At 39.9% G+C, this 72089-nt stretch overlaps 1 long non-coding RNA gene across 1 annotated transcript; it reads right to left on the bottom strand.

The window, feature by feature from the left end:
• Positions 1-39525: 39525 nt before the first annotated feature.
• On the bottom strand, positions 39526-71026 carry LOC310912032. Its single transcript, XR_014590612.1, has 5 exons — positions 70688-71026; positions 69240-69345; positions 50199-50373; positions 42756-42823; positions 39526-39625 (listed from the first exon to the last, which is right to left on the bottom strand). It is a non-coding gene; the product is annotated as an uncharacterized lncRNA (long non-coding RNA).
• Between the last annotated feature and the right edge of the window lie 1063 nt (positions 71027-72089).

The following is a 72089-nucleotide window of genomic DNA, read 5'->3' as shown; positions in this document are numbered from 1 at the left end:
AGCATTGCAAAAAATAATAAGCCTGTCTTTCTTCTTTTGCATGTCTTGGAGAGTAAGGTCTCCTGCTGGTCTCTGAATCAGTGAATATCTGGGCTCTCCAGAGAGCTCTATACATGAAGTTCAGCAACATCAACTTGCAAACCAGCAAGCCTTTTCACTACACTGTATCTACTGGTATATTTCCCTCATGGTTTTTGGGGGGATTTTTTCTATCAAACCTTTGATCACACTATATAAGGGTATTTTATTCTACATCTTATATTGTTATTTATGTTAATTTAAAATCAAATCTAAAATGCTGTCACACTTGATTGATTTGATTGCTTTTTGGCAAAGAAATTGATGCAGCCTTTAACATTACTGGAAATGTTTGTTCTGGGTTTCCAATTGGAAATTCTTATGTCATTCAGAATGAGATATTTCCTCGTAATATTGATCTGTCAAAACTATCAAAGAGCTTTCAAGTTGTAAACAGACCTGACCTTGAGTGTCTGTAAAAGTCCATATATGCAACTCCAGCAAAGTCTCTTGAGAGACTGTGAAATCTTTATCCTTAAAAATTTTCAGAATTCAACCTTAAAAACCCTGAACCACCTGGTCTAACTTTGAAGTTAGCTCTGCTTTGAGCAGGAGGTTGGACTAGTGATCTTCCAAGGTTTCTCCAACCTCTGTTTTTCCCTGTCACTTTATAATACCTACTCTTCTTCAGCCTCTCAGATCAGTCCATCTTTGCTTCTATCCCCTTTGAACAGGGAGTGTTCTTTAGCAACCTAAGTCATAACTCTTCCCATACTCTTTCTAGTTACCCCATATAGCTCTTTTCATATCCAACTTTTATCAGTGTATTTCCTCCTGGTTTGTCATCCAGTTTTGTGGCAATAAGAATCTCAGATTGGTTTATCTTAACTCACTCTATTTCTCTATCAACTGAGTCTTTCTTTTGACTTTAGTGTTCTCCAGAACTCTTTTCCTCCATGTTAGCATCTGTTTCCTTAATATCTGGTTTTCTGTATGCTGATATTCTTCTAACTGTGGTTACATTCTTCACTTTTTTCTCTAAGTTTTGAAGAAAATCCTGAAAGTTTTTTCCTCCAGAGGAAGGGAGCAGGAGCAATCTGTCAGCCTCTCCTGGACTCCAGTGGAGTCCACCTACCAGCAGTCCCTTCCCTGTGAATGTCTGCTCTGATCAGAAGTCTTAAAACTTCAGAACACAAAATATAGAACTACATGGTAATTTTCATGACCTTTCCATGCCTTTTCTAGGGACCAGGAAAACATCCAGGACCATCCTCTTAGGACTACAGATTTGTGGTGAATCAGTATTCCTTTCTATTTGCAGGCTATACTTTCTTTTCTATCATGACTGTTCAATATACTCCCCTGCCTTTTATTAGTCAGCTGACTCAGCATTATTGTTCATCTCTCACATTCTGTTGTTTGGGGCATGTTTTGTCCTGGTCTCTCTGTTTCTCGATACTATTTTCTTGCTCTCCTCTGTTGTCTCTTTTCACTAACTGAAAATTCTGTTCATGGCAGCAGCATTTGCTTAAATGCAGAAATTATATTACCAGAAGAAAGAGTGGAAAAAACCACCATAACCTGAGCCCACAATTTTAATTATTTCTGTTTCTTTAATGAAAACATACACAGCAGTGATGTAGTACACCACATACAACACAAAACTTAAACCAATTTGAAAATATCGATCTGTACTCTCGACAGAACTGGAGCAGAGTCTCCTAAGGGCTAACTGTTTATATTGATGCTTTTGCTGACTGTGCCCTGCAAAACTCTGGGTACTTTTAGTATTAGTAGTTTTCATGGTATGCCCTGGCTCCTTCTGTTAGTAAATAAATCAAACTTCACTTACATCCTGTCAAAGCTGTGTTGCAAGAAGTACTGAACACAAACTGAACCACAAACTGAACTACAATTCCAGATTTTGGGGTAGTTACAATTTTGGATTGGACTTCACATTGAAAATTGTACTCTAATTCTAGAGAGGTTGCTCTTTCCTAAACAGTTACAGGATTTATTCTCAGCAGTGAAGCCAAAGCAATGCTTTGCCAGGAAATAGAGTTGTTTATAAGCAGCCAGGCAGCACCACACAAACTAGGATGGCCACAGAAGGCAGTCTGGTGTGATTTCCTGAGAAGGTAAGTGGCATCACAATTTTAATTTTGATACCATGGGAAAGTTCCAGATAGGGTGATTAGTGCTGTGTCTATCTAATCCCATAACACAATCAAAAGCTTGTACCCATCTTCCTCCCCAGTGCTGATCTCATAGTACATCCATCAGCAGCTGAGTGGTCTCCGTCTCCCTCCTGCACCAGAGAATCCAGCTGTACTTTGATCTTCAATAAAGTAACTCCAGAGTTTTTTAATACCTAGGTTTAACATACTTAGCATCTATAACCATACATTGTGGATATACACATTATATATAGCAGCCTTCCAGTACCTAAAGGGGCTGGCTCCAAGAGAGCTGGAGAGGGACTTTTCAGGGCCTGTAGCAGTAGGAAGAGAGGCAATGCCTTTAAGCTGATACGGGGTAAAGTGGGATTAGATATTAGGAGCAAATTCTCTGCTATGAGGGTGGTGGGGCACTGGAACATATTTTCCAGAGAAGCTGTGGATAGCCCAGCTCTGGAATTGTACAAGAACAGTTTGGAAGAGGCTTTGAGCAACCTGGGCTAGTGGAAAGCAACCCTGCCCATTGAAAATGGTTGGAACTAGATATTCTTTCATTCCTTTCCAAACCCCAAAAATCTAGTATTATGGGTCATTGACAGGACACACTCAGCAGATGCTTTTGGTGGTTATAGGCAGCCTGTTGATTTCTTGAATTCTGTAGAAAAATTCTTTAAAAAAAACAACCTTCACCCTTTAGGAACATTCTCAAACATCTTGCTGAATAACGTGTTTGTTCAAAAGATTATAGTTTGTGTTGATAGATGTACCAGCACTGCAAGAAATTCACAGGAAATCATGAGAGTTATATTTTTGATCATACTGGAATTTCCCTCAGGAAATACAATGAAAATCCCCTGGCTGCTGCTTAGGGAAACTAGGACAAATGTGAGAGAGGTGGCCAAGCTGTGGTTATCAAGCCAAATGCAAAAGCTAAATGACTGAATTGCATGGGTCTTAAACTAGATATGGGGCTGTGCTGCCATAGGAATTGCTGGCTAGTTGAAGGAACTGTTGTGAGGGTGAAATAAAGCAGCAGGTAGTGCTGAAGCTGACATTGCTGTGCTGCCCTGAGCCAAGCTGCCCATCCAGTCTCTGCAGATCTTGGAACAGTGGGGCAGCAGTGGAGCTGCTACTCTCCAGCTGTCTGATTCTTGGATCTCAGTGTTTAGTTCTTCTTAGCTCCAAGCAGTCTGCTTGCTTTTGCCTTTATTAGGTGGTCAAGGAGCCGTGTCTCCCAATACACACAGTCCAATGTATCCTGTGCTGTGACCCCTCTGAGGCATTTCTCCCTTTTCTGAGCTGTGTGAGGCACATAGTGAGTGCTGGCAGTTCAGACTAAACAAGCACTTGCAGGCCATCCATCCTCATTTAGGGCTTGACTCTTCTTGTGCAGCTCATCAGAGCAGGCTATCAAACAAAGTTGTGTTTGAGAGAGGCTGAAAGCCCATATGTGCCTGCCCACCACCTTCCAGCTGGCAAGAGACCTGAGCAATTCCACAGATGAAATGAGATGAGTTTAGAATATATTTCCTGCTGCTGTGCCTTTGAAAGGGGAAGTAGCTGTTCTATTATTCCAGGGCTATGTGTCATTCCAGGTGTGAAGGCTGGCAAGAATGTCCAGCTGGAATTGTGTGGGGCACTGCAAAGGCTTTTACCTGCTTGTGTATCTATGTGCCCTCGCTCAGGCCACCCAGATGCAGCAAATTAAAGCCAGATAAACAAACTGTATCCTCACAGTAACTTACGGTCATAGCTGATCTCTCAGGCTTTTTACCAACATATGCTGTCGATTTCTAAAGTCCCAAAAGTACAAGATCTATGAGATCTGGGCTAATGGGCTCGTTCACATTCCTTTCCTTCCCTCAGATTCATGCCACCCAAAGACAAAGCCAAGCACTGCTAGGCCAGGAGCTGAATTCCAGTGGAGCCTAGAAACTTGGTGTAAATGCCTCCATCAGCATCTGCAATCTCTTTGTACATCTCAGCTTCCCATCATGCTTCCAAAAGCAGCTTAATGAAATGCAGAAGCTTTTCTTCCTGTGTTTGAAATGCTCTATATTTTGAACTGTCAAAGAATTAGAATGCTGTCCCAACACCTTCAATCAGAGGCAAGAACTAGAACATTGTCAAGTTAACAGCTGTGACAAGCACACCACTGGAGCAGGATGAAGGTCAATTTATCTGCCCTAGGTTTTGTTTTTTTTCTTTTGCCTCAAGAAAATCACGTTTTGGCCAAGCAGGAAAGGCCCTCTCATATCCCAAATTTCCTTCCACTCTCTTAGAAAATTCATTAGATTTTTTTCTCATGTTTTGGATGTGTTCACAGTAATTAGAAAAAATGTGCTAAGTCTCATTACCACAAATTTCTTTCTTTTCTCTTCCCTGCTCTCTAAAGATCTCAGCACTCAGAATAAAAAGGATTTAATGCAATAAGCCTCAGAAAATAGCTTATTCTGCATAAACTCCACTTTTGGGACACTTGCAAATAAAAATGCAGGTTTCTCGAGTTTCAGGTCACCAGCAAAGTGAAATTAAGAATGATTCACCTCTTTAATTCCTTAAATATAGAATATCTTTTTGGAAAACTCTTTAAACACAAGTTACAGAAGACCTTGGATATTGTTCTGTCAAAAACAAGTGAGGTGATGGAAGGTTTCCTTCTGGCCTTTAAAATCTACTTATCTGCAAGAATCATTGAACATCTTTATAGCTCACTGTCTGAATGGACCTCTCCTCTGAATGGACCTTTCTCCCATAGTTTTTGTGAATTTTCCACATGCTCTAGTCTTATAATGTAGGATTAAGAAATAATCTGTTTTCTTAGATATATCAGTACTTTGAGAGTATCTTCCTAACTTCCCTAACAGATGGTTTTCTGGATGCTGTTTTTACCCCTTCACCCCAGCTGCAGTCTGTATACAACATTTTGTTGGAATGTTTTTTCCTTTACTGAATATAAAAAATAACCTTCTCTATAAACATAATGGGATTCCTGTGATAATATAAGCAAAAAACAATAGGCACCATTGTTGTTTTCAATTGCATGAAATCCAACCCACTCAGTTTGGAATGGTGTGACAATATAAGTGGACTTTGTTTTTCAATAGAATGCATTGTGCATGAGAGCTGCCATAAATTAGGAAGAATATGTACTTAAACTTCAATAAACATCACAAAGTTCACACTACAGAAGTTTCCTCATAGGAGCTGCTTTGTAATACTAGGGCATCCATCCTACCATGAAGTTCAAACTCTGCTCCTGTAATTGTGTGAGTCTATCTTCATTTCTGAAAACATCTTCACTTATGAAAACTGCTGCTGCAGAAAGCCCTGAAATGCTGTTGTAAAATTCACATGCTCAGCTGAAACTACAGAACATTTTTTCTTCTGTTTTGTGGGAAGCCATGCTTTACAATGGTTTTTCATACTGTCATACAGGCAGAATCCTTTCCATTTCAATCCTTAGAGCACTTTTTTTTCATTTGAGTGCAACACTGAGTGTTTAAGGAAGTATCAGCCATACCCACAGCTTGCAGAAAGAAACAACAAAGATGGGTTTATTATTTCTGTCACAATAGGGCACAATTGTGATGCTGGCACTCCAACATTGTAGATGCTGGACAAGTACTGACAAAGCTTGAAAAAAGAGAATTGTTAATGACCGATACCAGCAGTGTGGGAGGTGATGACAAAAACAGGGAAATGGATAAAGAGAAGCTAAAGAAAAGCTTTAAAAATTGTGTAAGACATACAAAATACAATCAGGACCTCATAATGATGTGGAGTGCTAAGATCTCCCTGAAACCTGCATGTTTTTTATACAGGTACACTGTAATAATGTCATAGGAAGGTCTGTGGTGGGTCAAATGTTTACTAGGCACATGACAGAAATATTAAGTCAGAAAATATAGCCTCAGTGAAGAATGAACTTCGATAAAGTACACATTTCAGGAAATTGTTTTACTTTATAATATTGCTTAAGCGGAAAACCAAGTTAAATTTATTGCATTCTGTGGGTAATGACTCATCCTCTTCTGAAAGAATGCAAGCGGACTTGTAATGAACTCAAACATGACACTAAAAATATCTCATTACCATCCATAGTTTGTCATACTGAAGTATTTTTTGAGAGGTTTTCAAAACCAGGACTTACATATTCCAGTTCAGTTCATCAAGTAAGTAGGCCCTGACTACTTTCCAAATAGCTGCATTGAGGTCTTTAAAATTAATTCTTAAAAACTGAAGCAACTAAAATTCTTGCTAATTGGATTTTAATTGTTTTCTGTGCAACATATTTAACCTGATGCGTTCGCTAGTTTATAGGAAAACAACATGGGGATGGAGCGCATTAATTTCGATGTACAGTTGTAGAAGCAAAACATCAGTGCTTCCTGTAGTGGCAAATGCCTGTATTGTAGGATTTGCACCCAAAACCGTTTTGATGTAGTGATGTGCTTTATGTGTTTCTCTACCCTATTCTGACTGTCTTTTCCCAGTAACTCTGCAATGATGTAGTTGTCTATGGGGTTTGAAGGAATAATTTTCTCAAAGTTACAGAATTCCTACTGGATTTGTGGAAAGAACAGAAGGAGAGAAAAGAAAAATTTCAACCACATACTCACCCCTTACTAAAAATTAAGTCCCCCAAGGTGGTCATTTGGGACACAAATCAATAAAAAGCCAGACACTCTTAATTCTACTGCTCATGTAGGTGCTCTTTTAAACTGTGATGGACACAGGTTTCTTAAGGCCTTGTCCTACAAAAACCTTTTCTATTCTGGTTTTTGTCAAATAAATGCCTAGCTAATGAAAACTAAAACATTTTAGCCTTATGAAGGCTAAAGCCTTCATAGCCCATCTCTCTAAATGTTAGATGACCCATGGTATTTTCTCTTATCCAGGTCGGTACACTTCTGCTGAGAAAGCCTGGATAGGTAAAATCCAGGTCTGTTCTGTTGTATGGATTGATTTGTGTCTGAGCAGTCCAGGTCCTCTGACATCTCCCCTGTCTGAGCCAGGATCACTGAAGGAGAAGAAGCCTAAAAGCCTGAACCAAAAAGAAATCAGATGGCCTGGACATTTTGGGCCTGGGTTTAAAAAATAATTCTGATCTGGATGTTGGAAAACAAGATGTTTGGATTACCTAAAGCAAATACAAACCCAAAATTTTTTGGTTTATATTACAGCATTATTTTTCCCTTCAAAATATTCACTGTCATTGCTCCACAGGGGTTATAATAAACCAGACCTATCAGGGAAGTATAAATTATTATTGTTTGATCACTGCTGGGAAAAGTCTAAATGTGTCCTTAACCCAGATTCTATTTGCACAAAAACATTAATTTCTGCTCATGGTATTTTGCAAACAGGAAATGCAGGGCCTGTTTATGGTTTTGTTGTGTATTTTAAAGTCATTGTTTTCATTATAGAAGAAGCCAAAGACCTGATAAGGACTCCTTTATGCTACCATGTTTGGTCAAATGATGGTTCTATGTATACTACATGTGAACATTACAAACTTATTTTTAGATGACCAGTGAGACTTGTGTAGTTTAAAATTAGCCAGGCATCAGAATTATACTGTATTTTTAAAGGACAAAGCACAGCTGCTGCATGAGCAAACACAAACCAGAAAAACCCAATTTTATAAATATGTCATCAAGGTCATAAAAACAAATGTACTGGATAAGAAATATTATTCTGATTTAGGTATGGGTGTCAACAAGTTCACTGCCTGCTCAGTAGTCAGATTGGTACTGATAGGAAAAGAAAGGCACTTGGCAGCAATGTTAGCTGGTTACAGTTTTGTTTGGCAGAGAGCGGGAAAGCAGAAATAAAAAAAGAAACAGTGGCAAGGACAGGTCCAGAACAGAGCCAGACACTTGTAGGAGAGTTGTGCAGTGCTGGAAGGTCCAGCAGAGGAGACTGGTCTGGTTCTGCATCTCTGATGAATGCACAGCTGGTCACACATCACAGAACCACAGAATCAATTAGGGTGGAAAAACCTTAAGACAGAGTCTAACCTATGACCAAACAGCAATCAGACCATGGCTCTGAGTGCCATATCCAGTCTTTCCCTAAATACTTCCAAGGATGATGGCTCCACTGCCTCCTTGGGAAGCCCATTCTTATGTCTAATTATTCTTTCTGAAGAATTCCTTCCTAATGTCCAACCTAAACATTCCCTGGCACAACTTAACACTGCGTCCTTTCCTCCTGTCACTGGCTGTCCAGGAGAAGAGCCTGACCCCACCTTGCTACAACCTTCTTCTAGAGAGTTGCAGAGAGCAGTAACATCACCCCTGAGCCTCCGTTTTTCAAAGGCTGAACAACCCCAGATACCTCAGTTACTCCTCACAGGATTTGTGCTCCAGACTTTTCACCAGCTTCTTTGCCATGTCTGGATTTGCTCCAGCACCTTGATGTCCTTCCTAAACTGGGGGCCCCAGAGCTGGACCCAGGATTTGAGATATGGCACCTGAGTCACAGAATCATGAACTAGTGAACAAGAAATTACATGAGTTTTAATTATCTCTTCTGGGGTATGGAAAGGGCAAAAAGGAAAAGGCTTTTTAAAGACATTCCACAAGAGGTCATCTTCATTCTTTTTCTTTCTGAAATGTAAGGCTTGTTAGTTGTGAGTAAAAGAATTTGTTTCTTGTTGGAAATTACTTCTTGAATTTCAGCCCTGAGATTAGTGAAGTAATTGGAAGGGAAAGGGGGACAAATACAGAGGCACAACTCTACAGTAATTCAGTTTGGGACCTTTTAGAGGAACAAATGAGATCTTACTGAAACATTCATCAGAAATTTAGCCAAGCTACTAAAAGGAATAAAACAGGTGATAATCTGAAAAGCAGTATAGGAAAGATGTCAAAAGTAATAGGATACTGAATAGAATAGAGAAAAGCAGGACTATTTTTCTGATATAAAGTTATCACTCTCAAAGGTATTTTCCACAATAAACCTACATCTAACCAAAAGGAATCCATCCCAAAGCAGACCATAAACTGCCACAAGACTGTTGAAGCCCAAAAAAAGGAGTTATTTTCTCAGAACCTTTGAATGCTGAGGTATTTCTATCCACATTTTTTCTTGTATTAAAACTATGAGTTCTGTTTTTCAGGTTGTGAGGAGGAAGGAAGTGCTCTTAAAGAAAAATAAGTAAACTTTTTCACTTCCAAACTGCAGATTCTTCTGTAATCCGTGAAACTGGCATTGAACAAGTGTCTTCTGACTGTTGACCACTCATAGCCAAGTTCATTGTGCTTCTTGACTACAGAAATTACTTGTGAGATCTACAGACAGATTTAGGGAGTAAATCTAAGCCAAACGAAATTGGAGGAAGGAAACCACAGGCAGGCTTGACTTCTTTGGAAATGGCTTAGACAGAGGAGAAAAGCTCATTTTTACAGCATAAGAAAGAGTATGTTGCTCTTCAGGTCTAATAGGGTGGTATTTTTCATAGTCTCTAATTTTTCATGGCTATGAAAGAGTTTTTGATACTAAGTGATTCTTCTGGTGTTGCCTGAGTGGCTTAGTGACTTTCATCTGCCTCTTGGGAATAATATATTTTTAATAAACAGACTTTCCTGAAAGCAACATCAGTAGTTGCACTTGTAATGCAAAGCAAATACCAATTTTAATTAAGACCCCAATTCCTCTACGCCTTTATTTGACAGTCCACAGTAGTGGTTGCAATTGCAGTTGTCATGTTCATTACTAATCTGCAAAATGAGCACTCACAAGATAAATGAGAGTAAAATACTCATAGGGTACATGTAATTAGCACATGACTTATTATAAATTGTGATGATCTCCTTGATAATTAATCTGGCTTCCATTTGATGTTTGGAGGCAGTCTGGATAGAAGATACTTCAGTAAGTAAGAATAAATTCCTCTGGGGCATGGGAAAACACAGTGAAAAGTAGGGAGGAAAAAAACATGCATCTAAAAGAAATGTTATTTCATAGTTGCAAACTAAGGTCCTAGATAAGACTAGAATTTTTTTTCTGAGGGCTGGAAATTTTTTATCTCAGGTTTACACAGAAAAGACAGTAATGAGCATCTTGGCTCATTAAGGTTCCAAAAGATGTGCAAAAGAGCAGTTCTGGTGGATTGATTTGCCTTCAGAAGAAAATGGTTGCACAGGGACAGGGGGCACTTGGTATGAGTAGGAATGAAAGTGCCAAGTAAGGGTCTTGTTTCCAAGGCCCACAGTAGGAACAGGACCTAGACCCAGGTGTGTATGGATTTAGTCATGCTTTAGAAAGGAGTCTCAGAGATCCAGAGCAGTGGGAGGCCTGGTATCACCTGTCTGTAAACAGGCAAAAGAAAGCATTGAGAGTAAAGCTCATTATTATCATACTTCCATGGCCCTAAGCCTGGACTTTTATGATAGCCCTGAGTTTTTCCCAAGAAAAGAGAAATCCTCCTTTTTGTTTATTTCCAAATGCCTACCACGTGTCACTAGCAAATATCCAAACCTCATCCAATACTGCAGTAAAGCTCTCAGCATCTCTGTTTGTGATATTCATCAGTTATTCCTATTCCATTTATTCCGTACAATATATTTTTAACGTGTAGTTTGCAGCGCAAAGCTGAGACAGGAGAAGCCAGCCTACACTTTTCTTTTCCCTCAGGGAATAGATTAACATTTCTCTCTGTTATGGCTTATTTACTGTAATTGTTGTGTAAACGTGTGGCCAACAATGAAGGGCTTATCTCAGGCTCCCTTGTAGAAAAGTAGACTTCTGACAACCTATTTCTCCCCTTTCATAGTCATAGAAAGAAAATGTCATCTTCTTCAGTATTTCACTAGTAAATTTGCAGTCTGCCTCAGTTTGTTATTTATCAGTGTGCTAACAACACACCATAATTTCCACTGAAGCTGCACAGAAAAATGAATGTAAGAGGTTGCACATTGTTGCACTAATGAAGTTTTTATACCTGGGGAGAGAAAAACACTCAAATTTGATTAAAATTCTATTACCTGCTCTTGCCACATCAAACTGTTGAGCACTTCAGACATATCCACAGCACATTAATTTGCCAAAGCTTGGCACAGCCACACTGCTGAAAAAAATATTAATGCTTTGCACCATGTGTGGTGTAACTCAGGGTGACAGGACACCTCTGCTTACTTGAAATTTTGTTTTACCTTTTTTTAAAGAAGCAGAGAGGACCTTTTGGCTTGATGTCAGCCTTGGGGTCATGTCTGCATCTGAGTGTTGCACCTGATGGATCTGTTGGTCAGTCAATAGATTAATTCAATAAAGCATAAATGAGCTCACCCAACAAAATATTACTCTGCCTCTTGTCAGAGTCGTTCATGTGTTTAAAGTACTCATATTGGAGTGATTTCTCTTCAGTACCGCTAGGGAAAAACAACTTTTCAGGGCAGCAGAGGCTTGGCAGCAAGTCCGGTATTTAAATTATTATGCTCTAGCCCTGAGAGGACGATGGCTTTATTCACAAAGCAGCCAAGGAGAGCCAGGAGAATCCATTTCCCTGCTCTCCCACACAATGCCTCTTGTTCCTTCCTTAGGAAAGTCATGCAGCTCTCCACATGTTGAGTCATTACACAACTGGAGCACAGCAACTCAGGGAGACTTGAGCAAGTATCAAATAGGGACCCCATGAACAAGAACTAGTGTTAAAAGGAATTCCTGAAATGAGCCATGAGACAGGTTTGGGGTTTCTTCTCCTGGGCTTCTACCATCAGGCTGGTAACCTGACACTTAATGGTAAAAGTCTAGATTTATTTTTCTTAATACCAACTGTTTCATTCCACAAGAAAAAATCCATTAGAACTGTTAGTGTTAGTGAAGATCACAGAAAGATTAGAGGTAGATTTGGCTTTTTACTAATTAGTTAACAATTCTTTTCTTTAAAAAATATTATTTATACTCCACCTTTTGTTGCAACTGGACATTTCAGTATTTTGCCTTATCGCTTTTCTTGTTACTTTCCCCAAACTGTAAAAAAGAGCTGAATGCATGGTTGAGAGAGAATTGCTGCTCCTTGGAACCATTTTTAATTTCAAAAATTTAAGCTAACTTTGAAAATTGAGGCTTATGGTGCAAGTTAGTAGTTCTGATGTTTGAAAAAGTATGAAGGCTTTGCAAATGGACAGAGCAACAGAAGGGTTAGAAAACATGAAAGGGGAGAAGAAGAGCAACAGAAAAATCACAGGAAAAGTAATTTATTCAATTTCATAATCTAAAATAATTTTCTTTTTAATATTTTAATCAAAGTGAGTATTTCTTCCATCTCTTTCAGGCTGACCCATTTTGTAATTTAGAGCAGAGAAAAGTAAAAAAACCCACATGGTTGTTACAAAAAGTCTGACTGCCCCCCATGCCATGTTACCAGCTCCCACAAATTGGTCCTTTTATATGGTTCTGGGTTACACTTTTTCACACCAGTGGAATAATTGACACAGTAATCACTTGTATTCTCTCTTCTGCTGAATCCACTTTCGTTTTTTAAAGTTGGTTATAGATGAAGGATTGAGCTCAACATTACTTCTCAGTATCAATAACTTCCTTTTCTACAAGTTGATAATCCAGAAAAATTCCACTGCCAGCATCAAGTATTGTGTTGAATTGTCCTTCTGCTCCTCTGAGGAGAACCGATGGGGCTGTGTTCTCATTCATTTCTCCTTACAGCTATGAGGGACATGAAAAGCCAGGTTTGATAAAGAGCTTTATTGTAAACTCTATAGCAGTTCATCTTGGTAGCTGAAAATGCCAGGACACTGTATAAATCATTTTATGGTACCTGTTGTTTTATATTTCAAAGGGTACTCACGTCAAATTCTGTCTTGGCTTGTGTCTAGCACTGCAGAAAACACTCCTCCCCAGGTGATATGAGAACAGATCAAGTCAATGGCAACGCAGCAAAATAACATTAATTCATTATAACACACGCAGGACATGAGCCTGAGCAGTGAGAGGCGCTGCCTCAGGGAAAGCTTTATAAGAACAGAAGGCTTATGGCTCAGCAGTCAAAGTAGGACAGGAGTGGAAGTTTGGGTTAGACAGCTTGTGGTTGTTATTTCTCCATATGCTCCTCTCCTGCATCTGATCTGCTCTGGACACTGCCACCCTGCACTCTGTCACAAGGGACACGAGACTTCCTAGGAGCTCAAGTCCTCATACAGCAAACTAGAAACCATCTGCTACAAACTTGTTGTAATTACTACCAGTTATCATTACCAGTTAACATAAGATTAAGGCAATAATATATTAATGATAAGGTAACAAAATAGGGAAAACATTTTGGAGTCCTTCCTCTAGCCTTCAACGTGCACTCATTTGCAGTTGCCTCTGTGTAATTGCTCTAAAATCTTTTGTGAAACTTATTATCTGAATTTTGTTACATTAAGCAGATTCCCTCTCTCCTCAAGTGTCCCTTTGTTAGTGATCTTTCAGGAGAAGATTTAAATCCTGAGTCAGAAACTGAATCAGAGAAAAATATTTTTCTCATTCTCTGCATGTGATCATCACGTTCATCAGCTTCATATTGTCACATAGAAAGTCATCATGTCTCATCTGTCTTTATTTACTCATTTTCACTAGGCTTATAAATATGACATTTTTAATCCATCATTTCAGGTGCCTACACTCTCTGGCAAAAGTACCTCAAATTCTCATGATTCCCAGATCATGTTTGGATATCTCAATACAGCAGATAACTGCAAAATGAAACACCATTGTGCCCTGTGCAAGAATATGTAAAATTCTTTGCCTTCCCTACACTTCAATTGTTAGCATGGAAATCAGCACCAGGAAATCCCTTTTCTTTCCAGTGGTAGAGAAGCTAGCTCACTTCAAAAAACCTTCTGTAGTATATTCTATGACCTGTCAGATTCTTTCCATTACAACACTTTTCACTTAAGAAAAGAATTTTGTTTGTTCATTTCAAGTGGCAAAGCAGATCATGTCTAGTGGCTGTGGAAAACAGCCATGATGGACTAGGACAGTGTGTGAGGACTGTGTTCTGTCTCTCAGAACTAATGTTCTCTCTCCATTCCTGTCCTGCTCCTCAGCCAGCCCATTCACCACTCTGCTATCAATGGTTGCTCAAGCCAGAGACTCTCATTTAGTGTAGCAAATGAGCCAATAAATCTAACATGCCATAATCCCAAAGCCAAGCAAAAACCATGCAGCTGAATTTTCCACCAGAGTACATCTACATAGCAAGGGTAAACCCTCTATTCAGTTTTAATTAGGATCAACTGAGGACATGACCAGCTTATTCTAGCTTGTAACACCAAACTTGTGTTGTAGAATTTCCATGGATTTAATTCATGCATGTTGATAGTTTAGAAGAGTTGGTCATAAAGCATGTTGAAATGGGATCTCTTTACAATGACACCCTCTTTTTTTCTATCTATGAATATCAAATGGGAGCCTGTATGTCTCCTGCTATGACATACCCTACTCTTGGAGACATACCTAAAGATCATTTCCAGGCCTGGGACAATCCACTCCTCAGCCTGGACCAGATTTAAATCAGCTGAGGGGGAGAGGGGAAAGAGGAGAGTATTTGTTTTGATAATTAACTTTCTTGCTTTGGGTAAGCAAGGAAATATATATTTTGTTTAGATAAGGGCATATCTAACCACCATACACTTGGCCAATATATTGTCCCAGTAATTTGGAAATACTGTCCCAAGACTTTCATCACCCTTTGCTTGCATCTCTGCCTGAGGGCAAGAGAAGCACAGCACCAGACATCACAGCTGGACAGAGGACTCCACAGACTCTGCCTATTTATAATCAACTCTAATTGACTGGAGAGATTATTGGACTGAATATGATAAAGATTGTAATACTCAGGGCAGGGAGGTATAATTTCCTTCAAGGACTTCCTCCTCTGTTTAAGGTTGCAAAATCATGATCCTGTCCTTTTTCCTATGATTCAAATACTGAAATTTTTTTCCATCTTGCAGCTACATTGTCAGCATATCCAAATATGCTGGCATTTTCTTCCCAAGACTTTTCTATAGCTGTTTCTTGCCTTCATGACAGCTACTGTATGCAATCAAGCTGCATTGAGAATGAAAGGTATTTTTAAAGATGGAAAACCTAAAAATCTATTGAAAGTCTCTACTAATCTCCTCCACACTTGTGCTACAGCTGTGCAATAATTTTCTGGACTCATGCTTGGGGAAGCATTTTGTGTAATAATTTCCTGGACAATGCTTGGGGAAGCATTTTGTGGCTATATTACGCAGTCCAGTAGTTACAAGTCTTGAGTTGTCATTTATTTGTAAATCATAGATCATCTCCATTTTTTCAGGCCTAAGTGATTTTATTAATACCATTACACTTCTGATGTTGCTGAAGTAAGGCTGCCTGTCACAACACCTGCACATCCACGAAAAGAAAAAAAAAAACCACGGTATGCTTTCCCCTCTTTTTTCCCTGGTGTAATTGTTTAACGCCTTTGATTTTTTTCTAATTCTCTGATGGGAGAATTGTGTAGAGGAGGAATGAGAAGATGAGAATTGTAGAAGGTACAGCACCTCACCAGAGTCACTGTCACTCTAGTCAACATCCTGCAGATGAGTTTGTAGCAGAAACCTAGGGCAGGAGCAGAAAGGATATCCACAGGGATACCTTTCCTCTCTTAAATTGTTTCACTTTCTGATGGAGACTTTGAGGTGTTTTGGAAGATGCATTTGTCTGGTTGGGTATGATAGCTGTAGTTAGACTGTTCTTTTTCTGAGACTGTTCAATTCCCTTTTGAGCCAGTCTCTCCATCATGGTACTGATGGCTTGCTTTTCCCTTAAACTCTCACTCATTAGCGTTGAATTCAGCTTCTTTTTCAGACCTTTTAGAAATACGTTGACAAGCACAGATGCAGCACGACTCCCCTGATGGCCTCTCCATGAAAAAGCAGTCCATTTATTCCTTCATTTGGTTTCTTATCTTTTGACAGTTAATTCAAAAGAGGACATCTACATTCATTCCGTGACAGCTTAGTTACTGTAGAACTCCTTAGAGATGTCTCATCAAAAAGTTTGTTAACTGAACTACACTATTTCACCCGGGTCACAGTTACAGCTGTATTCATTGACTCCTCTGTGAGAGTTGATTTCCCTCAGAGAGAGCTGTTTTAATCCTTTCTCATGTATCTAATTTACCCATATCTATAATTCTATTACTTTTGTAAAACTTCATACAATTTTCCTGCTACAAAGTGTGAATATCAATTTATAACTTTCCCAGGACAGAAATACTGTTCTGGATTTTTTTTTTAGTGACTTAAAAAAATTACTTTTTACTTTATCTTATTTTTTTAACAAATTTTCTGAGAAAAAAACAAATGTAGAAATTATAAGCTTGAATTTTTTTTAAATAAAAATATCTAATTTGGTAATGGGAAAGCAGTGGCACACTTGCCACACTTGGACAATGGATATAGAGTAGGATTTTGAAAATTAAGTGTATTGATATCTTTAAGTATGACTAACAGGGAGAACCCCACCTCTCCAGCATTCAGTTTCATCAATATTTACTGAGGGGAAAGTCAAATAGCTAAGAGAAGGGAAATAAGGAAGAGAAGGAAACATCAGCTTTTTGGTTTTTCTCCTTAAGAGCTAACATATCTTCTGTCCCTATATAGAAAATTCCCACAGCTTTAGAGAATGGGAATGGCTGCTAGAAACAGGAAAAACATATATGGTTGTAGAAAGTGAAGCAGGATGTTGTGATGTCCTTGAAATGTCAAATATTCCAGACTTTGGAAACTGTTCAGAAACCATCTCGAATGAGAAACAAACAGAAACTTGAATCCTTTTTCTTAATTCTGTGCCCTGAGAGAGCAGACAAGGAGAGCAAGGGGAATCCCAGCCCACACCAACACCGAGGCACTGCACGGTGCTGTGAGAGATCCTCCCACGCTGAGCACCCGCAGTCCTGAGCCTTGCACACACTGAGGGTCTGCAGGGTCACTGCCCTCTGGGCACGGGCTGGGTCTGAGGCAAACAGTCCATTTTCATGATTTGTCTTGCAAATCATAAAAGAGAAAACAGGTTTAGGTGATTTGAACTTTAATATTTCTTTGCTTCAGAACTGTTTTTTATTCTTTTTTGTCCCTCTCATTCTGCTCTCTCTAACTGCTGCTGTTTTTTCCCTCAGTCACAGCCTGAGTGTCTCATTTTGACTAGTCCCTGAAGCTAAAATTCAAGCTCTGCTCTCTTGTCCCTGTTCAACTCCCAACCTTACTGGGTTTTTGGGGATTTTTTCTCCAACCTGTACAAATAATTGATACTCCATCCATGTACTCCTTCGAGTCAATCTCAGTGCCCTTCAATCTCTCCACTCATGAATGCCACAAATGGCTTCTCTTCATTTACTGTCTTTTTTTGCTGCTTTTAACCCTCAAGGACTCTCTGGCCTCTTCTTTCCTCTTACTCACTGTTGTAATTATATTTTTCTGGTCTATCAATTATGCCACTTTCAATGAATTGTTAGTTTGCTATATCAACAAACACCAACTGCTTCTTCCCTGTGTCCTTTATTAAACCTATAAAAGCCACTCAGAACAGACACAGAGTAATCACTGGAAACCCCATAAATCATAAAGTAGGAAGCTTGGAATAGTCAATAATAGTTGGAGTTTAAAAATACTCATTGAATTATTCATTATAATGATAGAGTCAGGGAGAATGTGGGTGTCAAAAGACAAACAGTTGAGAATAAAGACAGAGACCGATTTAACAGGCTGTGAATGAGGTAATGAATGTCAGATTTGACCTCCTTTTCCTACCAGTCATGCTGTCAGATAAGAGCTCTCTGTAATCTACCAAACTCTGGTCTGTGCTCCATTCATTCCTGTCTCCATATTCCCTGCAGTTCACGCAGGATGCAGACTCTGTGATGCACACAAAACCAGGGTTGGAGCTATCAGGAAAGCTTTTCTTGTGGTTGGAAGCTGTAGTTTGAAAATTCTTTGTGCAAACTTGTGTTGTTCAGGTTGTGTCAAAAAATCCCCTAAACTCTATTCTGTAAGCTTAATTTTTGATCAACAGAAAGTACTGTAGAGAAGAGAAACACACAGACTTGCAAGAGATTTTCATCTACAATTAAAACCATGAGAAAGCAAATCTGGATCGAGACTGGTCCAAGAGTCATTATGTCTAATGGGCTCCGGGGCAAGCCTTCAGATATTCACTGTGGTTACAATGGTTCCTTTTCTTGGAGCTTAAATTGTTAAGATAATGAATCACAATGATCATCATCTGGGACTCCATTCAGTCTTGAGGGACCTGGACTTTCAGGGACCTTAAATATCTGCAGCACAACTCCCAAAAGATTGCCACACAGAAAGAACATTCTCTTAAATCTGCAAGGACTTTTTTCCTTAGAGGAGGCAACAGTGATAAAATCAATATTAATTTTGCATTGCTCAACTCCATTCTCAGGAGAAATATCCCAGTGCATTCCAGCATGAAGCCATTTTCATTTTATCATGTTTTAATATCTGTCAGAAAGTTGTAAAAAAACCCCTACATTTCTTTTCTAGTTAGGAAAAGATAGTTAATAACTCACAGGAACTTAACAGAGACTATTCCACCTAGCATAATAAATGAAATAGGGTGAGGCATTCTAACCATCTCAATATTATCCTGGCTTTACTGCTCTCTGAGTGAAGATGCCTAAACAATTTCTAAAAATAGTGCCACAGAAACACTTCTGAATCTGTGCATAGAGATTTCAAACACTTGCACCCTGATCCCACAATAAGACAAGATCTGCCCTGCCCCTCTTCTCCCTCTGAGCTCTGCAAAAAGTCACTTGGCTACATGGGCCAGACAGCAGCGCTGCTCTCCAGCCATTTAACCAGTGCAGAGCAGCTCTGGTTTGAGAGTCTTCCTCTCCTGCCCAGCACTGCTCAGGGCAGAGAAGAGCATCTGCCCTGATTCTCTCTGCTGGCCCCTGACAAACACACCCTGGAGCAGTGCAGCATCTGCTCTACACTTCTTCACTGACTGTCTCACTGGGACACAGGCCTGACTCAGCAGCAAACTTCATTATTAGGATTATTATGGCTGGGAGTTACCAAGTCTGGCAAAGCCCTAGTAAAATAACACACAGCTGTGCTGCTTCTGTGTATCTGGTATTAAATTAAAATGAGTTGGTTTACCCCTTTTAATTGAATGCCAACTTTCTACAGTAGATGCTGCAAACATCTCTATTAACTATTTTCTCTCCTCTAAACTGCCAACAGAACTTTGAGGGATGCTGGATAGGCCAGAGATGAATACGGTGCAGCCTGGAAATAAAATGGGTTTTTCAAGATGATTTTTCAAAGATCATTGGTTCCATTTCACTCCCACACCCTGCCATACCACAACGAAGTTACTGAAGACACTCAGGGCCAAGAAAGAGATATTATTTTATTTAAAGAAAAAAGTATCTATACTTCCCCTCCTGCGACATTCTCTCCGGTCTCAGGCATGCCTGCTAACAATAAGCTCTTCAAAGCAAGGGTTTGAAAGAGAAATGACAAGAAAGGGAATGAAAGGAATGGAGCTTTCAATGGTTACCTGCTCCCCAAGTGATTTGCATTTGTTTTCAGGGCAGAGAACAGTCGGTAAAATCCAGTAAAGTCACCAAATACATTGTAACCCCTGTGTCTAGTTTCCATGGAGAATATTAAGGTTTAGCTTTGGGGCTTTTTCAGCTTCCTAGTACTAGATGTTTTCATCACTGTCTTCTCTTTCTGAGGCTGATTTTTTGTTGTTGTTGCTGTTTTTCTAGATGACCTTTAATTTCTAAGCAATTCCCTGAATAACAGTCATAATTATTGCAAAATCCTGGTTCCTCATTTGACAGGTAGTACAAAACAAAGCTAGACACGTGCAGATCAGCACATTGACCAGCACACAGAACACTGTTGAAACTTTAATCTCAGCAACTCTCAAAAGCTTTAGTTAATATACAGTTGCTATGTGACTGCAGTTTTCAGACTCCCTGCAGCACATCCACAGCCTATAGACAAGGAAACACACATCTGTTAAGCAAAATGCAGCCACCTACTTCCACACCTAAAACATGCCTGCAAACACCCAATTTCTTTTAAAGGGAATTTAGAAGAAATGAAAACATGTATTTTAGGATAAAAATCTAGTTTGGCTGAAAATGAATAAAGAACAAAATTTCCCTTGGGCAAGGTACCCTGTGATGTGTCAGCATCTTGCAGTTTGCATGGTTATGGTCCAGTTCTGGATGCTTCGGGGACAAAGATTGATGCTGCTACTCTAGCTGCTCTAACCTCAGGGTAGGGAGGAAGGGAAGGAATTACTGACAGCTATGAGGGGAGAACAAAAACCCTCCAGCTTTTGCTGCTGGGCACCTTGAAAAGAGTGGGATGAGTAGGATTCTCTGTCCCTTGTGTTCTCCAGGAACAGCCTCCTGACATTCTGCAGATCACTGCAGCCTTTTCACATGTGAAAATGGGGCAGCCTTTTTTACCTCCCTATCTGTCAAAGTCTGTTGTGGAAGCTGAAGCAGAAAGCTTTTCCCTTTCAGCTCCACGGAGGAATCCCCAGGGAGTCTGCCACATCCTCCCTGTCTCAGCCCTGGGCTCTGTCGTGGCACTCAAAAGGTGCTTTCACAGTCCAAGGTCACTGCTGCAATGTCTCCTCCCTTACAGCTACCACTTACTTAAAGTGATAATATTCTTGTTTCTAATCCCCGAGGCTCCTGGCATCCAGAGGAATACTCTCCGTGGGAAGGGCTCTGACCTCAGTGGGGTCCAACCCTACAGATCCCACCCCAGCTGTGCCTGTCTGTGCTGGGTGCCAGGGAACACCACAGCAAAGAGCACCTACACTTCAGAGGTGTTTCATCCAGGCAGGCAAAACACACTGAACAGGAGAGAGAGAGGGGAAACCAGAATGTAAATACTGTCATTCTGTTTCCTCTCACTCTTACTCTTTTCTAGCCTGATCATCTTTCAGGATGTTACATTATAAAAGCAAAATACCTGGAAGCTCAGCGTGAAACACATCTCCTTTATGGTGTACGTGATCTCTAGCAGAGCCCAGAGCTTGCTGCTGAAATAGAATTTTTTCTCATAGACCTCCTGGTCTGTTTTACACACTTTCCTAAAGAACCATATCCTCATGTTTTTGGTTTTAATTGTCCCCCACAAGAACGCCACTGTTTTCTGCTCCAAACTTGGTCTTTCTGCACTCAGCTTTTTACCACTCTTAAATTTCAAATATGTTCCACTGAGTACTGTGAAGAGAAGCATAATGGACTTCATCTAGAGAAAAACAAACAAACGAACAAACAAAGCCAACAAAAAAGGAATGCACTAAAGAGAACAACCTTGAATTGTCTGAATTCACCACAATACCAAAATGTCATTTTTAGGAAAGTCTGTCATTCAAGGTCCAGCTGAGTTCACACACTGCAATTCACAGAACTACAGTCATTATGGGAAAGAATTCCTGTTCTGCTCCTGCTCTAGTGTGAGGTAGCACACTGCTTTCCCTATGAGCTCCTAAAGGACACATTGCAGGCAATTACTCTGGGTGGTTTATTAGACTTCTGATCTGGAACAGAATGACAGTGATAAATAATTTACAGCTATTTGGTGTTGGAATTTTTTTGTCATTGGAACAATTTCTCTGCTTGTAGCTTACACAGGACAAGATGCTGTTGCTGATTCCTGTTGTAATTCTTATCAAGTGCTGACATCAAATATGAACTATTTAAAATGCAAACTCCATTATGTGACCGCCCCCCCCCAAAATACTACATTAAGATTTTTCTTCTAACTTTTACAGTTTATATTTGACTTAAATTTCAGTGTGATCATTTGTAATGCATAATTCTCTCTACGTGATTAGTTTAGCTCCAAGAAAAATTGCAATTTAAGAGGACAAACAAATACAGAGAAGGAATTCTAAACATCTTTTTTCTCTATCAAAATACATACTTCTAAGATGTTGGGTGGTTTTGCTTTGTGTCTTTCTTTTTTAGTATGGGATTCAGTCATGATTTTTTAGAACTCCAAATTCAAGAGGAAATTCAGGTTAGCTCTTCAGAAACGCGTGACAAGATTGAAAACAACTGCTCACTGAAGCTCACTTTGCTGCCAAAACGCTGTCTTATGATAAATGTATCGTCTTCTAAAACCATTAATCTGGCTTATATAAAAATACTCTGCAACACTTCTTTACAGGCTCAAAAACTAACTTCACTGTTTTTTGCAGGAAGAGCATTTAGGAACCTACAAGGAAGCCATAAAATAAGGCAATCAAGCCCAAATTTCTTGAAGTTAGAAAAATGACTAAATTGTTTTCAAGAGTTGAAAGCTTCTGAGGTAATTGAGGGAATGCAGTAAAAAATGCTCACAGGGCAAAAAGGCAAAGGACTGGAGAATAAAGGCTTCTTTGACAGCCCCTACTTATCTTCCCAGTCTCCTTGAGGGCTGTCATGTGTGTGAAGCCAAGAGGCAGATTTGTATCTGTTCTTGACAGAGCTGAGCAGAGGTGTGTTGTCCCAGAAAACCCAATTCACAAGTTGCTGGGCTTGAGAGAGGTGGCCATAGCTGTGTCCCCACACATCCAAAAACCACCTCAGCCAAAATGGAAACATCCTGTGTGAAGAGGGTACACTGAACAGCTTGTCACTCCCCCTAAGATCTCCCAGACTTTGTCAGCATGGGAATGCACACACTCCAGCACTTCTATTTGGCTTCCCCCATCCAAGCAGAAAGACATGCTGCAACTTCCCTCCCTCGCTTTTTCACTCCATGTGAAGTCAGCAGTGAGTTCCTGACACACATTCCCCTTCCCAAACTAGACAGCAGCTTCCCACAGTGATGTGAGCACGCTGCTCCCATGTGCACTGTTACAATGCAAGATGGTCTTATCCACCCTCCATCTTTTTCCTAAAAAATCTCTTAGCAAAATTTGAGCAAAGTTCCCATTTCCCTTCCATATCTTCTGGAGTGGCATGTCCTTCTTTTCCCTGAGGTTATTTATCGTCAAAGCAAAGACTCCTGCTTTCCTCTGAGTTCCCTCAAAAAGCTCTTTCCCTTGGGACCCTGGAAGAAATTTTGCAGCCATTATGATTCCCTGGGGTACAGTAGGATCGTAGAAAACTCTTGCAGGTGCCTCTGTGGGATCCAGCATTGAGATTTCTCAGTTTAATAAATTATTGCCTAACATTTGAGACAAAATAACCATTCTACCTTTCCAAGGACTTGACAAGTAAGGAGTAAATCACAGTATTGAGGAAAGAGGGCTAAACTAAAATATTTTACTTCATATTTGCTGTGGAAATTTCCTACCTCAGAACTGCTAAAGACAGTAACTCACCAACCACAGGCTCAGTCACGCATTTAAGTCTGAAGTGTGGTGGGATTTGATCTTCTCAATCCATATGAGGACACTAAACAACACCCACTGAAAAACCAATCATCAACACCCTGGAATAGGTCCTGCACAGCATATTGCCTCTCATGTGTGGAGCAATCCCTCCCATCTAGTACATGCTTTGAAGCACATCTGAGGTAGAACTTACATTTTCATAGAATCATAGAACTATTAAGGTTGGAAAAGTCCTCTGAGATCAAGTCTAAGAGAGCACCACCATGTTACCATTAAGCCACATCTTCAAGGGCCACATCCACACATTTTCTGAACACTTCCAGGAAAAGTGATTCATTCCACCACTGCCTGTTCCTATGTCCAACAACTCTTTCACTGAAGAAATTTTTCTTAATATCCAGTCTCAGTCTCCCCTGTTGAAACTTGAGATCATTTTCTCTCGTTCTGTTACTTGTTACCTGAAAGACAAGACCAAACACTCACTCATGCTGCACCTCTGGGCATGTGACCGTGTACTGCACCTGCCATGGAAAACATTGGTGTCTGCTCTGAATCAGACACTCTCCTGTACATCAATGCCAACAAGGCATTGTACATGCCATCCTCTGATTCCACCATCCCTGATAGCAGCAGATCTTAGAAAATTATGTGTGATTTAGATATCCAGTCCTGGAAACTGTACCTGTTCAACCCTTTCAGTCACTGAGCCTTCTGGAATAGCTCGAGCTGTAATTAAGTGTTCAATGCTATTGCATTTTTTATGATATGTTGATGCTGGATTTTCATGTCCTCATTAGTTTGCCAATGAAACATGGCACATAGAATTCATGTGTTTTGCTGGGGACAAACTGGTTAGGAGATACATCAGGAAACTACAGATCAAAATGTTTCAAACTCAAAAAGCCAAAGAATTTAATGTAAAGAAACTCTATAATCTGTTGTTCTCCGAGATACTGCTGATAAAACTGGATTGACTTTATTTGTGCTGAAGCTAGTTGAAGGAAAAAAGCTTGATGTTGTAGAATCTTGTGATTAAGAGAAATTTGCATCTTTGGAAAGGAAACTTTACTCCTGTAAGTTCAAGTTGTTGGAGTAGGCCTTCAACAACAGAATAGCAAATTGGTCATTTCTTCAGGTACATAACCATCTGTCAGTACACTGCTTTGGGTTTTTTTAAGTTTTTTTTTCTTTTTTTTTAATTATTTTTTTATTATTATTATTATTTTTATTTCAGCGTCCATCTGCTTTTCTTTAGAATGGCACACCTTCAATCTAAGGGCTTCAAGGCACTGAATGAAAACTGCCTTATTTGCAAAGTCCATGGAGGGGTATTACAAGCATGGCAATAGCAGTAAAATCCACCTAGGTCTGCCCTGCCTGATGTTCCTACTAGTTCATTGTTGTTAGTCTTATCTAAAGGCTAATCTTTTTTATCAAATTAAAACATGTAATTCTTGCTTCAAAAACAATTGGTCAATGAAAACTTTTCTTCTTTTCCCAACATAGTGATGCTTTTGGTGAAGAAATCTTACTTTGTGGGGATTTCTCCCAACAGAGTATTTATAATGAAACCCTGCATTCAATCAGCTGCCATTGATTCTCCTTAGATATTTCCCAGCAGCCCCATGTCAGACCCAAAAATGGCTCAGGGCTGGAGTTAATATTCTCCCACTTGTTTGACAAAGAGCAGAGGCAAATCATTGAATGAATATTCCAAAACAGTTGGCCTAACTGAGGAAAATAAACAACCCATTCCTCATACCCAGAGTCAAGTGTTTTTCCCAGGAGGGTTTTAATTCTGGCTTTAAAAATACAACAAGAGATTTTTGCTTTTAGTTTTTTCAGGACAAGGATATTCACTCCAACAAAAATAGATAAGGAATTAGAATGCTGTCTACCTCCTTAAGAAGTCAACATCTCCATGAAAATGTATGGCTTACTCAGCTCTTGGTTAATGCCAAGTGAAGCTCGTAGCTCCATAACTAAGAGCTCTGGGTGAATGTAAGAACCATCTTGTCAGGAGCGTTGTAAATGTTAGGAAAAATGCCATTTCCCCAGAGGAGGCTGCTGCACGTTTTCTGGTCATGGCAGTGCTTACAGTTCAGATCTGTCTATTTATGCTTCCCTGTAACTAATTGCATTATACACACCTCGTGGGGAACAGCCAGAAGCCCCACAGCCTGTCATCTCTCTAGTAAATCATACTAATCAAAACTGAAATGTCCTTTCCTTTCTGTTTCTTTTCTTAAATGTTCTTTTTTGATGTAAGAACAAAATACCAAGAGAACTGTAGTAAAGAAGAAATGGTCTTGAGTCACACACCCAGCCAGTTTATAGCAGCACAGGGCTGCTGGTTTGCAGAACTTAGTTCTCCAAGGTCACACAATTAGGGTGATGTTCCAGTACTTGCAAAAAGCTAATGGCTTTTGGATCAAAGTTCACTTTTAAAGATGAGGTTTGGGATAGCCATTCTGGGACTTTCCCCATGGCAATTGATTGACTCATTGAGGTTTTAGTCTCTCTACCTTTACAAAATAGTCCAGTTTTGAAAAAGGTTCAGAAAGACAATGAGCAAAAATGCAAAACAGAACAAAAAGGTAGCTTCTCTTTTTTTTTTTTTTTTTTTTTTTTTTTTTTTTTTTTTTCTGTCTATTATTTACTCAGCCATTTTCAGCACTGTCAGAGGGCTATGGGAATAAACAGGGTTCTATGTATTGATGACTTTTTTGGGCTTTGTCCTAGAAGCCTCTTCTTTCCTGAAGACAAGCCAGTGGACCTTTTTCTCTTCAGCACTGCTTAGTAAGGATAATCCTCAATTCCATCCCTCTGCCCTTGGTGCCATGTTCTTTCACCCGTGGCAGGTAAAGTCTGGGCTGTCCTTTGCCCAGGTGTGATAGGAAGGCAGTGAACAAAGAGGGAAACACAAAGGACGTATAAACTCCAAGTTCACTATTTCACTCAAGAACTAGAGCAGGACACCTCCCAGAGCCACCAGCAGTAGAAGTGTCCAATTATTTCCACTGATTCAGAGTTTGATGCCTCTGATCCTTTCTTCCAGACAGCATGAATGTTCCACATAAGACATGAAAAAATATCTGAGTTTTGGGAGAGGCTTCTGTGTTATTTCTCAGACCGAAAACCAGCAGCCAGCTTTGGTGTAAAGAAAAATTGGCTACCTTCTGCTTGTGAGCTGTCTCCCAGGTGTCCTCACGCTTTTTTTCCATGTCTATGGTTTTTTTACCCCATGGGTAAAAAGGGCATTATTTCTTTTCACTAAACATTAATGATTCATATCTGTAAGGGCTGAACAGGAAATTTTCCTAGATTATACACCTGCCTCCTCTAGAAGGACTAAATGTACCAGCAGTGGGTGGACTTACTCAGGCTCCTATTAAGCAACATCTGTGGGTGGTTTTTCAGTCCAGCTGTTAACATGTGACTTATTTTGCACTTAGATCAACTATGTCAATGGAAAGAGCAGGCTTCAAGCCTGCTACTGAATGGAAGGATTATAATAATTACTGTCACTATTAAATATCTTGGAAATGCCAGTGGATAGGCCTAGAGCCCCACATGTCAGCTGAATAAATAGGAGCTTACTACTCACAGGATGACAGGTCAAATGCTGCAAAGTGTTTTAGGGCAGTCATTCATGGACAGGAAATGCCTGCTGAGATATCAGCCACAATCACCTCCTGGGTCTTTTGTGGATTTCCACCTCTAAATGAGACCCGGAACTTTTCACACGAGGAACTAAGAAAGTCATGTGATAGAGCTGGCAGGTGGACTTTCCCCCATAACAGGGTACAAAACATCTTCACATTATTTCATACTAATAGAGTGCACAAATTTGGAGTCCAGGGTTAGTTTGTCCCCAAAAGAAATAGGTTAAGGGGATATAAGGCAGTACTCAATGCCCTGACAAAAGATAACAGGTTGGCAGCCCAGCCTTCTCAGTGTTGAGCTGCTGATTTCACTCTGGCTGCTGATTCAAGCACCCTGGGAGAGAAGGAACAGGCAAATGTTAACCTCTTACACCTTTGCCCTTGGGGTGCACGAGGTACAGCTGACATTGCCATTGTATCCACTCAAAACACACATTCCTCTCTAAAGGGAGATGAGAACTAACTGCATAAATGTGGCCAGTAACTACTTTAAGCTAAAATTTTTGCAGCTATTAGGCAAAAAAAAAAAAAAATAGTGACAACAAATTCACTAGAGACTTAAAATTTTACTACATTTTAATAAATAGATGTAATAACATCAATTAATTTATCTAATTTATCAATGAATCTAATTATAGGAGTATAGGTTATGTACATGTAACTGATTATCAATCAGTTAATCTTCCATTAACTTGGTTTTAGTTACTTCCCTTTTAATTAATAGATTTTTACTTTCTTTGCCTATGTCAGTAGTGTACACCATGACCCAGGAGATCACTCCTTATCTCCATCCTCCAATCTTGTTTTTTCTGCTCTGCTTTTCATAGACTTGACATTAAACTTGACTTCTTTTCTTCCTGTTCACCAACTCCTCTTCTACTGTACCCAGCAGCCAAAGGTTTCATACCACAAGCAGTGGAGAGTCCTCCTTCAACGACAGGAATGTGATAAGTGGGACAACAGCAGGGAGGAAATGCACTGGCTCAATCAGAAGGGTGAGAGGCTTTCCATGTTACCCAGGAAAAGAAAACATGGGCTGACATGGCTGGGATTGTTTGCAGGGTTGGGATCTCTGTCCTCTCGTCTCTCACCCCTCCCAACTGCAGCTGCACAGGAGGATGATCACCTTCCTTGCTGGAGCATCAAAGAGCTCCCTTAGAGAGGCCCAGAAGAGGACCACAGCCAAAGGGCTCACACCAAATACCACCAAGGAGCAGCACTGGGCCCTTTTGTGGGGTGTGATGGACAAGGAGGGGAGGGAAACAGGGAGGCAGTGATGTAAGAATCTCATTTTCCCTGCAAGCTGGGGAGATGCTGGGTGGTGATTACACACAGTCTGGATTAGTGTGCAGGTAGTCAGGGTCAGACTCAGAGCAGAAGCAGAAATGCTCTTCAGAAGTGTACTCAGGAATGCTAATTCTCCCTCTCATATCTCCTACACATGGAATATTTGAAGCCCAGAGTCAAACAATCCACATAAAGCTCTTCTTACCTCTTTGCTCTCTTTTATGTCCTCTAGTGAAGGTCCTGTGATTCCCATCTTGCTCAGGGTTGATGCCATGTTAATGATTTCCTTCTGCTCTGCTCACCAGCCAAAGTGCTTAACTGCTGCTTAGGAGGCAGATTCAGGCTTGGAGATGTTTCTTTGTTATGCTCACTTATTTTCTACTTTTTCAAAACAAAGTACTGCATTTGTCCATTAAATCTTTGCTCTGACCAGATATTTCCTTCACTTCCCAGAGCTCTGTGGGATGACAGAGTGCAACAGACACCAGAAATTTGGTAGCAGGCTGCTCACAGTTTCTGCATTTCTGATGCTGTGTTGTCATCTCAGCAGACACAATGATACCAACACCGTGCCCTCTCAAGAGCCTTGTATTAATCATTGCTGCTGTCAGGAAAACCATTTTAATCCTTTCTACCCCTACAGAGATTCCAGACTAGCAAGTCCCCTAAAAAAAGAGATAATATCACAGTTTAAACATCTTATTAAAGTTAAATGAAGGGTGATGTGTATAAACAACTCATTTAGTGAAAAGACCAGCATAAAAAGTTGACAAGCTGAAAAAGGAACGGAAAAGATTAATTTGTCAGGATGCAAGCCTGGTGATAAGTCCTTGAGATGCAGCATCTTGTATTCAAGGATGTCTCAAAAAGTGGTTTGGCTCTAGGAATATTAAATGTTACTCAAATTGTACAGGAAAGACCTACACTGTCTAAATTAACACCATAACACTCCAAGAATCTCTACCCACCTGTTTTCTCTTCTATCAATGCTCATACTTCTGCATTCAATAGAGGACACTGGAGTGTAGGGACAACCAGGAGAATCAATTTAAATAAATATTTTAAGTAATGCTATTGAATTGTGATAAAATCCTGAATGGATACTCTTGAAAGCATAATGTTAAATTTCACTTTAGCTTATTTTTTCATAAAAAGTTAGGTTGTTTTGTGGGGGGGCGGTTTTTGAGGGTTTTGGATATTTGGTTGAGGGTTAATCAGAAAATGTTCAAAGGAAACTTTCTAGAGAGAAATCCGTATTTCCCATTGCTATTTTATTTTTTTTTTTTAACAAACTTTATTATTTGGTCTCAGGGTATCTGTCAAAGTTCTGGGGTTTGTTTAGAACAAGTTCACAGAGTTCGTTATTAGTAATATACTTTTGCATAATTCATGTCTTTTGAAATTCACCAGTTTCCAGATGGATGGTCAGCACCACCCTGCTCTGAACAAACTGTGCTATTCCATTGCAAGCACTCCTCTGCTGCATTGATTCCAGTTTGATTTGGATTGAGAATTTCCTGATGGAAACTAAATGTGTAATAACACAGTCTTGCTATAGCCATTTTTCTGATAAAAATCACTCCTTCTAGAAGCAGCAAAGAAAACTAAGTACTGCAGCAAATGAACCATGCAAAATTATTTCTCCTCCACAGTGATGGCAGGAAGCATTTAAAACTACCTTAAATTGTTTATTGTATGGCCACAATGGCACATGGGGCAATTACTCCAGGCTGAGATCTCCATTGAGGCTGTATTATTTATTATTATTTAAAGATTTGCAAAGCATCTCTTTCCATAGTGGTTAGGTGCTTATTTGCTCATTAAAGTTAATAAATTACATTCACTTGAAAAACTGCCTGGAATGCTTTTGCAATTAGACACAGACATTTCATCAGATTGAACAGAAAAACACACCAAGCCAATAATCAGGCTAAACCTTAATCTCAGCATCCTATTAACAGCCTGAAGTCTATCAAGACTCAAATGTTGTCAGAGAACTTGAGAACACAGAACTGCAGTTCACTGGCTGCTACACTCAGTATTTCATGCTAGCTGGGATAGCAATCTTAGAGCTGAACTAGCAGTGAGTCTTAAGTAACAAGCCTAGGCCCAGTCTAAAAGGCTTTTTTCTTACATTATGACTTGGCAGGGACCCCCACTGGGTCTAATGTGGTTTTGCACAGGAAAGCAGATATCCTTCGATCTTTGCAGGTTACAGACTTTGCTTTACATAAATGAATCAAACCATAGAACACCCTTAACTTCTGCTGTCTACAACCTTAAAGGCCTTTGCAGGGATGTTGAAGTCCTCCTGAGAATCTGAACCAATGTTATCATCCACCAAAAATGTGTATTTAACAGAAATGGGATGCCAGATCAAGCATGGAAGCCCTGAGGCACTTCTGTGAGGCAGGTAAAGAGTCCTTTGAGAACACTGTAAAGTATAAGCTAAAATCAAAGTCTTCCTCCTTGGAAATCCAACTGAGCAGTCCCAGAACCAACTCAGAAGGCCATGCAGCAGACAAGTGATGGATTTGGCCTCAGGCCACACAACCACTCTTGCATGACTGGCTGTGCTGAGATGTTATCTCCTCCTCTCATTTTGAGAAGGAAAGCTCTTAAAAATTCATTAAGCTATAAAGTGAGCAGAAGAGACAAGCTAGTGATCAGAAAACTCACCTGGGTGAGTGAAAAATCCTGGGTAGCACACAGTACTTTAAGGTCTTTGGAAGGAAAAGTGTTTAAGAAAAATCCTTAGACAAGTACATCTAAGGATATCCAGGGTCTGCAGGTCTATGAAAGATTTATTAATGCAAAAGCTGTCAAAACATCACGATGAAAATGAACACTAACTAAATAATTCAACACATATATTTTCCTGCTAATTAAAGATTATAATCAAAAGTGGTAATGGTTTTTGCAATCATGAGTTAAGTGTGGAAGGAAAAAGAACTCTCAAAGGGTTTTTATTAGAATCAGTTCTAGGGTGTTGAAATACGGTTGAAAGAAACAGAATATAAACAAGTGCTAATTAATCAGGCATGCTGATAGCTCAGTATCTGCATTTTCATAAAATTCCAGGCAGCTCTGTCATTCCCTGTGCAAAAGCTTCTTCATACACCATATGACCCCAGTAAATTTTGTCTTGCTCTATGAGTTTCCAAAGCTGGGAAAGGATTTGATCATAAATCAAGATATTCAAGGCTAGTAATTCTTTTTAACAGCAATCCAGTTTAAAATGAAATAAATAAAAGATTTCTTTGGTTGTCTGAAATGCTATCTAGCTACCAAAGAAAATATTTCCTCTTTTGATTTAATTAGACATACCATCACTCTACAAAATAGCCTTGTAAGAGAAGGGAAAGGTCAGAGGATGCCTGAAAAGAAAAGGTATGTCTCTCCTTATCTTTGGCAGAGTTTATATGGAGTAATTGTGTCCAGTGGCCATGAAGAAAACAGTAAGGCTGATAATAATTTCAGTGATTCAGCCTTGAATTCCTCCTAAGATATAACCTGGCAATAGCACAAAGACGTATCTATAGGTGTAATCTGTGATGAAATCCTGCCTGTTCCACAGGAGGTGGCAGAACATTCTCTCTCCTTTGAATCTATAAGGAAGGCTACTGTGAAAGGCAACACTGCAATTAAGCTCACTTAAGAATGTGTCAAAGATCCTGATGCACTTTATGTGCTATGATACTTAAAGATTTTAGACTTTAAAAAATGAGTGAAATGTATTTTATCTCTCTATAGGCTTCATGTAAGGTAAAGTTTTCTATGCAGGAGATAGAGACATCAGCTTACATTTAAAAGGGCAAATCAGAAGTCCCCTGAGGGATCTAAACTCATATCCCCTTGTGGTTCCTTAGTCCACCCACATCCCCATTTGTCCTGGGTCCTGCCTGGCAATGCACACAACTCCTTGTATGTGGAGATCCTGATGGACAACCACAGTTTGCACATGACAGAGTTTTCCAAAACTCTTGTACCTACAGCTGAGAGGGAATTGTGTGTGTCCAGAGCAGTTACCCAAGTTGTCCTTGGAATATAAACCCAAACACTGGTTTCACCCACCTATGCTTGCAAACATCTTCCGACATCTCCAAACCCAAGGGTCTAAGTCCCTATACAGAAAGGAAATGTCACAGAGAAAATCAAAAAATAAGCTAGATAATTTGCTTTTTGTACTGTTTTCTATACTATTTTTTTTCCTACTGTTTACAAATAGAGACATTTAGAAGAGTACTTAAGGTAAGTTTGTATGTGATTAGAAGACTACTAAGAACTTGTATACAACAAGATATTTTTCTTTTCTGTTTATGTGAAGTCCTAATGAAAGTAAATTCAAAAATTCATCTTGTCAGAAAGAGTATGGGACAAAAATAACAGATATCTTCTCTGGCTTTTTGCTTGGTTTGTGTTTGATTAAGAAAAGAAAAAATGTTTTTCTTTTTCATTAAGGAAATGAGAATTTACTCTTCTGCAAAAGTATTTCCTTCTAAATCAATCAAGATGAACTGCAATTGAAATGCTAAATAAACTGGAAGATAAAAGAATTAAAATGGGTAAAATGAAAAAAAATGTTGAGCTACAGGAAGAATATTTTACTGTGTATTTTAAGCTTACTTATAAATTAGTACTCTAGAACCAGAATGTATCAAATAGAAAGTTTTTCTCATTAAAATTTGACAAAGTAGCATGCATTATGTCATTCAGGTGTTTGAACATCTCAATGCTGAAAAGTTCAAAGTTGACTTGATCTGAATGTGTTAGAGATTGACGTCCCTCTTTCAAGAAGCTGGTGTACTCACCTCTACCCATGTGAAATGAATACAAATCACTGCTGACAAAACATTTATGAAAATGCTTTAGGAGAAAAACTGGTCTGGAAGGGATCTCAAGATGTCACTTGGTCATTAAGGCAAGATCAACTCGACTTGAATTATGCCTTACTGATGTTTGTCCTACTTAAAAATGTTCTCAGTAAAGTTTCAGTGATGGAATTAATCAATAATAATGGCAGAAGGATGGGGAAAGTTTACTAATTTTCATTATGGCTTAATTGTTTTGAAACATTAATAATTTTATTGCCTATAATCTTGATGGAAAGATGCACCCAGGGAATTTCTGGAAGATATCAATTGTGTTTTCATTGCACCGTTGCACTGATTTGCAGAGGTGAAACAGTCTCTCAGTTACAATGATGAAAACCTGATTTATTTCCTGATTCGTCCTGATTCCTCTCACCGTGATATTAAACACACAGTGTGGTGGTTGGCAGGCCAGTCCTTCCCAAGGCACAATCTCTCCTTCATCAGCCTTGAGTTAAAGGAGCAGGAAAGGACCCTGCCAACCCAAGGTCTGAGTCATAGAACCTGCAACAGGAACATCTCAAATGCTAGAAAAGAGAGTAATAGCAATTCCTGCCTGCAAAGCCTGTGTTGTCTCTGTATCCCTTGTACACACACTGGCGGTCCCATTCACACTGACTGGGGTGCAGAATCAATGCCACAGAAAAAAAAATCTTTTTGAGTCATTTTGAGAGCAAGAAAGTAATGCCTAACCCTTCATTCATTCCACAGGAAAAGGCAGCAAATATTCTCCTTCTTGTGATTCATTTGGGGTGTTCAAAGTGTGACATTTGAGGGTCAGATTATTTTATCTTAACTAAGGATCAGTACTTACAGGTTAAAAGAGATTTACTGTCACCTAGTAAAAATAGAAGTTGAAGGAAAAAATCTCAGCATGGAGGCTGATTGCACTGATACAGCTGGTAATTAGGGTAAGCTCAAACCCACTACAGAGATGTAGTTACACACAATTCCATCTAATAGTCTTTAAAAATACTACCTATTTGGTAGTATTGGTGGTGTGTGTGTGTGTGTGTGGGAGCACTGATGCCTGCACAGATGTTGTTCCGCTGCTATTCACCTTCACGTGGGTACATTTATTTAAAGGGGTTTTTTTGTATGCTTAATGATTGGGTGGGGATTTTTTTCCCTGGGAAATAGCTTTTAGGAAGTTGCAAATTGCCCAGTTCCTTGACTGAATACTAAATGTTTTCCCACTTCAATTCAGAGAACAATTTTCTGCCTGCTCTGCTGCTGCCATTGGAGCACTGTCCTAGACATGGCTGGGATTTACTCTCTTCCTGACACCAGCAGTATTTTTTACTTTCTCAAAAGGAAGGTGCTGATCAAATTTCATTGTCAAAGACCTTTCCCAGATTACCCCTTTTCACCCTCAGTGCTTCCTCCCAGCATCCCACAGATCTTTAACTCAAAGGAATCCATCTCCTTCAGGAAAGAGAGATTCTTTTTTTCCACTGTTTTACCAGATGAAAGTTGAGGGCAGGTCTTTGAGGATGACATAGGAGGTTAGGTGGGAGAGGCTGGGAAGCCTGCAGTTTGCAATCAGGGACTAAGGTTGTTGGAAAGGAGTGAGTTAAGGAACATCCTAATACTCCCTGGATTTTTCTACACGTTCTAATATGTCTCTCTCCTCCTTCTCAAACAGAAGCAGGCTGTGGTTGGACCTTCAGAAAGGAGGTCTCATTCCCCCATCTGGAACTGGGTTACTGTAGTGATGCACAGAAAGACACAGAGCTGACTTTCATTACTTGGAAACAGTTTATCTGAAATGCTTTTACTCTAATGAATAATGTTTTACTTAAAGCAGTTGTCCAGTCTTTTAATTACCTCTTTCATTACTTCCTAGGGAACTAACTGCAAGCCAAATCACATTCATTGAATTTAAATTGCTTGGATCTGAGAGGCTTTTTCTTCTGGGCTTTTCAGAGGTCTGGTACTGGCTGTGGAAGTTACCTGGTAAGAACAAAATGGGTGTGTTTCCCAGGAACCATACCTTCAGATTACTGTGGCTCTTTTACACTTGATCATTAGATGAAGGCAGAAGAATCAAATGTAGAATTCAGCTTGACACTTGTGCATAAGCAAGGTCTTCAATACTGAGTCTGTCCATTGTAAATGGACAATTTATTTTGTTTTTATGAAGTCTTCTGTACCTTCATTCTCTCCTCAACCACAGTCTCCTCTCCAAACTGCTGTTGATCTCAAATCTCATCAGTTGTTGCTGAAGTGATGGAGTCTGGATAAATAAAACAAAATTTTAAAAAGGCAAAGAGACTTCACTATTTACCTGCACAAATAGTGAAAAAGGTGTCTGAAGGAAAGGACTTGTAATCGTGTGATGTGACTGCAGAGGAGGAGCAGGAGGGTCAGGAGGCAGCAGGAGGTATCAGCTCCTCCTTCTCATAAAAGAAGACAAAGCTTAAGTTCTCAGGAACAGTGAAAAAAGTCTTGATGATCCTATAAGAAAAGTGCAAGAATAAATAAGTAAAAGTGCTGGTGTCTTGAAAGGTTCTCAGGCAGCAGCTCCTGCTGCTTAGCCTCATGCTATGCCATTAATATGGAAAGCTTGCAACACAACCTGTGGCACTCCACTGGCAGAAGACAACCTCCCAGCAGCCGGCCTCGTTCAGCCAAGGATCAGCTCTGTGATTCTGGTGAGCTGACAAACATCCCCAGCCCAGCAGGAGTCCCTTTCTGAAGGAAGGGAGAGCAGCAGGGAGTCCAGGCTGCAGAAAGGCTGCACATGCCATCAGCTGCTGGCATGTGGTGTCTGTAACTGAGCTGGGACGCTGGCAATGGGTGTTTCTGTATCTCATGGCCAGCAAAAGAAGTGGGGTTTGGAGTAGATCTGAATCTCCTTGCATGAGGTGCACAGTGATGTAGGCCTTTTTATTAAATTTTTTGAGGTATCCCACTCACAAGCAAAACTCATGCCTTAAATCCAGTTTGTCTCTCAGCCACATACAGCTCTTGCAGATTTCAGGACTGCATTTCTGAGTGCTGGTGAAAAAAATCTTGGCTTACAGAACAATAACACCATCACCATTCAGCGGTGAATCATTACAAGAGGCTGACATGACCCTTCACTGGGTCATGGATCTGAAATAGGGTATTACACACTTCTCACTGATCACTTGGATTAACAAAAGAAAGGGAGAATGTAGAGGTTGAAGTTAACAATAGCTGAAATCATTCTTAGTTATATAGACCCAGATCCACAACTGTGTAGGCACTTGGTTCTGATGAAATCTCTGTGATATAAGTGTGATGGACCAATCTGTAGAGTTATGCTATCATGTCTGATCTGAATTCTTACTCCTCTCCATGTGCAAACTGAAAGCCATGCTAGGGAAATAAAAAGTTCCCCTGTGGACTATAATGATAACAAAGAAAAGAGATTGGCCCTGAGGCGCTTGCCCCTCCAAATGATTGCTCATTTGAGGTATTGCATTTACAGAGTGCCCTCATTCCCATGTAGAAACCTCAGGTCAGACCTTATTTTAGAAGGTGAATTGGAGGTTGTTTTAAAAGGTGAGCTCTGACACGATTTTATTGTCTGAAACCTGAGAAAACACAGGTTTGCAAGCACTTGCCATAGCACTTTCTTAAGCAGAGACAGTTCTTCTTTCCCAAAGCATGATGTGGTTGGTCTCCCTGAATGCAAGTTGAAACAGGAATCTAAACCACCTCTGAGAGAAGAAATTGCATTAGCATAATTAGAATTGTTCAGAGATCCTTTTCTGGTTCTTTAGGTACATGAGAGTACAGAGTAGAAAATAGAAAGCAGAAAAATTCCTGTGTACATGACACCACAGACAGGAGGGTGTTCAGCTTCTGGGTAACGTGCTACATTCTTCCCTGAATAAGAAAAAAGTGGAAGATGCTGTTCCTTTGCAAGGCAGCACAGGAAAGCAGTGGCATGAATTTCCCTTCCCCAGATATTTAACTGCCCACCAGAAAGAACCCATTCAGTTGGTTCACAGTTTTCAAAACTGTGCAACTCCAAAGACTTATCTCCAGAAGTTGTCTATCCTTAATATCACACCCTTGGAGATGGAAATGCTTTGATTCTTTTTTCATTTAAATTCTTTTCAAGGGGAAAGTTGCCAACTCCCATAGACCTATGGGAGAAATTGAAGTTGTCATTTTTAGTCTCTCAAATGTCAGTGAGAGTTATGGAAAAGGCTGGTTTGTTTACAGACATTTTTAGCTTGATGGTGGAGAATAGCCAGCATAAAAACTGGCATACTCATTCTCACATCCCATGATGAAAATTGAAATAAAATAGATTTCTCTCCAGGAAGATATGTAAAATTGAGTCAAATGAGCACAATATCTAGATCATTAAGATGTCCTCAATGACTGCTGGTGACAGCAAAAGTTCATGAAGAATGCACATGTTTTGAGCATATCCAGAGAGGGATGAGTCCATCAGTTTAGAAATTGTGCTTTACAGCCTGCTGGAGCATGAGCTGCCCTTTGCAGTGTCACAGTGACAAATCCACTGCATAACCTCCACTGGGTTATGCCAAGACATCTGAACATTGGAAATCCCAGCACAGATCATCAGCTCTCAATAACTGGCATAAGGGAAGACCTGTCTGAGCCTCAGAGGCTGGCTAAATGCAGCCCTGCAACTCAAAGAAGCACCTGCCCATCCTTTTTGCAATCTCTGTCATCTGCATGCTGAGCTCCAGCTTAGATAATTTAACTGAATAAATATTTCATCAGCCATTTTTCTTAGAGGAGGGATGAGCTGTCCCAGCTCACAGGGAGGGCAGTGAAAGATGACACTAATCTAAGCAATGCAATTCTCTAGAAGTTGGGGTGGGAGAGGGCACTAGCAGATGGATTAAGAACCTCATTAAGTCCTTATTCAGAGTTTTACTCCCCTTTAAAAAAATACCCTCAGAAGCTGCTTTTTAAGTCACTTAAAGGAAGAAACTGCAAGAAAACAGCAAGACTGAAAGTGTTGTATTATTCTGAAGGACTATCAGTTAATTTTGGCTCATTAATGTCCTTTATTTTGAAGAACTGCTATGTCTTTGAGGGTTGAGATACAGCCAAGAACCTGCCAACCTAGTGCAACAGTTTGACTGCATTCAACCACTACAGATGAGGCTTTAGGCTTAAAAGTAAGGAGAATTATTAGTCATGATGGAAACTCCAAACAGGAGTCCATGGACACAATCCCCTGCATTGATGGCTCTTATAGCAATCCAAAGACACCCAGGTGTGAGACATTACTGTTCTATGTCCAGAAATTATTAAGAAACTATAGAATCCACCAGAAAAAAAGAGATGTTGCTTGCTGAACTGTAACAGTTCAAGCTCTTTAAATTTCGTCCTGAATCCTTCTTGGAGACCTGCCAGAATCTCTCGATATCACAGTTACTCAAATGTTTGTGTAGAGGAAAAGATACTGGAGTATGATACACATAGTTCTTGCTTACAATACAAACAATATATGTTTTGTAAGCAAAGTTTCCTCATGATGATTGAATGATTAAGAGAAAAAGCAGATGCAATAGATATAAACATTATATATTTTAGAGGCTGAGACATCCTGCTTTCACCCTGCCTTGTGCACTGAAGTCACTGTGATAGATTGAAGATTCTTTTGCAAAGAAAAGATCCTGATTCAAGGAATGAGGAAGCTGAAGGCTGAAGCAGCAATTATCTTCAGGGATAGTAGGTTTTTAGTTGCCTGGCAGATTGCAGCATCCTTCCTTCAAAGTGCATCCACAGGGAGAGATTTGCATGCAGTGCTTTCACATTCTAACTGCATTGTCCCTCTCAGGCTTTACCAGTAACTCCTGAATTAGCTATTTTTAAGGAACTCAGAGCAATTCCACTTAAAGTGGAACTCTGATGTTGTCTTTGCTCCACCCTCCTGCTGTGCTTCTTGATTCTGGGGTGATTTGGTTGTCTTGATACCAATAAAGAGTTTTAGATGCAACACATTTCTCACTTTCTTAAATAAGGATTTCCACAGATCTGAAAAGAGTTAGCTAATCAAAATCCTTAACAGGCATATTTTTTGCTCGCTTGAACAAGTACTTGTTGGGTACTTACTTATATACCTTGCACATATATACATACATATATATATATATATATATATATATATATATATACACACACATCTTTGCAGTCTTGGTCCCATGATGATCTTCCCCAGTTCTACTGGTTGAGCCCATTGTGAAATAGAGAAAAAACGTGGCAGAAGGAGCTTTCTCTTCTGGAGGAAGAGAACAGTACAGAAAAATAGAGAAGGTTACATCTCTGTCATCAAAACTGGCTGCCAAATTTCCAAAACTTTTTCACTGTGGCCATTTACACAGGACTGACTCCTGAGGGTTCTTGCAAACAACATGAAGCTATCTTTGCAACAGACTTTTGTCATAACACGGATATAGACAAAAACAAGCTTATCTCCTTGATCACTAGCAGAGTTTAGTTTCAGTACAAAGACTGAAAGAATGCGGATCTCTTCGCTGGGAACAAGGGAGTTTTTTTGATCAGTGGGTTGGTTTTTATTAACGATAAAAGTTTAAAAAATATATTTTGTTATAAGCAATATATATTATTATATAGTATATAGTACATAGTACATAGTATATATAATAATATATAGAATATAAAAATAATATTTAATAATATGTATTATTAATGTATTGTACTATATATTGCTATTGGTATGTTATGTAATTTATATTATATTTATTATATGCAACCTATTTGTTGTTGTTGTTACTGTTATTAGTGATGGTGTTGGTTGTTTGGTTTCTTTTCTCCTTTTTAAATGAAGATGCGTCAGGAAAAAGCAAAGGTATGGAAAGACACAAAATAAGGGTTTGATGGATGTTCTGTTTTCTTCCACCCATGATAGACAGGCAAGTTTACAGGGCAGGGCTTTGCTGAGTGAGAACCAACTAAACAGTTTTGGAGTCTTGGGTCATGTGTGTAGTAGTTAAGTGGTTCATCCAGAATGTGGTGGTCTGTACAGGCTCATGTTGCCTCATCAAGTTTGGGATTTGCACTTCACACCAGTATTACACCAAGACTCTTTGGCAGCTCTGCCTATACAAGGAATGCAGAGCAACAGCGCCTGTCCCTAGTACTAGATCCTCTGGGAGGACTTTGGGAACATTGTTGTTCATGTCTGTGGGAGCAGGATCATGCCTTGTGACCTTACCAAGTTTCCTATGCTTCTCATTCTCTCCTCATTTAAAAGTCACTTATGAAACTTTACTCAAACTTTCCAAATAATTTTGCTTTTAAATATAACCAAGCCTGGGAAATTTTCTTTTCATAATGAGAAATTTGTGAAAGTTTTATCTCTGCAGAAAAAAATACCGAAACATGACAGTATAATGCAAGCTGTTATAAACCTTCACTCTTGTGTTTCTGTTAGCAACCGTTGTAATGACAAAAACAAAACCAAGGAACTATTGGAAAGGGATACTTCCAGATATAGAGGAGGACATCACAAGGAAGTAATTTCTATCTTTCATGGGTTGTGAAGCAAGAATATACATTTGTTAGACAGGTGGGAAAACATTTTGTCTGGCTGTGACAAGATGTATGCACAGCACACGGATACCTAGGGACAGGAGGAACTGGAGGCAGTGACATAAGAGGTTTTTTTCCATTGCTATGCATCTTGCTTGAATAGGCAGCTGTCAGCACAGTGGGTAATTTCTAGGGCCATTGGTTGGGCAGAAGGTAAAATTAAAGCCCCATTTTTGATCTCCAAACACTAAGATGTTCAGGTTCTTAGAGCGCAACATTTTGACTAATATAAATAGCCTTGGAGATAACAGTCAGTATTTCATCTCCACCTGGGGAAATTAAATGATTATTGGAAGAACTTTTTTCATTTTATTTTGTTCTACTTTCAGGAGAAGGACCTAATCCTGCTGTAGCATTTATTTAATATAACTCTTTTAAAGTGACTTCTTGCCGTTTTCATGTTCATTTGAGATTTTTAAATGTTAAAGAAAACAGTGTAGACTCTTTTATTCTCTTTGTCAGCATGAGAAAAAAAAATCATTAGATTTAGAATTTTAAATTAGAAGATATATCAAGGACAAAATAGGCCACTAGTCTAAAGAAAAAGGATGTAATACGCTCTTGGAAGGACTGTGGAAAAAAAACTAAAAACATTCCTCATACACAAACCCTTTAAGGCATTATGAATAGATCTTTAAAAATTCATCTGAATTGAATTCAGACTTTCAAATTTCAGCCTGAGGTGACTTGGATTTCTTTGTTAAGTACATTTAAACAAAACTCCTTTTATGTTCTCCTAAACTAACAAGAATGAGAAAAAAACTTAGAAACAGGTCTTCATCTCTGTTTTTAAAGAAAATCTAGCTATTGCTCTTCTCCAAAATTGAAAATTGAGAAAATGACAGGACCTCCAAGAACAGTGGCTTTGTACAAATGGATGACCTTTTCATCATTACTTTTTTCTTGCTAACTTGGACTTTCTTTTCCTCCAGGATGAAATAGAGAGAAAGGAACTGAAGCTGTTAATCTGGCACTGTGAGCTCTTTTTGCCTGGGTTCCTACAGTGCCTAGAGGGAATTTTGCACCCTGGCTGCAGGCCACTGCAAAATCCTGGGCCCCCCCAGGTAGTCAGGGTCCCCCCTACTACTCCACGAAGCTGTGGTGGGATGGGGAGTGGAGTGACAATCCCAAACTTCTGCTCTATTTCCAAGCTACAAATATAGCCCTGAGTTCTGCTCCATCTGTCCCATCAAAGCTGCAAGCCTTCCCCTCTCCAAATAACTAGCAGAACACTTTGACATGCTGCAGCAATGTGCAAAAAGCAAATCCTCCAAAGGTTTCAAAGGGCCTGTTCATCATCTCAACGTGATTGCTGCAGTCTAATCTCAGCCTGCATTCTTCTGTCCAGGAGAAAAAACCTTTATGATGGGATTTCCTGACCAGAGAAGTTATGTCACCTAATTTTGATTGTCAAAGATTGTTTGTTGCTCCAGTCCTGTACTTCATCATAATGTCATAGTCAAAATCAAGAGATCAGAGATAAAGAAAGGAGACACAGTGTCTGAAGAAGTTGATTTTTCTCAAATCGTGCTCTGTCTGCATGTCTCCACGAGCCATTAGCATGGATCACACCCACCTGATGGACAGACCCAAAGCAGACCTGATCTGGTTCAGAATTAGAAGCCAACGGTTCAAGCACCTCCATAAAGTGCCATTCCCAGAGGGAACTGGGAATCCAGCAGCAATCAGCCTCCTGGTTCAAACTGAGGAATGGTGACTTTGATGGGATTACAGCTGGATTCAATTAAAATGTTTTCTCTGTTATCTGAATCTGATATTGTCCTTTTGTTACATACTAAAATGTCCTCTGAATCCCACTAGCCCTGGATCCTTTCTGGAGAGTTTTCTCAGTTGGAGCCAAGGCCTGGCAGTAGAAATACAAGAGGATTTGTTTAATTACCTTTGCCAGTATATTGCAATACATTAACCCAACAGACAAACATATTTTTAAAAATTATTGTACTTTAAAGTGATATCTCCCAACATTTTTCCTTTGATTTCATCTAATGCGTATCATTAGTTGAATTGATTGTTATTATTGTAGGACTTTCTGTTATTTGTTGAAAATATTTAACTTGAAATCCTAGAATATTGCTATGGGGCTTTTTATAAGTCTTTTTGTATCCTAGTTCTTAAAAGCTTTCAAAAAATTTTGCTTTTCAGATGACTCAAAAAAAATTCACTTTCTCCTACCATATGTATGAAAAAGCTTCTTATGTAGCCCTTTTTCTGTGTTTAACTGTATTTTTATTTACTTTCTTAAGATTAAAACAAAGAGTGTTTTTAAAAAATATATATTAATATAAGTGTCTTTAGTTGCATGGAGATAGAACCTAAAACCAAATAAGCATTACCAACCCAAAACTTCTTTTTCCTGTTATTTTGTATGTGACAGTTGCAAATCCTTGATGAAAGAGCATAAGAAACTAGAAATAGAGACAGCGAGAGTCTCTCTGGCATCTCATCCCCAGAGTTTGTGTTACAGCTTTCTGTGGGAATATATACCAGAGAGATGAACAAATCTGTGCTTTATTCTGTCACCATCCATTGGGAAACCTCTTAATTAATTTGAGAATTTCAGAGAGGTTTAGAAGACTGGAAGGAAATCTTTGGAGGGTTTTTATCAGATGTGCAGCAAAGCCATTTTATCATACCAAGCACTGCGCACTGCTTTATCTTAAATATTAATATTAAAGAAACACACATTACAGGCAGTTTGTTCATAGTGTGATCACACACACATAGACACATTTTTCCTGCTTGACCAGAAGACTTTTTTTTTATTGAAGGTATGTTTGGATTACAAGCAAAATTGACTTTCTCTTAATCATAAAGTACAAATTGAAGTTGAAATGTTTCAAAACTTGACAAGTTTTAAAAGTACTAATGAAGAAGCAGAGACAAAGAAATGAAAAGTAGTAATTATTTAAACCATATATTGCACGAAAGTTCTAAGCTAAATTTTAATAAACAAAGAATTAATTCAAAATAAAGAAATGACTGTTCTTATGGTCAAAGTTAATATAATAAGGATTACTGTGATATTACTTCAATATGTAATAACCAATCCATATTTATGGATGGACTAATTAAGACACTGAAAGAAGATGTCTGATACTAAATGGAAAATAGAAAAATAGATCAAGGAAAGCATCTGAGAAAAGATTTCTGAATAATTAACTGATTTGAGATTGACCCAAAATCTCTCTTGTTTTGTTAGTATTGTTGTTGCTTTTATTTTATATTTTATTTTATTTTGGTTTGGTTTGTTTTATTTTTAATGCTTCCCACTCAATTTGTGCTAAACCCATACATGAAGTCTTTTGAGAGGAAGTGCTACTAGTGCATTTTAGAATGGGATGAATAATGGAGCTCCATTCTGGGGACCCTAGAAGACTCTCAGTTATTTCTCCCTAAATGGGATTTTAGTTCTCCCACTCCTTTGTGAGCCACATCTGGAAGAACAGCATTCCCATCATGTGCACAAACCCTGCTCACACAGGTAACTGTGAGCAAAGCAGCATCTGCCAGCTCCAAACGGTTTGCAAGTATGAGGATATTATTTGTCTGGGTAAGTGCAATTGAGGGAGTGCAGGTGCACTTTATACTTATTTATATTCAGGCAGTACATTTACACAACACCAGGGACCCTGTCTCATTACAGCAGTGAAGTTATTACATTTGAGAACAGTTGTTGAACAAAGCGTGTGACCTAAGACCAGATGTACAGAAAAATGGAAGTGCCCAAGTCCTCCAAGACATCTCTGAGGCACTGCCACACATGAGAGATTTCTCATTCCTGTTTTATCAAAAATCTTCAGAAATGAAGCTCTGAAGCTTCTCTAAATGCTGGTTCAGGACATGTGAGCTGCTGAACACATGAGCAGAACCAGCACATTCCTGCCCAAACCAGGGCACTGTCTCAGAGCAGGACTCCCATCTGGGGCACCTCGCTCAAGATTTCCCATTTCTCACTGATCTCATCAAGAGTCAGGCTCTAACCCTGGCTACATTCAGAGCAGGAGAGATGCTGGATCTGGGCCTGGGTTCTTTTGTATTCCTGGACAAGGGATGAGAAGAACTGTCCTCTTTTCTCTCATTTCACTATGAGATGAGATGGCATCCAGACAATTCCCTTTTGTGAGTTACACATGCTAAATAGGATGTGAGCTCCTTCTTAGCCACACATCTGACAACTGAGCTGCTGGCAGATAAAATTTAGTCCACACTCACCTACTCAGAGTTTCTACCAGCATATGGCAGTTGCCCAGTGGGGTGTGGGTTTGTAACTCTCATCTTTTCTTTACACATTTTACAGACAATTGGCCACCAAATTTAGGAAGCTAGAAGCACACGAATAAGGTTAAACAAATTAATTTATGGGGCCCTACCTACAGATCATTCACTGCTTTCCTAATGTTCTAGCAGCACCTCTTTCCACTGATTTTAGGGCAGGAGCTCTGGACTTCAACTACAAAACCTGCCTGTAACCACAGCACTTCACTGTGCTCATCATGCAGTCATTACTAGAGCCAAAAAGTCTGCACTTGACAAGGCACATCAGCTGGCCCTCTTAAACCAAGATCCCTGCAGAAGACCTGAGGTCAAGTAGTGACCTCAAACAGCATTACAATATCCTGAGTTCTTTAATTCCTACCCCATAAAACATAATTGTGCAAGGGAACCACGTGTCCAAGATGGCTCTCAGCCTTCTGGAAAAAGGTCCTAATGAGAAAACCAAGAGTCCCTTCATTGCAATTACATTTGAAAATGGAAGCACAACAAGGTAATTTGCCTCAGTAACTAATTTCAGATGTCTGTAACTAAAGCATCAATACTTTAGCAGCCACTGCTTTAGATAATTGGAAATTAGGGTGATTCTTTCACAGAAACTGGTGTAAAGGCTGACTCAGCCTGGATTTCCACACTGTAGGTTCCTTTTTAGTGTCAAACTGAAAGGACTTATGGAAGGATTTTCTACCCATGGATCAGAGGAAATAATTCATTATTGAGTTCAACCCAGAAAAAAATCTATTGCAAAAGCAAAATGGGGTAGGGGACTGTTTTTAATCTGAGCAGAGGTTGCTCAAAGTTTGTTTAAAAAAGAAAAGCTTAACTGTTCTGGTACTTTCAACCATTAAAAGTTCATTAGTGTTGCCAAGGTAGCCTGAAAACTTCAGGGTGCACGGTGTCTTAATTTGGTTATGTCTGCACACTTTTGGCAAGCTATGTTATCTCTTAGCAACTTGCTCTGGTATCATCTATTATCACTTCCCAGAGTGGAAAACACTGCACACACTGGCAATGTGTGAAGCAGTGTGAGTTCTGGAGTGATATTTTTCAGACCATATATGAACTGTTCCATCAGATTTTAGTATATGGAAGCTCAAATCTTTATGCCTCCCTAGGACTTTGATAGAGAGGCTGAGAAAGCTTGCAAACCGCAGACTATTTCTTTCTTAAAGCATAGAGAATTCCCTTAGAAGAATAAATCATTATTATTAAAATGCAGGTAATCAGCAACATAGCCTCTAAGGAACCCACAATGTCAGACAATACTTTCAAAGTACTCTAAAACTGACACACATATATAATATACTTATTGCTCTTCCAATCCTGCCTTTTTGAGGCAGCAGAGCAGAAGTGCAGACACTAGGCTAGGTAGCAGTTTCTCAGAAGTATTCAGGGCTGCAAGAGGGTAAGGTTTTCTTCCTTGTGCAGTTTTCTTCCTGTCACAGTCTGTGCCAGTGACAATGCCAGCACATCTGCACAGAGCGGGGCCTGGAGAAGCTGGGTCCGGAGTGCTCCCACTCACCCAAAATCAAGGCTGTGTCCCTGGCTGTTTCAGTGGACACTCAGAGCAGCCTCAGCAAGGAGTGATGGGAACCATCAGTACTGTTCCTTCTGTTCCCCTTTTCTACCACTTTATTATTCACCTCTACCTCACACCATGATTTGCAGATTTGCAGTTTGGCCTGGGGGACTCTGTCCTGCTACCTTGCAAGTTAATGAAATTTTGGACATTGACAGTTTTTTCCTCTTTGGGCCACTGGGATCTGTAAGACACAAACGTGGATTTACCCAGAGGGAGGAGGCAGCCAGAGGTCAGTGTCCTCCACACTCCCTCCTCTTGCAGCACCATCTGCTTAAAGTCACATCACAGGGGAGGGGCTGTGCAGATTAATAGTGGCTCTTGTCAATAATGAAGGAACCCCACTCTAGCACAGGTGTCCCCAAATGAATTGAGAAACTAGGGGAAAGCATACCCTTCCAACACGAATCTGCATGGTCTGGTTTAGGATGAGGAGTCTTTTGTTATCATCCCAATAGCTCCCTGGATTTTGTTTTGCTGGCATTTCACAGAAGGCCCCTTGATCATCATTGGCATTTCAAATGTAAAACAAATGCTGTTGCAAAAAACTCAAGAATAAATCAAACTCCACATAAAAGTGACATAAAATTGAATAAGTCACAGCTGAAGAACGATTTGCACTAAAAAGAATTCTCTCTCTTTTTTTATGAGCATTAACTGCATGACTGTCTGTAGATACACACTAGAAGTAAGTATTATTAAATTATTTTTCATTTCTTTATACAACATTATCTTTTCTATCTGCAATGAAGTCACTGTGTTTTCTCTTTATAATTTCCCATTCCTCTCATGTTCAAGAGAGATCTGAGAGCATATAAGAGAATTTGCTTAATTGTAGGTTTTAACTCCAGCAATTTTTCAGTCTGTCTGCCTCCATCTTAGTATTTATAAAACATTAGCCATGGTAGACTGTAGATTCAGTTCATGAATTTTTGGACCCTACATTTTTCAAATTAAGGAATAAAATAAACAAAAATACTAGTCCTTTAACAGTTTCTTTTTCCTGTAATCCCTATGTTTTTACTAGCTGTCACAAAAGAAATCCTTCCACAAAAGCGGAGGTAGGAGAAATAAGACAAAATTACACCAAGCATAACCAAAGAGTAGTGGACGTTACCATTGCCAAAAGAGCAGACACTCTTTGTAGAGAAATGTAGTATTAGAGATGCTGCAAGTCCCTGATGTTGTGGTGATGAGAGCAGACCTCACAGTAGTAATGCTGATAATACATACTGAGGACATCAGGGGGAAAAAAAAATTGTACAGGGTGACCCCCAGTACATCAGTGAAGGGTTTTAAAGCTCACTGAAAAGCTCTGAAATCAATGACCACTGCATCAAGCTGAGGACTGGTCATCCCCAGGGCTATTGAAGAGAAATTTCAGTCCAGCCTGGCTGGTGGCTCCCACGTGGTTTTGTGTAAGTTGTCTCCAGTGGGTCCTGGCTGCTTTTGCCAGTCTGGTCTTGAGAGCAGTCCTGTCTTAATGCACTGCTGTCTGCATTGTCCTCCTGAAACACAGCTTTCTGCACCATTTTGGCAATGCTCCATTAGCACTGATTTTCCCAAAACTAAGAAAGGAGATGAGCAAATCCTACAGACTTTTCTGTGCTACAATCCTGTATTTTCTGGTCTTCCTTCTAAACCATAAGAAGGAAGAAATTCCTTATGATAAGTGTTATAAAACACTGGGACAGGTTGCCCAGACACATGGTAGGTGCCCATGGAAACATTACAGGTCAGGATGGACAGGGCTGTGAGCAACCTGATCTGGCTGAAGATGGTCCTGTTCACTGCAGGGGGGTTGGACTGTGTGGTCTTTAAAGGTCCCTTCCGACCCAAAGTATTCTACGACTCTCTGGCATGCTCCTTTGAGTGTCCCAAGGGCTACAGCCTCTGGTCTAAACGAGCACACATTCCATGTGCACTGCAGCATTACATTAATCCAGCAGGGATGGAGAACGGGCCAAGTTCCACGTGGGAGTTACAAAGTTATGCTCAAGGGGATATGGCAAGATTCAGATTTACATCAATGTTCTCAGTGTTATTCAAGTTTTGCAAAAGCAGGATTCATTTATTTCGTGGGGAGATGCCTAACAAAATCAGGCTTTTAGCTGAAATTTTATATGGAAGCATCGTTATTGCATCTCTAAAGAACGGTTCTCATTAAGTGAAAGAGTGAACGGACAGATGCCCTAATAATAGCTTGATTTGAAGTGTAAAGTGGGTTGAAGTACTCAGCATGCCATCTTCTAATCAGGAATGAAGCTTTTAATGCAAGGCTTCCTGACAATCACAATTTTGTAATGCTTACATAAATGGCTCTGTAGATGTGTGTATGTTTTTCTAATTTACTGCGTGGGTAAAGGAATGCATTTCCTGGTGATGCAAAATAAGGTCTGACTACAAATGCAGCAAGGGCTCTCTGCACCTGTGAAAAAATTTAAATGATCACATCAGAAAGCCCCCTCATTTACTGAAATATCTTGTAGTCTGGAGCACTCCAGCACTCCAAGTCCCTGCACCTTTAACTTTTAGGGGCAGCTAATGTAAAAAATCCCATGAGTTCAAGTTACTTTTGACTTTGCATCCTTAGGAGACAGTCAGAGGCACAGAAAGGACACACAGACTAGGCAGATGTTCTTCATCTCGCTTACCTTTAAACATAACCTTTCTCTTCCCCAGTCCTCCCTACATAGAAAGTTGTTGCAAAGATCATTGCCAAAACAAGAAATGATCTATGGTTCTTCCCTCAGCCACACTTAGCTGCACTGTGAGGCCTCTCAAACTTCGGAAAAATTAGAAAGAAAAAAATTGCTATTCATTATCTTGTACCAGTGGAACAACCAGTAACAATGGGGAAAATAGTATCGATAATGCATCCCATAGTATTTTCAAGCTCCATTTCTGCTAGGTTGAGCAAAGACCGTTCCACAAGTCCTGTCCATCTTAATTCACTAATATTCTAGAAGTCCTCTAAGGATGAACAGAGCAAGATACATGGCAGATGGTCTTACTGCTAAAGTAGCTCAAAAAAAACTGTGGCATCTCCACAATACTTCTTCTGGTTAATGATTAGTCAGGAAGAGAAGTTTGGCTGCAAGGTCTTTGATCCATGAACAAATTTGTAGTAATTGGGGTCATGGAAATTCCTGTAGTTAATGCATTTTAAAAGGCCAAAGTCAGTAAACCCTGAGTAATTGGGGCTGTTATTGGGCAAATGACATACTTTTCAGCAATGACATTATATCAATTATGTGGCGTGAAATCTAGAGGTCAATGTTTGTAGGAACAAATAAAAGCTCAACCAAAACTTGGGATAAACCATTACAAGCTTAGTCCAAAATCCCAGATCTGGATTATTGCTCACCAGTAACTTGAGTTCAGGGAGAACCCCCTGGAGAAGTCACTTCTGAAGTCACTCCAAGCCATGAAGTGAAGCCACATGGCAGCAGTGGCACCATTTCTGCCAACACAAGAGGGGAAGGAGACTGCTGCTAACCCAAAACACTCCTCGAGTGGTGGAAGGCTGGTTTTGGTGAAGTCTGGAAGGAGAAGGAAAGAAGGAAGCACCACATTTGGTCCCAAAAAAACAAACCAGTTCAGGATGGCCCCCTGGGCACAGAGTTGCACTTCAATGCCTCCAAAAGAGTAATTGCAAGAGTAACCAGGACAAGGTGTACAGCACCAATGGCTTACCTTCAACTCTCTGCTGAAGGACATGCTGCATAGGAGAGCAAGGAAATAATCCAAAATAACCCTGCCAAAGAACAATTGTGTCCCCAAAAATATAGTTCTACAAAGAAATTAATCATGCTCTCGTTAGGAGATTTAACCAATCCAGCCCAGCAAGGCACTATCATTATGAAACAGCATACATCCTCATCATTCCCATCTGCAGAATGGGAATGTTTTCCTAAATATTTGCAGATATATGAAATGGTGCCAGAGCCCCTTTCATAGATTACCAAAAAAGCCACCTTTTTTCAAGGATTAGTTATTAACTATACTAAAGAGTAACTGCAGCAACCAACAACCGTCTCATTCTCCCAAGTCCTATTCACAGTAAAGATGGTATTGTATGGAAATTTAACTTGTATAATTATCACCATGTGCTGTCTCAAAGGGTTCCAATGCACTTTAGAAATAGTACAATATTGGCTCAGGTACAAGCATTCTCTGCATCTGCACAGAAATCATTGTGGCTTTTCCTCCCTGCTCAGATGCAGCCCTGGCTGGAAGTGGTCTGGAGCACTGGCAAGGAGACAGGGCCATGTCTCATTGCTCCAGGGCCCTGATGCACTTGGACCCTGCAGTACTCTCTGCTTGCTGTGCCACAGCAGGTAAGCACACACTTCAACAAGCCATTCCCATCTCTCACCACATGACAAGTAACTATTGCTCTGTGGGTAGCCACTCCACTACCTAGGGTTTAAGGCACATGATTTAAGCTGCTCAACTTTTTTTTTTTTTTCAAGGCCTGCAGTAGAGCTCTATTTCTTCATCTCACATATTTCTCACTATCCTGGAAATTTTCAGGCAGAAGGCAGATGCCTGAGGAAATATCACTGCATGATATGCAGCAAAGTTCAGATGGAATACTGTATACATAAATACTTATAAACACATAATGTAGGAGATGTTTCATTCATTGTGTATAGCTCATTGACTGACAATAAGTTATTGATCTATTATACTTTGAAAGCATCTTTTTACTTACATAAATTGTCCCCTTCTGACTGGGACTGAACACAACATCTATTTTCCCCAGTGAATACAGGCAATGGTTTAAAGCAGAGTGGATCCTCCTGGGCCCATCCCTGCCCTGGTCTTTTGTAGTGGTTGTGTTTTGCTGTGGACTTTGCCTCAGAAAACTGGTGCCTTAATGGGGTTGGCTAAGAGCAGCTCATTTTCTTCTCTCCCCTGCTCTTTGCTGGTAGATTGACCTGCTGACATTCACCTATGAAGGAGTCAGATAAAAAACCTTCAGGTTACAAATGACCCCCACAACTTTCATTTCCACCTCCCTGGGTTTTGGCATCAGAGCTGAAAGAACAATGGTGAGATTTGACTTTACACACAGAAGGATCGACCAAAGTAAGGTCATTGTTTCCTCATTTTCCTTAATAGAACTAGTTTGAAGGTAGTAAAAAAATCCCACATCTGAATACTTAATATTCATAAGAGGTTTAGTCTTATTTCAACAACCTTGAATAAATGATAGAGAATGTGATAGCACTGTGGTCTCAGCTTATTCTAATGATCAAAGCACTTCATCATCGGGGAATAAATGTTCTACCTAAGCAAAAAAAAAAAAAAGTTAATCCCCAAACAAATTTATTACTTTGAAGAAAAATTCACTTAAAATTGTCCCATTAACTGTGTAAAAAGAAAGTAGGTGGTTTATATTGTATCATAGCTTTTCGAGCTATCCTGCAGTATATTTGGCTGAAACAGCTTGAGTGAAAACTGGCAATAAACATTAGTTTCTGCAGTTTGAATATCATTGTGGAATTTTCCCAGCTGTACAGTGCAGTACACAGTACACCCTGTTCACAGCAGTTTGCAAGCTTCCTGCCTCTGAAATGACACATAAGCTGGGAAAAGAACTGACCTTAGGTTTAATTTACGACTCAGATTGATCTGTCTTCTCCATGTCAAGACCTTTGGTTTTTTGACCTACCAACACAAACAGATTCTTTTTACATTACTCAACCCTGATATCTGTAGCTCCCAAGTGAAGTCACTACTCCTCTACCTGAGGACAGCATGCTTGGCAGATTTTTCACATCCTGGCAGGTCCTTTAGGCTCCATTCCCACCTTAACAAGCATTTTAAAGCTCTTTGTTCCAAAGAATCCCCTTGCCAGCTAATCCCAAGTGATGTTAAAAAAGCATGCACTGTCCTCAGCCTCCCAAGATACATCTCCAAATCTCCTCCTAGGAACAAGCATCTTACAGTGTTCCAGTCACAGAGCCTTGGAGATTAGATCTTCTTTTCTACTTCTGTTCATACAGGGGTGACACCTCCTTTGGAAATGCCCCATTCCTCTATTTATGAACATGCCTGCAGCACCTGGCACTGGAGTAGTTTCTCCTCGTATCTCTCCTGGATTTCTGTTTTCCATAGTGAGACAGTACACTGGATTTTTATTTTTAATTTAATAGAACATGTTTTGCAAAGGGGAAAGCTTTGCTACTGGAAAAGAATGACAGGAGGATAATGTCTGAGATGACTAGTGCAAATTCCTAATCACTTGCAAAACCAAAAAGTAAAGGTACAGTTCTGAATTTTAATCCCCCTGATGTATTGGGACTAAATTAATCCCATTTTTTATATAAAATGGGGGAAAAAAACCAAACCCTACAATAAGAAATGCTTACAACTCTATGAATACAGTTCTAGCCGGGATTTTTTTAATTAACAAGGGGATGGAGGTATGGATTTTGCTTGGGATTTTTGCTACAGGAAAGATGGATTAGAAAGCTATCCAGGCAGCACTCTTTCATTCTCTGTATGTAGAGCACATATAACATGACCATGAACCTCATAGCAATATAATATGCTAGTGAAACATTGTAGAATTGAGGACAAAAGGAAACTATTCATTGTTGAGACGTACAGAATTTCCATAGTGCAGAAGACACAATGCACAGTTCTTTACCACTCTTTTTCTAATCTAACCAAGCAGCTGCCATGCTATTAATTTGAACTTACATCATATATTCCAGTTGATTTTATTACGTGTGTTGTTACTGATGATGATCTAACCTCCACTGTGTTTCTCTAGGATGAAAATACGGAAAGAGAGGAGCTGATACCCATGAGAACAAAGATAAATTAGTAGAAATAAATTATCCAGTTTCATGTATCAAAGTTTATTGGAAATAAAAGGAGGAACATTTATCAAAAGGTCTGGAGAACACGTGATCCTTGACTGTCAGCCTGTATTCATTTACAGAAGATTTATCATTCTCAGGGGCTTAATACATTTTTACAGTCACTTGACTAGATAGTCATTAATCATTGTACATTTTCAAGATCCTAACTAAACTACAAATTCAAAAAGTAATAATTAAAACCTTTTAATTTGTGTCCTTATGAGTCTTGATTCATAGGGGCACCTGGGGACATGCCATAGTTGTTAACAGGTTTGCTTATCTACCTGATTGGAGTTAATCATCTTTCTGAAAATCATCTGTACCTTTCAATTTCATTACATAAAAGCAAGCTGGATCAAAAGACTGACTGAATTCACGACTTCCTTTTCACTGATTTTAATTGACTCTCTGGTGCTTTCAGCAAGAGCAAATAGTGTGACCACCCAACTCACAGACTGAGCAGCAGCCCTAGAAAATTAACAGTAAAAGGGGATGATTTCTGTACATGAAGAAAGTGAAGAACCCGGGGTCGTTCTAACTTGGAAAAGAAATAAGAATATACCAGAGCTGCACTAGACCTTATGGGCACTGTTAAAATGCTCCCCAAGCATCCTTCCCTGGCTGTGATCAGAGGTAGGACACAGAGCTCTGGGGACCTCACTGACTTGTTTTTCTGTCTGTAGCCATCATTCCTGCAGAAATCCACAGTTCTGTTTCTGTACTGACCCAAGAATTAATCAAGAAACATTCTTCTCTATAATAAGCTTCTTAAGTGATTTGTAATAAATTTTGAAGAACAATGGGAAAAGTTGCTGTGCTGATATCGTTATTTTTAAAGCATTTTCTGTGTTCTTTCTCTATCTTTGCAGATTTTCAAAGTGTGAAACCGTCCTACCAACATTTGACTTCTTTCAGAATTATCTTCCCTGATTCTCACTCCAAGCAAAAAATATCAGGCATTATAATAAACACAATACAAATGATAATAATTGCTAAAATTTGAAAAAAAGAGGAAGCTGTTCCATGCTACACATTAATAAAAGGCCTTTATGCCTTTATTATTTATTATAACTAGTTTGCAGTGTAGAGAAGCAAAAAAAAAAAAAAAAAAAAAGACCCAAGAAAACCCCAAAAAAAGCCCAAAAGCCCAAAACACAGGAGCTCAGAAATTAACAAGAAACAGCATGTAATGGTGCTTATAGGCCAAATTCTTTGAAAAAGGGATGTTTTTCTGGGCAGAAAGAATTGGTGCATTCTTGAATTTTGTGTTAGGATGCCAGCTAAAAGCAAATCCATCTGTTCTTTTTCACTGTTACTGGTACCTGAGGAGAACAGCATAGGCTTCACTAGAGTCCTCTCTGTTGAAAGATGCAGCTAAGAACCTGGGCACCCAAAAATCACTAAACCTGAAGCAAACTTTAGGCTTTCCATTTGTTTCATGTCAAATAAAATTATGGATGAATCAGCTTATAGTTCTCAAATGTTCATTGGGAATTCATGCCTTGTCAGGCCAAGGCAAATTAGAAGCATTTCATGAAATTTGGAAAAGCCACTTCCCAAAAAAACTTCTGATTACCCTATTTGCCACTCCACAGCTGGCTGAGACATACTCCTGAGCCAAAGGGCAACAATAGGAAAAGAATTCCTCTCCTTTTGAGAGTTTTTTAATTATCAAGAGCCAACGGACAGAATTCTCTGCACCCAAACTGTTCCAGATCCTGTAAGAAGGAACAGAGAATGCAAACTCAATGGTTTTTAAATTTGTATATGTAATTGCCCTATTTTCCAGTTTCATCATCTGCTTGATGGCAATTACAATACAAATACCACTTAGTTGCCTTTCTGGCATTACAGAGAGCCAACTTTTGGACTGATTTTTTGATTAATTACATTTGTATGCTGAAACCTAAAATTAGTTTAAGATTCTCAAAAACATACCTTTCTGTCAGAAAATGTGCCAGATTAAATTTCTTTCATGAGAACACATTGATTTCAGTAAAACTGAGTATCAAAACTAGAAACAAAGCATGGGACTTCTTGTACAATAATAAACCAAATTATGCAAATATAAATTCAGAGATAATATTGGAAAAGCTGAGATACAAAGCAATAGATTTTCAAAAACACTATTCATGGTGATTCAAGATAAAAAGTGACTTTCTTTTCTGATTCTCTCAGGAAAGTAGACATCTAGTCCCTTTCAGCTCTCTTAATGCAAAGTTCATCAAGAGTCAGTGATACTAAAGTTCCTACATTCATTACCATTCTCACACTACCTGGGATTGTTTGAAAAGCAAAGCCACCTCAAATAACACACTGGTACCTTAGAGTGAGACACAAATGCACCAGACTCTCAGAAATCATTTAGCCTCAAGTCAGGAAAAAAAGGGAATAGCTCAAATACCATAAAAGATCTCACCAGTATCTCTCCAGTTATCCCTCTTTTGGTCCATTTTGAAATGCATATCCATGTTTAATAAATATTCAAGTATGTACTTTGCTCTGTGCACAAGTAACTGTGTGGAAATCTACCCATGGAGTCAGAGTGATATGTAAAATTATACCTTACACATTGAGAAATTTATTCTAGAATATCTTAACAGTGTTTACAAATGTATTTCTAAAATATCTGGTACATCCAAGTCCTCACCTCAATGGGAGAAAGAAGGGACTACAGGTGACAAATACAGTCTGCTTAAAAAATGTTGGTTTAAACCTGCAATTCTCCTATGTGAGGATGGAGATACTAATTTCTGTGTTTAGGGTTTGTGCTTTCCTTTTATATTCTGTATTTGTCACTGACCTTGGGTTCAACAAGAATTATTTCTGCCTATCCAAACTCTGTGTTGTAAGCTTTACTGCTTAAGTTCTGTTCCCGTAGAATCTCTCTATGCTAAGCTGCTGACAGATACAAGGACCAAAAAAACTCTCAGATTTGCAAAAGTCAATTATTTTATATTCTTTACATTCTCTTTTGCATGACCCTATTGCACTGCTGTCAGTTTATTACCAGCCCTTACTATATTTTCTTTCCAAGAAAATGTAATTTTCAAGGAACACATCCAACTGACAAATGTGGAAAATGAAACACACTGTCCAAAGAACAAGGTTAGCAGTGTTATGAGCTTCATATATTTTGCTTCAAATAGCAATGCACCACCAACCACTATGACCACCTGGGATCACAAGGAACCCTAGGAGCATTTCCATTCCTGACACATTTTTCACTTGTGTTGGGCCCTTTTGTCATCTGGGCAGAATTTTCTTCACAATTAACTGGAGCAAAAATTCTCACAAAACACTCATCAGACAGGCAGTGATGTCTGGTGGTCAAATCCTTCTAGACTGAGCTAAGAAGGATTTCTGCTGCTAAAGGCAGTCTCTGGAGAGACCACTCAGTGTCTTTTACAATCCATTCATACCATTGCATGACTGCACTGGAACTGAATTCACATGATACTAGGACCACTCAAAATATTTGGCAATTCTCCCCAACAGGATTCTTAACAGCTAGGCTGTGATGGTGCTTAATCACCCTGCTGTGAATCTGGTTTGGCCACAAACCATCTCTGCTTCCAGCTCAGAAAGGAAATTTAAAAAGTAATTTTAAAAAAGTGTTCGTACTTAAGGAGAAACAAAACTGTAACTATGCTCCTGCCTTTCCTGTTCAGTTCATAATGAGAGGGATGGAGTTTAAACAGAAGGAAATCTGAGAACTCAAATAGTCTGCCAAGATCTCTCTGCAAACACATTCTTCCTCATAGCAATGACAATACAGCACACAAACACCTTGAGGAAATGCAGGAGCATCAGCTGCCACAATATATAGAATCACAGAAATTTTTAGGTTGGAAAAAGACTTTTAAGACTATTAAATCCAACTGTTTATCCAGCACTATCAGGTCCAACACTAAGCCATGTCCCTCAGTGCCACATTTACACACCTTATGGATACCTCCAGGGATGGTCACACTACCACTTCCCTGGGCAGCCTGCTCCAGGGCTTGACAACACTTTCAGAGAAGAAATTTTTCCTAATAGCCAGTCTAAAGCTTCCCTGGTGCATCTTGTGGCCATTTCCTTTTATCCTACCACTTGTTACTTGGGAGAAGTGACCAACCCCCACACCACTGCAACCTCCATTCCAGGCAGTACACGGGGCACCACATCAGGAAAAACATTTATCAAAAAAGTAATTCAGGAAAAGAAAATATTCCTGCCAACATAGCAGAGAAACAGTTAAGGTGCAGGAAGGGTTCCTTTGCAGGAGCCCTGGACACAAAGTGAGATCCACATTAAGTCTCTTGGCCTTGCCAATATCCTTCTTGTGTTATCAGAATCTTTGCGGATCAGATTTTTCCGTGTAGCAAAATTTGGACATTACATCAAATATTCCCAGGGAAAATGTCATTCTGTGCCCTCTCTACTGAACCTGCTCAATCATTTACACACCACAGCTCCTGTTTCAAAGCAGGATCTGAGACAATGCTTAGCCACCAGAGACAGGAGTGTTTTTTTATTTTCAGTTTATTTTGGCCACAGTTTATGTGTGCTTTTGTGCATTGAAAGTTACAATCCTTGGACATGACATTTCACCAAATATATTAAGGATCTGACCCATCCCTTATTGAATGGTGGCAGAACTCCCACTGACACCATGAAAACAGGATTAAGCACTAATCTTTTATGCAAACCATGAATGCAAATTTTTTTCAGCTCCTAAACTGCAAACACCACTGAGATCACTGCATTTTTCAGCTGTATCTTGTTTAAAATGTGCCTACTGTTGGGTTTGCTATAGCTTTTATTAGGAGAGAAGTGTCGATGGCATTTTTAAACACGAGAAAAATAATGAGTTCATCCTGATGCTAATTGCAATTACTGCAGAAGTTAAGAGGTTGAAGACAAAACCCCTTTTTTTTTTGCAAAGAAATTTAGAGGCCAGCATAAGGAATGTTATGGAAAATAAAGCAGGATAGTATAGTGCTAAAGAGAAAAATGGGCTGGATTGTACCTAAAGGAAATTAGCCCAAGTTAATTTTACTTCAGTGAAGTTGTTGCACTTTACCTTTGGCCCATCTACTAATTGCTCACTTAGGAGGAGCAATGAGATTTGAACATTTTAAGTGATGACGTTCACAAAAAATACTGGCCAGATTTTGAAAGTCTGTAACAATCTGAATTCATATTGATCTTATCCAAACTGCAGCATAAATACTAAATTCTGCCTGGAAAGGGAAGAAAAGGGATTAAAAGATTGAAATCCCTTTAGAAAGTCTCTTGAAATGATAGATACACCTTAAAAGGAAATAGGACCTGAGGTAGGACTACGAACTAGCTATAAATCTGGAATGATTTCTGTGAAAGTATTATAAATGTTCAGTTTAAAGTCTTTCCCTGGACTTTTCAATGCATTAAAAGCAAAGGTGAGTTTTTTGTTTTGTGCAATTGAGAAAACTTGAGAAATAGAGACTGATAGCAAAGAGATGAAAGAAGCCGATTTTTCATTTTAAAAGTAGTATATTTAATTACAGCTGATGTTCAAGTTACTCATCAAGTAGTGTTCTATTCCATTTGCTGAAATTTATTCTGAATTTTTGCTTTACCTAATAAAGCATCAGCTGACTTTTCCTGGCAAAAGACAGGAACCTTTACAGCATCTGAGCAACCCAACCCAGCTGCCTGGGAGCAATACCTGCTCTACAGCATATGGGCACATCCTACAGCAGCCACAGCCTTCTCACATTGATGACTGTGGAGACAGTGAGAAACACTCAAGGCAGCAGAATTTGCCAAGTTGTGTGAGATACTTGGAAGAGCAAAATAGTCAAAAATAGGAAAATACCTGCCAGATGTCTGTGTCTGACAGAGTCCTGAGATTGCCCTGCTATGACTTACATCAGACTTCTGTATCACTGCTCAGAGCAGGAGCTTGATTCCATGTGACAGTCAGGTTATGGGGTTTTATTCCTGTCCTCTGATAGATTTCCCTATCTTTTTGGGAAAACTTAGCTATTTTTCCTATCCCACTTTGCCTCATGGTTCTGATTTTCAGCTGAGTGACCTCAGGTACCCCAGGCCATGAGTCTTCTCTGAGGAGGGATGAAAGCTCATGTCACAGTACCTCTGTGCAACTGCTTCTGGGTTCTCAAAAGCCCCAGAAATGGGACACAGGGTAACTGCTATGGTACTGCCACCCATCTCACCTTTCCCAATAACCTCAGAGAAGCCATCACACCAGAATGTTTCCTGGGCATAAAGGAAAAATGAAGTCACTTGCTTGTTTACTTTCTTTTCTCTTTCACTGTACTTTTTGGATAGGTCAAGACTCTCCTGTAGCTTTTGAAAAGCCTGTTTCTGGGCCTTTAATTAAGCACCTGGGTCTTTTCAAAAGGAAGATCATAAAAAACAGTTCTTGAGCATCTTTTATGCCTCTTGAAAATACACTTTTATGTCTGTGAGTGCTCTTCCATTACTGCACATGGACAGAAGGGAGCTTCCCTGGACAGGCTATAAATATACAATGAAACTCAGAGCATGTTTGTGTAAAGTCAGGTCACCAGTGTTAGCACTTTGTTGACTCATTTCTGAAAAGAAAGTAAGAGAAAATACCAACCCAGTCCTAAAATTTTCAACATTAATGTCTGATTCTGCTATGACACCAGGAAAACCATTCATTGGTATTCCCTTAGAACAAAATCAGCAGGGAGAGTAAAAAAGCCTGCAGTGTGATTTGAAAAAGGAAAGCGCAGCTTTGTTTTTGTTTGAGCCAGTACAGTAATGAATCCCAGCTCAGAAAACACTCCACACCCTTATTTAAACAAAAACAGAGAAGGTCCAATCTGTGTGGGAACTGCACCTGTTCAGCTGTGGACACAGCAGACAGGGAGGCACTCGTCCACCTGAGCAAGACCAAGAGCAAGCATCCTGGCTCTCTTCCTCCTGGTGTGTCCCTGAAATGTCACAGGAGCATGGATCCTTCTGGTGGCCCCAGCATTTCCTCCAAGGATGAAGGCAACAGAAGCACGTGGCATGTGACCTTGGCAGTGTTGTTTGCCTCATGCATCCTGTTTCTAAAGGCTTGGATTCAATGCTGAGATCCAATGTCCTTAGGGTATTTTCTTACTGGAAGGGAAAGTTTATGCATATTTTAGGAAAATATGTTTTTGATTGGTTTGCTTGTTGTTCCTCTTTCAGGTCTATTTTTTTCCAAGTGTCAGAAAAATAAGATGCTAGATTTCAAAGGGTCCTACAACTGCACCAAATATGATCCAGATACCAGAGAGAAGAAAACAGTGCATCCTCAGCAGCCTTCCCGATACACAGCTCACTATGTCCTCTGCAGCAGGTAAATAAAAAGCCTGTGGGAAATGATTTGCTGATAAGGCAATAGCATTTCTCTTCCTTCCAAAATGTGCTTGCCAACACAGGAAGACACTGACCACTGCACTTGGGCTGTTCTTGGCAAAACAAAACAGAAAGGAGTGGGAACCTTTAGGGAGAAAGTGGCACAGCTGAGCAGGGAGCACCCCAAGCAGAAGTTGTAACCAACAGAGCGAATGCCAAGGGCCATTACCCTGGGAGCTGCCTGGCACATTTCTGAGGGCCCTGCCCCAATGTTCCTCTGCACAGAATTAAAGAGAGGCGAGTGGGAATTAATAGCTTTGACCGCCCTTAGACACAGCCACGCGCAGCACGTGACAAACAGAACGCTTGGGAAAGAGGGAGGCCGAGCCACATCCCACTGCCAGGCTGCTCAGCAGCTGCTTCTGTATTCTTCATCTGAAAAAGTCCCAAGGTTGTTTAATTTCATCCCAAGCTCCTGAAAGCCTGGAGTCCTGATATCAGGCACCCTGATCACTTTACAGTGTTGGATGAAAAGTGAAGTTCACTGTGTACAACTTCCCCTGCCTGGCTCTGCAGCTCTCCAGCTGCAAGCTCAGCAGCACTAAGTATTCAAGCACGGCAAAGCACTTCGCTGCAGCTGTGCCCAGAAACATAGGAAAGCACTTCCACTAACTTTTCCTGTCAGTCTCAGCACTTGTGCTGCTGTTGTTCACCTCCCCAGGAGAGCAGAGCTCCCACTCAACTTACAAGAGCCACCTGCTTCCCCCTCAGCAAGCCTCCCATCCCCTGTCATGTATCTTCCTTATAGACAAGGTTTGGTCCCCCAGCCCCTGCTCACCCAAGTCGGTTTGCATTGTTAGAATAATGAGTCCCATTTCAGGAGGATCCTTCCTCCAGATGGATCCAAAGCATTTCACAAACTGTTAATTAGGCAAGCTAAACTCAGCAGAGGAAGCTCTCCTTAGAACTGCACAACAAATCCCTTTTGGATGTTAGAAAGCAGATGTCTTACCATCAGCCCAGCACAAATAATGAGAGATATTTGTAAGGAAATTCAGCCTGGGGAGGAAATATCTGAATGTACAGGTACTAGGTCAGACAATTTATGGTTTCCTCTAAAGAGGCACCCGAGAAGAGAGGCTGGTTCTTTTCCTTCACTGCTCCAAGGGAGGGGCTGCACCAGACCCTCACTGAGCTCCTGGAAATGCATATACAGGTTCCTGCCTCCATGTTCTAAAGCAGAGCAGTCAATGGGGAATAAGGTTTTTAAGATTACTTAAAGGTTTTTCTTGCTTTTCAATCTTTCATGTTCCTTATGGCCTGCCTTTTCCCCAGAGGTTAAGGCCTGGTTCCTTACAGCCCCTAGATTTCACAGTGGTGATGGGGGTCAAACCTCCTGGATTCTCCACAAGATTTTTGACTCTGCTAGAAGTGTTAGTGCTGGAAGAAGGAAAGTATCAGCAGAAAAAAAGAAATCCCTGCAGATGTAAAATCCCCTCACTCTATTGGCTTTGTCATGGCATGCAAACATACAAGCAAAGGATGTGTCCTCAGAGTCTCTTCTGCCTCACGCTTTGACTTTGCCGGTGGTGAATAAGGCCCTTGCCTACCTCATGCAAGGTACATGTTTTATCAGACATAGCATGCCTGCATCTTGTCTGCATCCAGGAAAGCCATGGAATCCACAGGTGGGAAAAATGGACACCATGGGCCAAAATGTCCACCTAGCTCTCACATGGCCATATCTCCCACTGCCCAGTGTGGAGATGTGGGCCAGGAACACTGGACTGAGGCCCCTCTTAAACATGAAATGTCAGGAGGGCAGCAAGAATACTGTAAGGCAGAGTAGAGAGATTAGCTACAATTATAACCCCATCCCAAATTGTCCCTGCCCCAGAAACCCAGCATGAAGGTAGGTCAGGAAATTTGGGATGTAGATGGCCACCAGAGGCCAGACATGGAGACAACTATGGGTGTTTTACTTGTGCCATAAAGTCAAGGACAAGTGGAGCTAACTGCAATTTCCCTGTTAGGGAAGAGTTATAAAAGTGAATGTGCCAAACTGAGATAAGACTCCTTTTATGCCAGAATGGGGCTTTACTAATCATGCTTTTATCTGATGGTGTTCCACTTCACATCTTTGAGGCACACTAAAAAGCTGTGACTAAATGGGTAACTTCAATGTAGAAATTTCTATTTTAAACTAGCATCCTTCCAAAATAGGAAAAAAATTTGGAATATAGACAGCTGACCAAAGTCTATCTTATTTGCATAATGAGTGCTCCCCATCAAACAGAAAAATTAAAACCCTTTGAGTTCCGATTTAACATTAGGTGCATTCTTGAAAACTGCCCCAGGGTGCAGAAATATGCATAAGTGCTTCTACTCTGGTGCCAGAAGTGATTGTACCTTCAGGAAATGCTTTTTAAACCAGTTTCTGAGTCTCACTCAAACTGCTTAAATACTTTCTTGCAGTTGGCATGCTGAGTTTTGTTACAGATTCCATTATAAATGCTGAATCCCAAACACCTCTCAAACTACTCCCTTTTGAAAAGCATAGGAAGTCACATAGGGATGAAGGATGCTCATTTCCAGTAGGGCTTGCCACCAACCATATAGGCTTCTGCCTATATGTGATGGCTTTCTGAAGTCCTCTCATTCACATAAAAACAGCATTGATCTGCAAAGCTTGTTGATCCCTGGGAGGCTTGAAGAATGGTTAGAAGTCTTGTTTGGGAAGTTTTTTTAAGTTTCCCATTTTTCCACTGCTAAGGTTTGTATAAATACAAGGTAAGAAAATTGTTCTTCATGTCTCATTTTTGAGAAAGCAGCCACCACTGAGAAGCCACAATGAGACTCTCTCTCTCTCTTCAGGCACCAGCCCACTAGACAAATTGAAGTCTGTTATTTCTGCAGAGTTCCCATTCATATGGAATATTTTGTAATGGTCTCATAAGCAGCAAATTTTAGAACACGACATTACAAAATATGGGGAAAAAAAGAAAAATGTGACTCCAGTCTAACTTCCCTGCAGCACTGAATTTGGTTTTAAAGGAAAAGAAACTGTGCACATAGATAAAGGCATAGCTCTGTTTTCAGAAGGATGAAAAAGATAACATAAAAACATTTGACTTGCTATTTACCCAGAATTTTCTAAATTCTTTGTATAAATTCAAAGCGTATCAAGTATGAAGAAAATTAGACAAAGTTTTCCTATTAAACTTTTTGATAAAAAGCACATAATATTCTTTTTTTTACGTTGTACCTTTCTGAAATGACACAGAAAAGTCTCAACACACACTGATTACCATTTTCATTGTCAGCTACGAGAAAATGCAACCAAAAAGAAGGTTTCGAGAGGGGGTTGCTTTGTATAGGCTACAAATATGGATCAAATATTGTTCTGTTTTCTTGTGGTTCTCCATCATCTCAGTACACAATTATGTAACAATAAGGTTGACCTGGGCTAAGAACAATCAGCAAAGGGAGATGTCAGGATCTCTGCCTCTTGCTGTCTTCTGGGCTAAGACAGGAGCAGCACTAGAATCTCTGTTTTGATGAAGACAGGTCCTGCTGGACTCCAAACAGGAGTAATCAGAGGAAATTCTGTGTTTAATGCTATAAAAATACCTCAAGGAACCATTTTGATCTTAAAATCTCAGTTGACAGCCTATGTGTTACCCTGCAACTTGAACTCATGCTCAAGCTCAAGGCTGTGATCTGAAACAGACCAAGTGTCTCAGCCAAAGTTCACAGCAGCAGATGAAAGGAATTGGCTTGAACTGATTTTGACCCATAACCAGGGTACATGAACAGTAAAGCAGAATTGGGCATCATGCTGAAGATCATAACTTAAGAAACACAGCAGACAGGAAGATGTTTGCAAAAAGTCTCAATGTCTACACTTCATGAGTCTGAACAGACTCTAGTACTAATTGTTACACCTTATCTCCATATTAAACATTTCTTTCACTTGATTGAGGAGCAGATATACAGTCCTGTGTATATGCCACTAATAAAAGGAGCAACACCTGAGAAATGGCACAATTTAAGATCTAGCCTGTGCTTCACATTTATTTCTACATTAATGTGTAATTACATGCAGTGGATAGACATGGAAAACAATCCTAGCCTTGGCATGGAGAATTTCTGTACAGCATTTACAAAGTATAATATTACTGACACCTAATTTAGTCTGTCAGAGCAGCACTATGAGGGACTAATTAAAGTCAAAGTAGAACAAATGCTTGTGCTCAAGAAAAACACCAGGGAAAACACGGACAGATTTTACCAATCTGCACATAGCTCGTGCCTGTCAGTGTGAAGTGCGTCTGAGGTGGTACGTTTCATACATTTTACCTGCTTCAAAGCAGAGTCTGTTCCACTAAGATAGCTCTCAATTTCAAAAGAGCAGAGCATTGGCACTCACTGCCCAGATTTGCTTACTTAACCAAGCTTAAGTTTTTGAATTTTGAGCCTCCAGTTACTTTTTTAAAGTTGTGTTTGGCTTTTCATGGCCCCAGAAATCTATATACCAAATATGATAAATCTCCCATGCCTAGGAGGAAAAACAAAAGCAAGCAAACAAACAAACAAAAAGACAGGCAGGATGAAGAGAAGGAGGGTAAGGAGACAGAATAGCATTTCCAGCACAACTGTTGGATCAACTCACTGTTAGTTGCTTGTATGAAGCAAGACCCCACAACTACCAGGGTATTTTGCAGGGCATTAAATTTATTCAATGTAGGGCTGGGGCAAAGGGAGAAAGGGTGCTGAGGCTGTTATACACCAAGTTTTCATTATTTCAGCAAATTAGGATCCTTCTTGCCAGAGGCCAGTATTTTGAAAATGCCCTGAAAAGCCCTGTTTTAAAATTCACTGAAGCTATAGGACTTGGAATCAACTAGTCAAAGAGCCAGGTACTCCTGAATAGCTGTTTACTGATTGCAGTATATATGCAGAGAATGAGAATCTGTAATTACTCATTCTCAGCACCTGAAATTACCTCAGTTCTGCTATCAGCATTTGGGACATGGAACCTACAAAGCATCAAAGAAGAGCACATGTTTCTGCTTAGGCTTCTGAGGTTCAGCAAGCCTGGGAGACATGACCCAAAGCTGTGCATCCCAAAATCCATCATTTTGCCATATCATGTGGCATTCAGTTGCTGTTCCCAGCACGGGCTTTGGCCACAGAGCAGTGCAACACTGGTGATAGCTCCAGGCGAGACTAAGCTCCATCCTTCCCTGTGGGCAGACCACTTGAATGGTAAAAAATAGGCTGTGTGTGATGGCTTAGGGTATAAGAGTGACAAAGAGGTTACATGTTTGCACAGGAAAGCTTTCAGAACTGAGCTATGAAAGACATTTGAACACATTAGCCAGGAGCTTAAAGAAGAAGGTCAACCCAATGCTGGCTTTCTTAGCTTGGCTACAGAGTATTTTTCAAAGTCCAACCCTTTCAAATTATTTCTGCTGGCCCACATGTACCCTCCATCAAGGCAAAGCTGGTTCCCTCTATTGCTTGATTCGCAGAGCAATTCAGAGCCTGTACAGTCACTGGACCCCATTCCTTTGCCTTGTTCTGTGCTGGAGATGCTCCTCACAGCTACACAACATACACATCCAGGCTTTTGCTTTGCATAGTACCAGCCCAGCCTGAAGGGACAGTGGCTGGGTTTAGAGCAGCTCCTGTCTTCATTCTTGAGAAAGATTTCAGAAGGACAGGAGCTGAGCTTTCCTAGAACAATCAGAGGCTAACATACAATTACACTGTATTACCTTCAGTCAGATAAATCACTTTTGGGGAAAGAGGTTCATAACAACTCCAGACATGCCTAATAGTTCCACTGTGAGTCTCTGGATAAAGCCAGGGACTGGAAACAAAATGAAATCATTACATGAAATTATTTGTACTACTGTAATGTTTGAAAGTCCCAGCTAAAATAAGACCTTACTTTAGCAGGTGCTGTGCAGAGCCAGACACAGGCAGTTTCTGCCTGAATTATTTTGCCATCACAACACAAAGGAGAAGGGTGAGGGTCCACTTCTTCCATCTCTTCCCAAAGGCATAGGGACAGCGGAGTTCAAATCTGGGGCCAGCCAAGGCTGGAGTGAATGACAGCCGAGAGCAGAGATTTTGCAACACCACATAACCCAGGTAGCCTTATTGTTATTGTTGCTCTTATTAAATACATTATCAGAGCCTCCTCAAGCAGTGTAAACCAAGATGATTTCCTCAAGCTATGCTCCAAGAGGCATATTACACCCCCCACCAAACTTATTGAATTAAGTGGAGTGTGCGTATTATCTTTGCTTATGGCTTTCAAGGCTCATGAATGCTACTGTAATTGTTTCATAACACAGATCAATAAGTAGAGCCCAAATTATGCCCTGCCTGCCTCAGGGGAAAGGCATTAAGAGTAGCTGGATAACAGCTTTTTCGAGATCTTTCTGCCCACCAAACAAAGAGAACTCACTGTAAACTCTCACTTCTCAGGAAAAGATCTCATTTGCAAGTCAGTCTATAAATTGTTTTGTAAACAGAAGATGGCAAGAGCTTTCATTTGGAATTAAGGAATCAAGTTAACTGGCTAAGGTTATCCTAAAAAGTCCTAAATCTTAAAGCATTTTAAATTAATACACATTTTAAAGGACCTCCCTTCACCCCACATCAGTGTTGTCAGGTTTCATATGTTACTTGAATGCAGAGATCTGCTAGATATTCCAGAAGGACCACATAGGTGAAATGTGTGTTTACTTGAGGACAACAGGAAACACAAAAAGTAGCAAAGAACAATAAAAGAAATGAAAAAAAAAAAAATCCTCATTTCTTTCTATGTTGAAGAAATTTTTGAGTGTTTGTCATTTGCTCCAAGAGAAAATATGCTTTGCTATTTATGCAGCAAGTTAGCATATTTCTGAAGACATAAATAAAAATATCAAGGTGAAACACTGAGGAGTTTATTAGCTTAGTTATTAAGAGCTCTTTACACTTAACAACCTAAAGCATACACAGAGCAATTTGCAATCAACACTTTTTAAGCTCTGAATAATCCATTCCTTAAGTAAGCTTTCCTGCTTCCTTGAAAACATCATTCTTGTCTTCAAACTTTCAAAGAGGAAAGCCAAATTCATTAAAGGAACTTCTTAGCAATGCTTTCCTCTCTCCTCCTTATTCCATCATATCTCCTGTTCTCAAGTGAGCTAATTACTTTGTAATTAGAGCTACAGAGCCTCCTGCCAGGGCAGGACTCAGCCCAGCGAGAATATCTCTCATGGATGGGATCCAGCTGGATAAGGGACCAGTGCAACCCAGGGATGTGACAACTGGCAGAGCTGTTGGCCTGGGACACCTGCTCCTCTTTCCTGGTTACACCTTCTCCTCTAACCAGAGATCCCCTCTAGATCCCCTCCTCCCACTGCCATCTCCTCTCCCATCCAGACTGCATTACCTCACTGCTCTGTTTCTCCCTCATACCCAAACTCCCATCTTCTTCCATCTCCTTCAGCTCCTGCAGTTCCTGAACATCTCCTCTCCCTTCACTCACCAGTTTTTTCTTTCTTCCTCCTTCTCTTTTTTCCCCTTTTCCTTAATGGTTTTGTCTCTTTTCAGCACAATCTACATCAGAAAAAAATATTTCTGCTGCTAAATAGAATTTGTGAGATGTACTGTGCTTATTCAAGCCCTGCACTCACAACACCCAGGTTAGCTTAATATATTCTCTTAATTATCTTGCTGGCTGGCTGCAATACATCATCCTAAACCAAGCCAGCAATATGCAGTGCACTTAAAGATAGCTCATGGAGTGTAAATGAACCTACAGGTCCTTGCAATGATCATGCAAGTGAGACACCTTCTGGCAAGGGTAACATGAAACAGACACAGATAGTTTGCAAATAAGACCTTTTTTTTTTTAAGTAATCCATGAAAACATACCCAATACCAAGAGATAGGTGAGAATAGAGAAGCAAAATTCATGTTTCAGATATAAATCTTGAATTTCTGGCCTTTTTAGAAACTTTCTTAGAGCTCAGAATCACAGCACTTCAGCTTCCTTCCCTGACTGTTTAAATGACACTTCTTTATTTCATTGGACTGGAAGCCTTTAGGGATCATCTCATGGCAGTTCCTTAATTTTTCCTTAAATTCAAAAGAAGAATATAAGTTTCTGCAACACCCACCTGGTAGCTTTCAGGAGAGCTACAATACTACATGGCACAACAAGATGCTCTGCAACCTCTCCTATAGGCTTTGCATTCACTTGCTCTTTGTGTTGTTACCATTAATCTGAAAAAAATATTATTGGACAGAGAGCATACGGTGAATCTAAGAACCTACAGGCAGTTGATTCAATTAGAGTTGATAGGAGAAGAGGTGGCTTTGCAAGAAGACAATAAGAAAAGAAATCAGTAAACAAATGACATAACTTCCTTTACCATGTGCCAGGCCAAGAATCCCACTAAAAAAAAATTACTAAAGCTATAGCAGAGAACACTCCAGGCAGCACCTCATTTGTCTTGACACAACAAAACACAAAAAAGTCATGCTGTAATAGTCAGCTCTTTTGATTGGTTTTCAAATCTGTATACTTTTCAGTCTTGTATGAACACATTTTTCTGAGGACAGGGAAAAAAGAGACCCAGGAGCTTTGTTCTGAAATAATGCAGTATTTCCCAAATCTGCAATGAGTAAAAAATATTTTCATAAACTAACATAATTAAACTTTGAAGGGAAAATCTTTTTAAAAAAATCCAAATATTTTGCTTAGGTGGTAATGCAACAGCTCAGGTGAAAATTAATATAAATTAATCAATGTAAACTAAAGGGAGCACTAAAACAGATCCTCATTCTTACATTTCTGTTGCCAACACTGAATTCAAATAGGATCATGCTGGCAGCAATATAAAGAAAAATAACTTTTCATCCAAAAATTAATCCTAGGCAGCCAAAATGCTGGATACATTATTGAAACAGAACCTGATACATACAGAGCACCATCATTGGGATAATTTTCTTTAACGTGACAGCATCTCGAATTATTAGAAAAAATATTTCAGTAGATAGGAAATTCCAAAACACACATCAGCTTCCTGAACTCTCACCACTTGTTTCTAAACTCATGAAAATTTTAGACATATACAAGAAGAGTCTATTCGACTGGTTGTAAATAGGAAAAAAACAGATTCTGACACACAGCTCTGTTTGCCATTTGTGGATGTGATTGAAAACAAGACCTCCCTTGCACTGCATTTGGCTGATTGAGTTGTATAGTCCTTGCTTGCATTATCAGGGGTTTAAGGACCATTGGATCTGAGCGCAGGATATCATTTTCTCCCTGTTCACATGCATTGTAGTTTAGTGCCAACAGAGAGAAGGACAACTTTTGCATTTTTCTGCAGTATGGTAAAATGTTTTCACAATCACTTTCTACCCCTTTTTATCTCTCACAGTAGTTTTAAAGCATTCTTAACTTTGATGACATCTTTTTTCCTTGCTGGTAGTGCCTGCTGGTGATTAATTTCTAGTTAACAGAAGACATTACACAAAACTATCAGTGAGCAAATTAAAGTGATCTAAATAGTCCTTCCTGGCTTTATAATTTCTGAAGCCATTAGAGAGGCAAGCATACCTGTGCCATTGCAAGAGAAAAGATCCTGTAATATTTCATCTGCCTGTGATTTCTGGGAGCCTGTCCAATGATGTATGAGTGCCAGGGGAAGACAGCACTGTGTCCCTGGGGACTCCCCTGGAGCAGGGCTTCCCGATTCCTGCTCAGCCTCCACTGCACAAAGTCCCTGTGCCTGAGCTGCTTCCCTTAAAGGGAGACAGCACTGCAGGGAGGTGGCTCCAAAGGAAGGTTGCCTGAACCTTAAGTCTTCAGAGATCTGACAGTTCAGCCAAAGGGTGTTTTTTAGGTTATACTTTAAAGGGGGGAAAAAAAAATCTATTTTTTAAATTTAAAAAAAAAAAAAAAAAAAAAAAAAAAAAAAAAAAGATAGTTGTTATTGTTGTTGTTGTTGTTCTTAGGAAAATATTTTTTTACAGATTTCTTTTGTCTGAAACAATAGGTTCTTGAAGCTTGGGTTTCTGAAAGAAGCCGTAATGTTGCCTGAAAAATCAATCAATTAATAACAGTTAGCACAGGGGAACAGCTCCAGAGTAAATTCTTCCTCCAGGTGTATGGCTCTGTAGAAGTTGTACAGAATGTATCTCCTTCTACCGACAAGGGATCATTTCACTCCTCCCATTCTTGCCTTCTAGAAACACCCACAAGCTGAAAACTTCCAAATGGGGAAAAATAAACCTTAGAGGCCCATTTTTTTTTACCTTTCTCGGTCTGGTGAGAGGAGCAGGCTGCTCTTGGGCTGGTCTGCAAGGCAGCAGGCAACACCAGAGGGCTCTGTGGCTGCACACAGCCGGCCCCGCCACTCCACGCTCGGCGGTGGATCCATTTCTCCTCACCTGGTCCTTCTGAGGCGGTCACCGCTGGTGCTGGCACCCCTTTGCCGGGCTGCAGGACGAGCAGGAGCCCTCCCTTGTCCTGCCTGCAGCTGTCCTGTCCCCCCGGCCGGCCGGGCTGGGCCCGGGGGTCCCCGCACAGCCAGGCCTCGGGAGGGGAGCAGGCCGGCCCCGGGGCGGTGGGCGCCGCACACAGCCCTGGCTGGAACTGCAGTCCCCTCTTCTGAGTCTCCTTCTAGAGAAGCTCAGAGCAGGCAAAGCTCTTGGTTTCATTTCGGCTCTTTCTCTTCTGAGATCATTAGAGCTTCTGCTGCAGGCAGAGCTGGCCACGGGGATGTGTCTGCAGTGCGTGACCAGAACAGATCCCCCTTGGGCCTGGTGCCTGTTCCCATCTCATCCTCATCTCCATCCTGGGGATTCTCCCTGGACCCGCAGTCACCACTTCTGCTGCAGGAGCCACAGTCTGAGCTATCAGGTGGTGTTTCATTTTTACCATTTTGCCACTACAGCTCAGCTAGTTTTTCTCAGGAGAACTTTCTGGAACATTTCCCTGCTTATCTCAAAAATCTGTG

This window comes from Zosterops lateralis, assembly GCF_965231275.1.
Source record: "Zosterops lateralis genome assembly, chromosome: 8".
Classification (NCBI taxonomy): domain Eukaryota; kingdom Metazoa; phylum Chordata; class Aves; order Passeriformes; family Zosteropidae; genus Zosterops; species Zosterops lateralis.
The sequence above is the reverse complement of the archived record's forward strand: the minus strand, read 5'-3'. Positions and strand labels throughout refer to the sequence as shown.